Raw genomic sequence first — 70,759 nt, forward strand, 5'->3', positions numbered from 1 at the left:
CTCAGTATCACAAATAATCATGAACCAATCAACCCATGTAACTATACTCAGGTGACATAAATGTACATTGCACGTCCAGAAGTCACCGATATGTTCTTTTCTCTGAGGAATCCAAATGGATAAATCTACATACTGCCCGATTCCATTTACTTCACATTCTTGAGGAGGCCAAACTATAGACACAGAAAACAGACTGGGGATTGCCAGGGTCTCGGGCTTGAGATTAGGGGTTAAACTACCAAAGAGAATGAAACAATTTTGTAGCTGATGAAAATGCTTTTTATGTTGATTGTAGTGGTGTTTCCATAATCGAATGTTTGTAGGCACTTAGATTTTTATGTAAATTAATCTCAGTAAACCCATATTATTTAATAAACTGTAGAAAGTACAGTATGAGATCGCAATCAGAGAAGAAAAAGAAACAAAGGGAGTCCAAAATGGAAAAGGAAAATGAAAACTGTCACTGTTTGCATGTGACATGTTACTATACATTGGAAATCCTAAGGATGCCACCTGAAATCTTCCAGAATTCATAAATCAATTCAGTAAAGTTGAAGAGTACAAAATTATTATATAGAAATCTGTTACATTGCTATCCTGTTCATGGGGTCCAATCCCAAAGAAGGGTAATGCCAAAGAACGTTCAAACTACCATACAACTGTGCTCATTTCATATGCTAGTAAGTGAAAGTGAAAGTGTTAGTTGCTCAGTCGTGTGTGAGTCTTGGCGTCCCCATGGACTGTAACCCAACAGGCTCCTCTTTTATGGGTTTCTCCAGGCAAGAATACCTACCTAAATATCCATCGACAGAGGAATGGATAAAGAATATGTGGTACCTATATACAGCGGAATATTACTTAACCATAAAAAGAATGAAATAATGCCACTTGCAGCAACATGGATGGACGTAGTGATTGCCATACTGAGTGAAGAAAGTCAGAAAGAGAAAGACAAATGTCCCTTACACGTGGAACCTAAACAACTGTACAAATGAACTTATTAACAAAACGGAAACAGACTTTGAAAACTTATGATTACCAAAAGGGAAAGGCAGAGGTAGGGAAGGGATAAAGATCCTCATCTGGAACGCCCTAATGAGAGATGTTGAAGATGACATAAACAGATGGAAAGAAAGATCATATTCTTGTGAGGCCAAGCATTTGCAACTAGCCTCTGCTTTCCATTTCCCAAGGAAGGAGGCAAGTGGGCTTGAGTCCAGGTATTTACAATCAACCTCCGGCTTGCCCTTTGAAAGAGAAAGAATAAGAGATACAGGGTAAATAGTCAGGCTTTGTCTCCTGAGGACACTTTAAGATAACAGCTCTGGCAGAGACAGAGGGGCTACTCTCCGTTTGAGTAAAAGAGCAAGAGGTCACGTGTGTCCCATTCTCAGGGCAGGAGAGACACTGCACATGGGCAGAAAGGCTCCTTGGGGGTCAAAAACAAAGGGGCCCCACCCCATAATATGTGATGCAACGTCTCCCCCATAGGTCTCTGGGCTGGCATGCATCTTGGGATAGAGTTGCTCATGCATGTTGGGGAGGGTCCTAGGGCAGGTCAGGTGTGAGAAAAGAAACAGGATAACTGGCCAAACGGAAACAAAGACCCAAAAGGACTGCCCTGTATAAGTGACTTAACTGCCTCTCACTGCACTCCTCCTCATTAGGACAGATGCCCACACCCTGTCTCTCCAAGTGTGTATCATTGCCTTCTCTGTCTTAACTAAACAAGCTGTTTCTCTGTGTGCTCTCCTACTTGTTGTGCTGTGTCTCTAACAATAAACTCTGTACCTCTTTTTACAGATTTTGCCTCCTTGAGAAATGCATTTTTCAAAGGGGCAAACTTAAAGCCACAGCTCACTGCTGCCTCTCTGAGATCACTTGGATTGGAAGAATCAATATTGGCAGAACGACTATACAACCCAGTGCAACCTACCGATGCTGAATCCCTATCAAATTACCGATGGTATTTTTCACAGAACTAGAACAAAAATTCTCAAAGTTTGTATGGAGACACAAAGGACTGTGAATAGCCAGAGCAATCCTGAGAGAGAAAAATGGAGCTGGAGGAATCAGGCTCCTGGGCTTCAGACTATACTACAAAGGTACAGTCATCAAAACAGTATGGTACTGGCACAAAAACAGAAATATTGATCAAAGGAACAGGATAGAAAGCCCAGAAATAAACCCATGCGCCTACGGTCAATTAATCTCTGACAACGGAGGCAAGAATATACAAAGGAGAAAAGACAGTCTCTGCAATAAGTGGTGCTGGGAGAACAGCTGCACAGAAAAGAATGAAATTAGAACATTCTCTAACATCATACACGAAAATAAATTCAAAATGGATTGAAACCTAAATGTAACACAAGACACTATGTAACTCTTAGAGGAAAACATATGCAGAACACTCTTTGACATAAATCACAGCAATATGATTTTGCATCCACCTCCTAGAGTAATGAAAATAAAAACGAAAATAAACAAGTGGGATGCAATTAAACTTAAAAGCTTTTGGACAGCAAAGGTGGCGGGGGGGGTGGGGGGTGGGGCGGGGACTATAAACAAGACGTAAAGACAACCCTCAGAATGGGAGAATATATTTGAAAATGATGTGACAGACAGGGGATTACCTTCCAATATACAAGCACTTCATGAAGCTCATCATACATACATACATACATACGTATATATATATAAAATCTGCCCATTATGTTTTATAAAAAGGGGCAGAAATTGTGTTTCTCCAAGAAGACATACAGATGGCCAAAAAGCACGTGAAAAGATGCTCAACATCATTAATTATCAGATAAATGCAAATCAGAACTACAATGAGGTATCACCTCATACCTATCAGAATGGCCATCATCATAAATGTACAAACGGTAAATGCTGGAGAAAGTGTGGAGAAAAGAGAATCCTCCTTCACTGTTGATGGGAACATAAATTGGTACAACCACTATGGAGAAGAGTATGAAGTTTCCCTAAAAACTGAAAATAGAACTACCGTAAGATCCAGCAATCCCACTCCTGGGCATATATCTGGAGAAAACCATAATTTGAAAAGATGCATGCACTCAAATGTTGATTGCAGCACTCTTTACAACAGCCAAGACACGGTAGCTACCTAAATATCCAACGACGGAGAAATGGATAAGGAATATGTGGTACATATATACAATGGAATATTACTTAACCATACAAAGAATGAAATAATGCCACTTGCCGCAACATGGATGGATGTGGTGATTGTCACACTGAGTGAGGAAAGTCAGAAAGAGAAAGACAAGTGTCCCTTAGGGGTGGAACCTAAAAAACTGTACAAAGGAACTTATTTACCAAACAGAAACAGACTTTGAAAACTTATGATTACCAAAAGGGAAAGGCAGCGGTAGGGGAGGGATAAATTAGAAGTTCGGGATTAACAGATACAGCCTACTATATGTGAAATAGATAATCAACAAGGGCCTTCTCTATAGCACAGGGAACTCTACTCAACATTGTGTAATAATTTTTATGGATAAAGAATCAGAAAAGAAATGGATATATGTAGATGTATAACTGAATCACTCTGCTGTACACCTGAACCTAACACAACATTGTAAATCAACTACACGCCAGTTAAAAATAAACATTAAATTAAAAGAAATATTTTTAAAAGTACATTATGAATAGATATTGACACTACTTACTTTTTCTGAACATGGTTTTCTCCCATAGTCTGATGAGCTGGAATGATATATCACCTCAAATTAAATCAAGTTTGTATTCCTGGGGTGAATCTGTGTGCTGTGCTGTGCTTAGTTGCTCAGTCCTGCCCGGCACTTTGCGACCCCATGGAGGGGGGAGCCCAGCGGCTCTTCTGTCTATGGGGATTCTCCAGGCAAGAATACTGGAGTGGGTTGCCATGCCCTCCTCCCGGGGATCTTCCCCACCCAGGGATCGAACCCAGGTCTCCCGCATTGCAGGTAGGTTCTTTACCATCTGAGCCACCAGGGAAGCCCCGGGATGAACCTACTCATGGCATATGATGTATTTCCCTTTTGCATATCCTGTAGGATTCACCTTGCTAAGATTCCGTTTCTGGTTCTTGCTTTTATGCGCTGAGTGTGTGATTGACCTGTGCGTTTCCTTTCTCAAACTGTCCTTGACAGGATTGAATATCAAGGTTATTTCATTCTCAGGGAAATGAGTTTGGGAGTATCCCACCTTTTCTATTTTTCCTAAGGTTTTGTGTGAAATTGAGAATATTTATGCCTAGGATGTTTGTCAGCATTCAGTGGGGGAAGCCTGGAGGATTTCTGTGAAATTTGCTTTGACTACTGGTATATTTCATTATGGTTACCTGGAGCAACTCAGGTTGGCTATTCTTTCTGGAGTCAGTGTTGGTAAGTTACTTTTTTTTTTCTAAAAATTGGTCATCTTTTCCTAAGTGTTCAAACGGATTGGAATAAAGTGGCCCATGATGTCCTCTTTGCCCCCAAATTTTATTTTCGGAAATATCTCTCTTACATGTAGCTGTTGTTGTTGTTCAAGTCACTAAGTCGTGTCCAACTCTTTGCGACCCCATGGACTGCAACACACCAGGCTGCCCTGTCCTCCACTATCTCCTGGAGTTTGCTCAAACTCGTGTCCATTGAGTCGGTGATGGCATCCAACCATCTCCTCCTGTGTACCCCACCCCCACCCCACCTTATCCTCCTGCCCTCACTCTCTCCCAGCATCAGGGTCTTTTCCACTGAGTCCTAACCACTGGACCCCCAGGGTATTCCTTCTACAGATAGCAGTTGCAAGAAAACAGCACAGAACACCCAAAGATCCTTCACCTGGACTGACCCACTATTAATATTTTGCCACATTTGCCATAGTCTTTGTCTGTCTCTCTCTCTGTTTTGTTGAATCACTGGAGTTCCTTTAAGACGTTGCGGTGTATCTTCTCTCAATATTCCAATATGGATCTCTAAAGAAAAAGATTAGTCTGCCTCGAAATCTTAATGCAATTATCATACTCAGGAAATTTAATTTTGAGACAATACAGTTACCTACTATATGATCCTCACTCAAAATGTCTGATCGTCCCAATATGGTTTTTCTACCTGATTTCTAAAATAAGTTTGCTTCCAAATAAAGGCCACGTGATGCATTTGGTTGTCAAGCGTCTTCAGTGTCCTGTAAACTATAACATTTCCCTAGATTTTTTTGGTCTTGCACGATAGTGACATTTTTAAAGATCCAATCCAGGTGGTTTTTAGAAATCTTCTCCAGTTGAATTTGTCTCATTGCTGCTTCCTGATTCCACTCAGGTTAAATGTTTTGGCAGGAATACCGCAAAGTTGATGTCCTGTCCATCTCCGCGCATGGCATCAGGATATTCTTTAGATTCTTCCAATTCTATTCAGATATATTTGACATACAGCACTGTATAAATTTAAAGTGTACAGCATCATGGTTTGACTTATATACATCATGAAATGAAATGATTATCACAATAAGTTTAGTGAACGCTCATCTTCTCATATAGATACAAAATTAAAGAAAAAGACAATTTTTCTTGTGAGAAGAACTCTTAGGATTTGCTCTCTTAACAACTTTCATATATAACATACGGCAGTGTCGATTGTATTTACCATGTTGTACGTTACATCCCTCGTACTTATTTATCTAATAACCGGAAGTCTGCCCCTTTTGCCCACATTTGTCCAATTCCCCTCCCCCACACCTACCCTTTGGTAAGTGCAAATCTGATCTCTTTTCCTCCGCATCTTTGTTTGTTTCCTTGTTTGTCTGTTTGCAAGCGTAATTGACCTACAACACCATGTTAGTTCCTGGGATACAACATCGTGATTTATTATTTCTATACATTTCAAAATGGTCAGCACTGTAATTCTAGTTATGATATGCCACCATACAAGGGCAGTGCATAGTTATTGACTATATTCCGTACACTGTGCGTGTCTCTTTTTCTATCTGATTATTTTAAGTTGCTGGCCTCTTAAGTTTAAATGCATATTAACTACCCCCCATCTTTACTCCTCTCCTCACGTTTACTGTTTCTGACATCATATTTTCCATCTTTTTCTTCTGTGTATCCCTTAACTAAGGGGCTTCCCAGGTGGCTCAGCGGTAAAGCATTTGCCCGCCAATGCAGGAGACGTGGGTTCGACCCGTGGGTCGGGAAGGTCCCCTGGAGAAAGAAATGGCAACCGAATCCAATATCCTTGCCTGGAGAATCCCATGGACAGGGGAGTCTGGCGGGCTAGGTCCATGGGGCTTCAAAGACTCGAACATGACTTAGCAACTAAACAACAGCAACACTCCCGTACCTACTCATTGCGGATACAGATGCTTTTTACTACTTTAGTCCTTTATCCTTCCCACTAGATTTGTAAGTCATTGATGTACTACCTTTACTGTATATTCGCCTTTATCAGTGAGCTTTCTCCTTTCATCATTTTCATGTTTCTAGTTGTGTCTTTTCTTTTTTGCTTGGAGAAGTCCGTTTGACATTTCCTGTAAAGCTGGTTTGGTGATGCTGAACTCTTTTAGCTTTTGCCTGTCTGTAAAACTTTTGATCTCTCCTTCAGATCGGAGTGACAGTCTTTCCAGTAGTGTCTTCTTGGTTGGAGGTTTTTCTCTTTATCGTTTTAAATATGTCGTGCCACTCCCTTCTGGCCTGCAGAGTTTCTGCCAAAAAGTCCCTTGTGTGTAACTTGTTGCTTTTCCCTTGCTGCTTTTAACATCCCCTCTTTAGCTTTATTTTTTGCCATTCTAACTACAATGTGTCTTGCTGTGGTCTTCTTTCTGTTTAGGGCTCTCTGTGTTCAGTACCTGGATGCTCATTTCTTTTGCCAGGTTAGCAAAGTGTTCAGCTGGTATGTCTTCACATATGCTCTCTGCCCTTTTCTCTCTTTCTTCTCCTGCTGGGACCCCTAGAATTCAAATGTTTCTATGCTTGACCTGGTCCCAGAGGTCTCTGAAACTGTCCTCATCTATGTTTATTCCTTCTTTTTTCCTGTTCAGCTTCAGTGATTTCCACTCTCCTGTCTTCCAGCTTCTTGATCTGTTCCTCCGTATCATCTCACCTACCGTTGAAGTATATTTTTTATTTCACGGATTGTACTCTTCATCTCTGTTTGGTTCTCCTTTAGATGTTTTATTCTTGCTACTTTTTTTAAACTTTTTAAAATTGATCTATTTTTAAATGGAGGATAATTGCTTTAAAATATTATGTTGGCTTCGGACGAACATCAACTTGAATCATCCATAGGTATACATATATCCCCTCCCTCTTGAACCTCCTTCCCAGCTCCCACCCCACCCCACCCATCTAGGTTGCCCCAGAGCACCAGGCTTGAGTCCCCTGCATCATACAGCAAATTCCCAATGGCTATCTGTTTTACATATGGTAAGGTATGTGTTTCAATGCTACTCTCTCTATTCGTCCCACCGGCTCCTTCCCTCACTGTGTTCGCAAGTCTGTTCTCTGTGTCTGCCAATAGGTTCATCAGTACCATCTATCTAGATTCCATATATATGCGTTAATATATGATAATTGTTTCTCACTTTCTGACTTACTTCACTCTGTATACTAGGCTCTAGGTTCATCCACCTCAATAGAACTGACTCAAATGTGTTCCTTTTTATGGCTGAGTAATGTTCCACTGTATATATGTACCACCACTTCTTTATCCATTCATCTGTCCATGGACATCTAAGTGGCTTCCATTTCCTAGCTGTTTCAAATAGTGCTGCAGTGAACATTGGCATACATGGGTCTTTTTGCATTATGGTATCGTCAGGGTACATGCCCAGTAGTGGGATTGTCGGGTCTTATGGTCGTTTTATTCCCAGGTTTTGTTTCAAGGACTCTCCTTACTGTTCTCCAGAGTAGCTATATCATTTACATTGCCACCAACAGTGCCAGAGGGTTTGCTTTTCTCCACATCAGTTCTAGTGTGTGTTGTTTGTAGCTATTCTGATGATGGCCATCCTGACCTGTGTGAGGTGATACCTCGTTATAGTTTTGATTTACGTTTTCTAATAATGAGTGTGGGGAGAAATGGCAATAACCTCAGATACACAGACGACACCACCCTTACGGCAGAGAGTGAAGAGGAACTAAAGAGCCTCTTGATGAAGGTGAAAGAGAAGAGTGAAAAAACTGGCTTAAAACTCAACATTCAAGAAACGAAGATCATGGCATCCGGTCCCATCACTTCACGGCAAATAGATGAGGAAACAACGGAACCAGTGACAGACTTTATTTTCTTGGGCTCCAAAATCACTGTGAACGGTAACCGCAGCCACAAAATTAAAAGACGCTTGCTTCTTGGAAGAAAGGCAATGACAAACCTAGACAGCGTATTAAAAAGCGGAGACGTTACTTTGCCTACAAAAGTCCTTGTACTCAAAGCTATGGTTTTTCCAGCAATCTCGTAGGGATGTGAGAGCTGGACAAGAAAAAAGGCTGAGCGCTGAAGAATTCATGCCTTTGAAGTATAGTGCTGGAGAAGACTCTTGAGAGTCCCTTGGACAGCAAGGAGGTCAAACCAGTCAACCCAAAAGGAAACCAATCCCGCTCATTCATTGGAAGCCCTGATGCTGAAGCTGAAGCTCCAATACTTTGGCCACCTGATGCGAAGAGCCGACTCATTGGAAAAGACGCTGATGCTGGGAAAGACTGAAGGCAGGAGGAGAAGGGGACGACAGAGGATCAGATGTTTGGATGGCATCACTGACGCAGTGGACATGAGTTTGAGCAACCTCTGGGAGATGGTGAAGGACAGGGAAGCCTGGCGTGCTGCAGTCCATGGGTGGCAAAGAGTGGGACAAGACTGAGCTACTAAACAACAACAAATTCTATTGCATATAATCCTGCAAGCCTAAAACATACTTCTCTCCCCACTGTGAATCAATATCAAATGAATAAGCATAGCCTTCAGCTGACATAGGTAGGGCTAGCACCTACATTGCTGGCTATGGGGTCCTAGGTGTCGCAAAGTTCGTCTTGTCCTGCTGGTGAGTGTGGCTGATTCTGGGGGCAGCTGGCTGACATGCCAAGGTATCTTCAGGCTGGTTTGTCCTGCCGTTGACTGGGTTTGGGGTCCAGGGTGTCCTGGGGCTAGCGCCAGCTCACTGGTGGGTGGAGCTCTGTTTCTGTTCCTGGGTCTCTAACTGCAGGGCCCTGGGGGTCTCAGAGCTGGTCTCAGTTCACTCTTCGGTGGGGCCCGTTCCTGATATTGCTGGCTGTGGAATCCTGGATGTCGCACAGGGGGTTTCCACACACTGCAGTGTGGGGCCAGATTCCAGAGCTGCTGGCTGAGAGCTCCAAAGTGTCCCAGACCTGGTGTCTACTTGCTGGTACACTGTGCTGGGGCTCAGTGGCTCTTGGGACTGGTGTGGGCCTGCTGGTAGGTGACCTATTTCCTGGTGTGGCAGGCTGCAGGGCTGGAGTTACTCCGGTTGCTGTTGTCTGCCTGCTGGTGGATGGAGCTGGTTCCTGGGTTCTCTGACTTCAGGGCTCTGGAGGAGTCCAGAGGTTGGTGTTTTGGGCCATTGGTGGATGGGTCTGGGTACAAGGAATACTAGGGCTGGTGCCTACCCACTGATGGGTAAAACTGGTCCTGGGGCTAGTGATGACCTGCTGTGGGCAGGGACTAGGTCCCACGGCCTCTGACTGCAGGACCCTGGAGTCCTGGCTTAGTGCCTTCTCACTGGTATAGGGCCAGTGTGGTGTGTCGGGGCCTCTGATTGACAGGTCCAGCTCCAGGGAGTCTTAAGACAGCAGGCTTGCTTGTGGGTGGGGCTGCGTCTCTGCCTGGCTAGTAGCTTGGCCTCTCCTAGTATTCCTGCCTACAGGCTGATGGGCAGGTCTAAGCACTGGTGCTAGTAAGCTAGAGGGAGGAGTCCAAAATGGCACTTGCTAGCACCAGTGACCACGGGGTAGAAGGAGCTCCGCAAAATGACTGCTTCCAGTGTCTATGTCCCCAGGGTGAGTCCAGTTGCCTCTTGCCTCTCTGGGAGGCTCTCCAAGATAAGTAGCTGGGTCTGACCCAGGCTCCTTTCAAACTATTGCTTCAGCCCTGGGTCCTGGAACGTGTGAGATTTTGTATGCCCCCGTTAAGAGTGGAGTCTATTTCCCACGACCCCTTGGCTCTCCTGAAATTAAGCCCTGCCGGCTTCAAATCCAGAAGTCCTGGGAGATCCTCTTCATGCGAATAAATACAATTTCATCAGCAAAATTATACAGACTACCACTACACAGAATAGGCATGAATCTTACAAACTTAACATTGATTGAAAAACCAGGAAGCAACACAGATATATTTAACAATTCCATTCGTACAGCTGTAAGTAGCTGTCAACACTAACTCATAACATTATATGTGTGTGTGTGTGTGTGTGTGTAGTATAAAATTTTTGAGGAAAACGGAAGAAAGGATGGCACATAAGTAAGAGTGGGCCTATTCTCCTTGAAGAAGGAACGGGGCTAAGATAAGACAGGGAAACTTCAGGAGTGTTGGGGAAAGCCGACACTATCCGCTTCTATGACTTGGGGGTATACACTTGATAATCAATTATTAAACTCCACATATATATTGTGACTTTTTCTCTATCTATGTTACGTTTCAGTATAATTGGAGAAAAATATAATGCTTAGGGAAATAACATCCCAGTATAAGCATATTGTAATTATGTTCTAACCAGAAGTAGAACCAAAGTTACTTTCTTTGTTGATAACATATCTAATTGAGCTTAGTAATCTTATTTCATCTACATTAATAACTATAGTTTTGAGAACTCATACCTTTTTACCTAAAATTAATCAAGTGATGCTTACTTAATTATAATATCAATCTCAATTTTTATATATATTCCATATTTGGGTAGTACATTCTCATTCAGAATTTAATTGTAAACTTGTGCTGAAACTCAAAGAAGTCATGTATTTGGATACAATTTCTCAGAGACGTCTCCCCTCCCTATCCACTTCCTCTCAGAGGTGGAGCACCAAGAACCTGAGAAAAAGAAATGAAGGCCAAAAGTCCAGAGCAATGTGCCTGCGCTATAGTACACCTATCTGACCAGCCGAGGACAGTATTGCTTAAGGCTGTTTGTTGGGAAGGGCCAGATGCCATGCCTTTGGAGTTCCTCCTGTTCTTTGTGATTCGTCTATTAACCCCTGAGACTGAGGAGCTTATTTGTGCCAGTATGGTGGCGGTGGTGATGGTGCTGGTGGTTGGATGGGCTGCATCTCCCTTGCCCGTTTGACACTGCTGTCTTAACACCAACCTTCACCCCTGCTCCCCGCAGCAGCAGCTCTTTTCTTCCTCTTTCTCCTCAGACAGAAACTGAGATCATCGATGTGCTAGACTGGGTGTGCTCCCACCTTCCACTGACACAGAAGCAGTAGGTGGGTGTGCACAACCCTTCAAGCCCTTCCCTTGTTCTTTGTAAGGAGCAAAGTGGAAAGAATTTTCCTTGAATGTCAGCCTCCACCCCGCAGTGAGTGCCCCTACTTTTGTTTCTAGTCTTGTGGCCCAAGTGAAGGCTCCACACTGGTTTGTGGCATCGATAGGGTCGATAGGAAGAATGTCATGTTTTTTAAAAGCTCACTGATTGATGAAATGAAACAGGAGTCATTTTCTGGGGCCACCCCGCTGCCTAAAGAAAACAAAACTTTTCCCATTATAAATACGGATCCATCTTCTAACCTTGTTGTTCAGAATTCCAGCTGTTATAATGCACCTCCCTTTTTAAGGATGGACCCGAAACAGAAATTGAGGAAACATTTCTCTTGAGACTTTACCTTAAATGACTGAGCATGTAAGGGTCTTCTCGTGCTTATTAGGGATTTTTCATCTCTTTAAACTACATGTGCTTTATTGCTAATTCTTTGACACCATCAGAAGACATTTTGGAAAAAAATTGTTTTGCCCATGATTCTAGGACCCAAATGCCTCAACTGAGTTTGCCCGCATGGTTCCTGCCCCAGAATCACAGACGTACAGAATATTAGAGCTAGATAATCTCACGTAGAAATCTAACAGTTCTACTCCTGAGGGGTGTACAAATGGGGAATCTGAGAGTAGAGGGACAGTGCCATGTCAAGGCCAGCAGACAGCTCAACTATACCTCTTCAGTCCCCACTTTGCTGTTTGTTAGGACAGAAGCACCTCCATCGCCTCACACTCAGAACCCTTGTGGATGGGTGTTGAAGTTGGTACAGCTTCTTCCCAACCTCCTGACTAACTGGAAACAATGAAATCTGTCCCATTTACTGTCAGTTATAGCTAGAGCCTTGTTCACTCACTTGAGCATCCCGGGTGAAGCACTCTCCTTCACTGCATCCACAGAATCTCTAGTGTTTTGGGGTCACCGTGGATTGCTGACCTGACAGGCCTAACGCAAGGTGGAGTAAGGTAGGGCAAGCACTTGATGAGCAATCAGGAGACCTGTCTCTCGCCTAACCTGCTGAAAAGCACTTCCCCTTTCTGAACCTCTTGTTTCTCCATCTGGGAAAAGAGGAAGGTGACCTAGAACAGTGGCTCTCAACCTGGGTTCCAAGAACTTCCTGAAATTGTGTGCAAAGACTTCTTGGGAGGGTGTATGGAGCTTTCAATAGATTCTCAAAGGAGTCCTATTATGGGCTGAGTTGTGTTGCCCCTAAATTCCTATCTTCAAACCTTAATGCTCAAAGTGAATGAATTTGGAGATGGAGCCTTTAGAGAGGTAATTAGGGTTGATTGAGGGAGCTGGTAAAGAATCTGCCTGCAATACAGGTTTGATTCCTGTGTTGGGAAGTACCCCTGGAGAAGGGATACGCTACCCACTCTAGTATTCTTGGGCTTCTCTGGTGGCTAGATGGTAACGAATCCACCTGCAGTGTGGCACACCTGAGTTCCATCCCTGTGTTGGGAAGTTCCCCTGGAGGAGGGCATGGCAACCCACCCCAGTATTCTTGCCTGGAAAATTCCCATGGACAGAGGAGCCTGGTGTGCCACAGTTCATGGGGTCACCAAGAGTCTGACACGACTGAGTGACCAAGCACAACACACACAGAGGTTATAAGAGTGGGGCCCTAATCCCATAGGATCTGATATCCTTAAAAGAGGAGGAGTTACCAGGTCTCTCGCACTCTCTCTCTCTGTCTCCATCCACACACAGAGGAAATGTCATGTGAGGAAACAGAGAGAAGGTGGCCAACTGCAATACAAGAGGAGTGCCTACACCAGGAATTGAACTTGCTGGCACCTTGATCTTGGACTTCTAGTATCCCGGACTATGAGAAACTAAATGTCTTTTGTTTAAGCCATCCGGCCTGTGGTATTTGGTTTTGGCAACTCGAACAGACTAACGCAGGGCCCATAACCAAAAAAAAAAGGTTCAGAGCCATTGGACCCACTGGTTGCCAGAAACCCATCATGGACATTCATGTTTCAATACAACGATTTTAGGCACTTGCAGATTTCTTGAGTTCTTGCTTCGAACAGTGCAGGATATCATTTATTGCAACATACTTCCTCTGCTAATAGTTGCGTAACACAGATTTGTATCTATATAAACCCAAAGGCCAGAGTTTAAATCCTGATTCCACCATCTACTAGATGTTTGACTTTGCACAAGTTATCGCATGTTTGTGCCTCGAATATAAAGTAGGGATAACATTAGTGTCTCCCTCACATGGCTGTTGTGAGAATTAAATGACATAATGCATGTAGAGGGCCTAGCACATAATCAAGTTTCAACAGATATTAGTAGCTTTTGTGATGAAAATGTAAGTAGCAGTCAGGGTTTTTTGCCCTTATAAACAACAATGTTGTGAGCAAACCTCTTTATACACAGAGAATTGTTTTTAAGTCCTTAGCTGGATTAACTAAGAGGAAAAGACTAAAGTAACTGAAATCATAAATAAAAGAGGGGATATTACAACCAACGTGACAATAATAAACAGGATTTTACAAGAATATCATGACCAATTGTGGCAATAAATTGGACAACCTAGAAGAAATGGATAAATTCCTAGGAACACACAATCTACCAGAACTGAATCAAGGAGAAACAGAAAACACAATAGACCAATAATGAGATTGAATCGGTAATGACAACCCCCCAACACACACACACACAAAATCAGGATCTGATATCTTCACTGGAGAATTCCACCAAACATTTAAAGAATTAATGCCAATCTTTCTCAAATGCTTCCAAAAAATCGAAGAAGAGGGAACACTTCCAAACTCATTTTATGAGGCCAGCGTTATCCTCATATCTAAGGCACCAAAAGAAAAGAATACTAGAGGCCACATTCCCGGACGAATGCAGATGCAAAAATCCTCGACAAAATACTAGCAAAGCAATTCAACAGCACATTAGAAGGACTATGTGCCACGGTCAAAAGGGATTTATCCCTTGGTGCAAGGATAGCTTAACATACAAAAATCAATCAATGCAATAAAACACATTAACTAAATGAAGGACAAAAATCACACGATCTTCTCTATAGATGCACAAAAAATTCAACACTCCTTCATGAGAAAACACAGTCAAAGAACTAGGAGTTGAAAGAAATTACCTCGACATAATAAAGGCCACAACTAACATCATACTCAGTGGTGAAAGTCTGAAATCGCTTCTTCTAAGGTAAGGAACAAGGCAAGGAAGCCCGCTCTCACCATTATGTTAGTATTCAACAACTGGAAGTCATAGCCAGAGCTGTTAGGAAAGCAAAAGAAATAAAAGGCATCCAAGTCAGAAAGAAGTAAAATTATCTCTGTTGAAGATAGCATGCTTTTTTACATGCAAAACTCAAAAGATAACACACACCCATACACACACACATGCACACAACTGGTAGAACTAATAAACAAATTCAAAAATGTTGTAGGACACAAAACCCAAAACGAAAATTCAGTTGCATTACTATACACTAACAAAGAACAATTTGAAAAGGAAATTAAGAAAACAATTCCATTGACATTAGCAGCAAAAAAAGAATAAAATACTGAGGAATAAACTCAAGCAAGGAGTCAAAAGACGTGTACACAGCAAACTACAAAACATTGCTGAAAGAAACTAAAAAAGACACAAATAAATGGAAAGGCATCTGTCTGCACAGACCGGATTATAAATATTGTTAGGAAGTCCATACTATCTGAGGTGGTTAATTTTATGTGTCAGCTTGACTGGTCCACAGAGTGCGTAGGTATTAATCAAACATTATTCTGGGTGTTTCTGTAGGGTGCTTTTTCATGAGATTAACATTTAAATCAGTCAACTGGATAAAACAGATTTCCTCCTGATAATGTGGGTGGGCTTTACCTAATCAGTTGATAGTCTGAATAAAACGAAAAGGCAACCTTTCCTCATGTAAGAGAATTCCTCCTGCGTGAAAGCCTTTGGACCTGGGACACCAGCTTCTTTTCCTGCCTTTGGACTCAAACTGAAATATCAGCTCTACTGGTTTGGTTCTTAGGCCTTCTAACCTGGGCTAGAGCTAGACCACTGGCTCTTCTGGGTCTCCAGCTAGCCAACTCACCCTCTAGATCTTGGGACTTACCAGCCTCTACAGTCAAATGAGTCAATTCTTTTACACACACACACACACACACACACACACACACACACTCCACTGAATCTGTTCTTGTAACACACTACCCAGAGTGATCTACAGATCCAATGCAAACCCTGTCAAAATCCCAATAGCATGTTTTACAGAAATAGAAAAATTCGTCCTAAAATTTAAATAGAATCTAAAAAGAGATCCTAAATAGGGAAAACAATTTGGAAAAAGAAAAAGTAGAGAACTCACACTTCCTGATTTCAAAACTTTACAAAGCTACAGTAATGAAAACTGTATGTTAGTGCCATATTAACAAATAGATCGGTGGAGTAAACTAGAGATCTTAGAAATAAACCCTCACTTTTAGAAGGTGAGCCAGGCCGTGGACTTCCTGATAGAGGAAAAAAATGGCTTTCCTCTCTTTTTTTTTTTAAGGTTTAAGATCTTTGGATCAAAGCAAGGACTCTGAAGTCAGATTGCTTGGTTTCAATTCTACCACTGATCCCCATGGGCCAAATGACCTTGGGCCAGTGGCTGAACCTCTCAGTACCTGTTTCCTCACCTGTAAGAGGCTGGTGATCATTAGTACTATAGTCCTAGGAGGGTCACAAGGAAGCATTACTATTTATGTACAGCACTTAGAAGAGTGCCGGGCACAGGGTCCCTGCTCTATAAGTTGCTTTTCATAGATTCAGCCAAATTACCTCCCAAATGGATTTCTTGCACCACCGCCACAGAGGTTTGCTCCTCAACTCACCCACTCTCGGAATGGTTAAGCACTTGGAAGCTTGTCGTCCTAGTGCGGGAAGCCCGATTCATGGTTTTAGTTTACATCTCCAGGGTCAGCGGTGGTGAGCATCTTTGAAGGGGGGACTGGACAGTGAGACTCTCTCTTCTTTGAATTGCCTCAGAGTGGGGAAAGAGCTGGGGGAGTGAGGTCAACCCCAGACTGTCCCCCAAATCTGCCTGCCAAGAACGTTTGATGGAGCAGTTGAGGCAGAGATGTTACAGAAGAAAACGACAATCCCTTTGTCCTCTGGCCACTTAGGGAGAAGTACGCCGACCACTCATCACTGAGCGCGGGATTCCTCTGCCCATTCTCCCATTGGGTCATAAGACTTGTGGTGGAAGGGAGGCTGGCAAATGCTTTCAGCACGTGCTAGGCGCCCAGCGCCTCCATCCTGACGTGTCATCCTCACCTCCCAAGAGACCAGCGCCCTCAGTACCTTCCTGCCTCCTGCTTCACACACTTTGTACACAGTCAGGGCTCAGGGCTGTGACTGGAACCGGAAAGGGGAGGTGGGACAGGAGGAGGTGGGACGAGAGGCTTGACAGAGGTATACACGCAGCATCACCTTCAGCCACCAACTCGCCATCTGCCGCGATGGCCTTTGGGCTTGGCAGCAAACCACAGGAGGCCCTCGACCCCATTGGTTACACCTCGAGGGGGCGGGCAAAGAAGGCGCGTGCTGGTTGGCAGGAACCGGACCAATGAGGAGGCGCAGCGCTGGCAAGCTGAAAGCTTCGCGAGATTTGCTGCCATCGCCTGCGCGTGCTGCTTTAGGGCGCGCTCCAGACGCCGCCCGCCTCGCATGCCCTGACCGTTACCGCCGCCGCCCCCTCGACCTGGTTGATAAATCGTCGCCGCCCCAGGTCCGCGGCCACCCAGGTCGCGACATGAGCTCCTCAGATGATGAGGCGGCTGTTAGGGGAGTGGGTTTCAGCTCAGAGTGCGGGGAGCACAGAAGCGGCCTTGAGGTCCGCTCCACAGCTCTGCAGGGACCCAGCCCCGGCCCTGAGCCGGGGGCAGCGCGAAACGGCGAGGGTGAGGGTGGGGATGGCTTCCTAGATCCTGAGTGCTTTGAGTCAGAGCGGGAGGTAACGGAAGCGGGAGGGCAGGTGCTGTGTGGCCGCGAAGGCCGGCCTGGTTCCCCGGCCGACGACCAGGGGGACGTCCTGCAGCTGGCTGACGAGTCAGTGGCGGCCATCCTGCAGCAGCTGGCCAACCTGGACTTGCTGGGCATCCGCAGATGCCTGTCTCCGGAGAGCTACGTGGTCGGCGAAGGGTCTCCCTTGTGGGCCCTCGAGGAGCGACCCGGCAGTCGAGGCATGGCCGCCCAGAGGGTTGGGGAAGAGGCACAGGCTGAGGCCAGCCCTCTCGAGGTTGGCAGGCTCGAGGCGGGCCAGGCTGGGGGAAACCCTAAGAGAGGCAGTAAGAGTAGGTTGAAGGTGGCTGTGGATCGCCAGCGGCCCCCCTCAGAAAGCCCAGCCGGGCTGCTGTCTGACTCCGAGTCCTCTGATGAGTTCAGTGAGATAGAGCTGATGAGGGTGAGCATTTATGGCACAGACGGAGGACAGGCCAAGCTCAACAGCCCCAAGGGCCCCGGGGACACACCCAAACACTCAAAAGTCCAAGGCAGGGAGAATCTCCTTAACGTGCCAGGCACTTGCCAGTCCTCGGCTCTGCGAGGATTAATCTCGGTTGTGGAAAGGCAGGTCAGGCAGGGCTATGCAGAGCAGGGGGACATCTCTCCCTCTAAGAAATTGCAGAGCATGCTCAAGGAGAAGGGGGGCAGCCTGCCCAGGTACCCGAGAGTAGCAGTAGCACCAGCTACTGCAGCTGCCACTACAGGCAGCCTACCGCGGCCCAATCCTAGTAGGAAGGGGGTCCACGAGAAGAAATCCCTCAGGGGCGTCTCCAAACCTGCCCCGGGGAGAACCTTCCCTTCCTGGGAGCAGGGAATCTCGGCCACTCCCCTGGATCCGGTCACCTTCCCCCCAGTCTCCGGCATCCCGCTGCTTGAGAGGTCCAAGAAGTATGCCTTGGTCCCTTCGGGAGCCAAAGAATCCAAGCAAACCGGCGCTCGGAAGAAATCCATGGCTAGGCGGGCACGGGAGTTGGTGGCAGCAATGGCGGTGTCCGGAGAAGACAACGACCCAAATAGAGACCCATTCCCAAAGGGCCAAGTGAGTAGGCCAGGCCCCTCCTCGCTCCCCCCTCTTCCCCCTGCCATCCTCCCCAGGACACAGGTCTTCACCCGTGCTCCCTCTGTCCATCCCTCAGGGGTGGTCATTGGGTGGCCCTCGGTCACTGGGTCATTAGGATGCCAGATTGGGGTCTTTTACTAGGGACAAACGTTAAGGTAGCACTTTGGGTGTGCTGGGCTGGGTTCTCCACCCTTGGCCTGTTTCCAGCCAGGCTGGGGCTGGAGTAGAAGGGAGAGCTGGTAGCTGAATTGATTTGAGGGGCCCCATAAAAGATTCACAGAGCTTCGGTGTTTAGACACATCACTTTCCTGAATCCTACTTCCTAGCTGATCCCCAAACCTTCCTTGCAGGGGCCCCAGGCTTTCTCAGTGCCACACTGTTGTCCCCAGCTCAGCTCTGCCTGCTGGCCTGGGGCTGACTTAGAGGGAATGTGCTGAAGAGATCAGCCTTTCAGTTTCCTTTCCAGTTCCCTGCCTCAGCTCGGTCTTGAATCACACGAGGTCTCACACACACAGACATAGACATATAAATGCACTGGTACACACAGGCGCACGCACACACACACATCCTTACTCCAGGTCAGTGAGAAATCTTTGTTCTTAGCTGACCACTGACAGGGCACCGGCGTCTTGTCCACGGGTGCGTCAAGGAGAACCCAGCAGCACCAACGTCAACATCAGAGGTGGGCAGGATTCAGGAAACTCAGAGCCCGTGGCCATGAACAAGGGAGAAGTCATGCCCAGAGGGCCTGGCCCCTCAGGTGAGTGTCCTGGGTTTTGATATGGGGGCAGGGAACCAGGGGTGAGGGCAGAAACCTCTGTCTCTCTCTCTCTCTTTTCTGGGGCCTCAGCCTTGCTCTCAGGCTGCTTCTTCCATGGGAAACAGGTGTCAGCAGGGCTAGCCCTGGCCCCATCACCTTCTGTGTGGGATTTGTTTGGCAGGGGTGATCGGTGGCAGTGCCCCAACAGCTACTCTGGGCGTAGACCTGCAGGCTAATAGCGTTTTCTGTGAAGTGCTGTTCGCCCACATTGCTCTCCCAGGTGCTGGCCGTGGCTGCCGCTCTGGGAGGCTCGAACCCAGAACCACAGTCTTTCGGGACCATGGTGGTAAAATGGCTGCCCCTGAGGAATAGGAGGGGCAGGCCCAGAGAGAAGGTTTGGGCTGCCTGCCGGGCAGAGCCGGGGAGGCTTGATGCTAGCAGAGGGTGGTACTGCCTCACCTCACGTTAGACCCTGCTTGGCCCTTTCCACCTCACTGGGAGCCTGGGAAGCTGGATTGTGTGTCCTTTCCCTGTCAGGTGACCGCGAACCAACTGACCATCCCCCAAGACCGAAAAGGCGGCAGCAGCCAGCTGCAAGGCAGGGCTGTCCTCGGGTAATGCTTCTTCTGGCTCCTGGAAATGCACACCCAAACCCCATGGTGGGATCTGGGTCCAAGTTCAACTGACATGTGTGGGCACCCCCCCCGCCCCCCGCCCCGTCCCCATCCCACACCCCAGGGAGGGAGCCCACCTCCTTTCCTCTGAGGAAAGTCTTTCCCTTGCCAGTCTAGACACCTGGCTTTGGGATGGAGGGCCCGGGGGGAGAGGAGGAGGGGAGGCGGGTGTATACTAACCGTTTCTCTTCCTGCTGTGTCTGCTGGCCTAGTGTCTGGTGCTACAGAGAGAAATAGACGACCTTAAGGAGCAACTTGGTATGAGGAACCAGGGACAGAGAGCAGTGGGTTCTTAGTGCAGAAGTGGGGTGGGCCCTTGGGGTGGGTGGGCTGCCGGTGCAGGAGGCCTCGTAGGGACCAGCATTCCTGTGGGGAGGAGAACCTATCACGCCTGACCCTGGAGGGGGCGGTGCATGTTCAGCTGGGCGTGTGGACAAGGAGCAAAGTGCTGTGTGGACTGCGTGCACACTCTGCCAGCCAGGCGAGTCCTAGAGAGCTCCTTCTGATAGGACTTGTAGAGATGCCTTGTTGATCTGGTGTGGCCTCGGAGGTTCTTGTTGGATTGTTTGTGAGACAATTTTTGAATGGTCTGGGCGTGGCCCCGACCTTGAGAGCTGCTGGCACATTTTGTTTCCTTTTAGGAAATGGCTCCACATTTAATTCCGGTAGTGGGGAGTGACGAGGCCCAGAGCTCTTTGCATCGGGGCTGGGGGTATGTGGGTTTCAGGTTGCAGGGCTAGGTGGTTCCCCACGGGGACAGGGGGACAGGCTTCTATGTCCGTCTGTCTAGAGCACCTGTTTATGCCTCTCCCTGTTGCAGCCTCCATGCAGTACCAGGTTGACAAGTTCCGGATCCTTTGAAGTGAGTGTTACACACCCCACACCCCTTCCCACAGTCCTGGCTGTTGAGCAGGGCCGTGGGCTGGCCCTGGCTTGAGGCTCTTCCCTGACTCTGCTGTTTCACAGGTTGAGCCCAGTATCTTCCGGCAAGAGGAGCAGCTGTTACCTCCGGGGCCGACGAGCTGTGGCCAAGCTTGTTGCCTCCTGTTCTGCCTCCACCAGGGCATCCTCTGCCCCTTGTTTTGCCCCCTGTCTGCCCCAGTTTCACAGCAGTTTTTGATTAAAAGGCTTCTCATATTCTGTGTTCTGTCCTCTCTCTGGGGGGTAGGGGTTGGGGGAATGGGGCAAGGCCTGGTGGGGAGCCACTCCGTATCAGAGCCTGTTCCACAACAGTACCTCTGGCATCCTGTGGGGGGCACTCTGGGTCAGCCTGTGCTACCATCCAGGCCGTCAGGCCAGCGGAGCGCCCCTAGTGTGTGTTCTGTGTGGGCTCTGTCTGGCCACCTTGGCACGTCCCTCCTTTTCCCTGAAGGCCCTCTTCTAGTTCTCTAAACACCCTCCTCTGGGGTTTAGGAGTTTCCATTCATTGCTGCCATTCTGCCTCCCTGTCAGAAGGAAGTCATGACCCCCTTACAGAGCTCCAGTCTTTCACCCTTCCCTCACTGCACTCATTGTCCTGCTTACCCCGACCACTCTGCTTTCCTGTCAGAGCACCCTCGATCTCTCCCCTGGCTTGCCATCGATGACCTTGCCTGCATGTTTACTTAAGCAGGTGGTAACAGGCACAGGTTTGCTCATCTTCCCCCTTCCCCTGCCCTACCCTCTCAGTGGAGTCCCTACCCCACCCCACCCCCGGAGCCACCTTGCAAGCAGGAACCTGCGTACTCTCCCCGCTCTCTTCAGCACTCACCCCTGAGACTCAGGCACCAAAACTTTGGCTTCCCCTTCCTTGGGTTCAGTAAAGGGCATGAGGATGAATCTTGGACCCGCTGAACTGGGGAGCAGGATCGAAGCTCAGGGGAACACAGGGGAACACAGGAGAAAAGCTCAGGTTAGTTGCTGAGCTGGAGGTCAGGAGAGGCGTCTGGTGCCAGTCTGGGGCAGAGTGCACCCTGAGAGCTAGAGATGGATGGTCCGGTCCTTGGAGCTTTCATATCCTCCCTGCCCTAACCAACTGACCAGCCTACACTCCTGCAGCCTGGATGTCTCTCTGCCCTTGAGTGGAAACGGGCCCATCAGGCTCTATGACAAGTATGGTTGGTAAGTCTGTGTTCTTACAGGGTCTCCATCAAATACCGTTCCACCAGCCCCATGACATAGATTTTCCTGCAAATGATACTTCCCGGAGTGTCCCAGCTCAGTCTCCCAGACTACTTGTTAGGGCACACAAGACTGAGTCTGAAATCCATGTTCAATTCCCGTCCCTCCCTCCCGCCCTGAAGTTTGGGGAGGACTTCCTTCTCTCAGCCAAGACCCCAGGGCTGTGCCAGCCTGAGACTCAGAGGGACACATTTGTATTGGAGTGAAATGAGGGTAGGTTCTGCCTGACTCCCTTCCTGAAAGACCACGGTTTTATTTCACAAAAGAGGGTATGATGGTAGGTAGCACATTCAAAGTTGGTGCCTGGGCATCTCTCTGGGTGAATTAAAGTCATCAGGGATAATGCCCCTTGAGGCAGAAAGGTGTGATTCGGGGAGTAATGGAAATAGAGCCTGGTCCAGATTCTGTAAGGCACTGAGTGAGCCGAAGCAAGGGTCGGATCTCCTTTATTCAAGGGGTGTTGTCACGTTCCCAAAACATAGAAGGGGGAGGATGCAGTTCACCAAACCTCAGGACAGGACATCCCAAAATGTTGGAGTCGCTGGAGGAGGCACTGGATCCTACCTTGCGATTCTGTGATGTCTGCCAACTGCTGAGGGTGTGGATGAGTGAAAATGGGAAGGGTGGCTCCGGAGACTACCTGGGACGTGGCTGCCCATCTTAGAAACAGGAGATCCCCCCCCCCACCTGGATTACTTGTGGGGAGTTAGGGGTGACTGCACCTGAGCAATGGGGAGCCCTCGGGCCCGCCCTTCCCCCACATTTTGACCTTGACTTCCTTCCGGGGCTCATGGCATGAGGTCAGGTGGACAGAGCACGAGGGTTGGGCCAGTCACAGACCTCAAGGGTCAGCAAAGAACATGCGTGGGACTTACTCCTTCCACTCAGACCCCTCCCTGGAGCAGGAGGGCCTGATCACTTAGTTTACAGCTGATCCGGTGGTTATTGCCTGGTGGTGTAGCACATCTCGCTGTTGTCCGAGTGAGTAGATTTGGCAGAGACCTTCCCGCTGAGGTTTCTGCCCACCGAGACACGTAGGTAAGTTGTGCCTGGGGAGAAGTCAAGCACCAGCATCAGCACCACCCTTGGGCAGAGTGGGGCACGGGACTGTGGTCACCAGGGTGAGGAAGTTGGAGAAGCTCATGGAAGTGGAGGTGCGAGGGCGTGAACACAACCCCTCGCTCACTTTTCACCAGGCTCCCTTCCCTCCTCTGGGCACACAGTTCAGACCAACTACCTCACTATAATGTTGCTGGAAACATATACATCACAGGCCTTGGCTCAGCCCCAAGCCTTCCACTTCCAGCGGGAAATCTGAGGCATAGGTTAAAGAAATACATCTGCGCCCCAGAGGGTAGGAGGAAGGCCGAAGCCCAGCCTCATTCGGTGCACCCCTGTTGCCTTTCCCCCTCATGCCCCTTCTCCAGCCTGGGAGACAGTGACAGCTGCTTTGGAGAGCCCTAGGCCCCGTCCTGCCTGTCCAACACCTGGGAAGAGGCTCCCTCCCCATTACACCCCCACCCCACCAGCCCCAGCCCCAGCCCCAGGCCTACCTCTCTCTCTGGACTCTTGAGGGAGATTGGCACAAACAAAGAAGGTAGAGGAGGTGAGTCCTGAAGAGGGAGCCTGGGGTGGTGAGCACAGTAAACTTGCCCAAAGATGTCCAAGTCCTAATCCCTGCAGTTGGCTTGTATTTTCCTTTGCGTGATAACAGTGGGTTATGCTTGCAGATGCAATGAAGGCTGCTACTCAGCTGACTTAATGTGGGGTAAGTTTCACCTGCATTGGCCAGGTTCGGCCGGGCACACTGGGGCTGCCAGATTTTCCACCTTGACTGTCCCTCGGTAACTATCCCAGTCCCTGGAGTGTCCCAGTGTTTGAATGACTGTGGTGTGCTTGATGCCCTTGTGCTCGTGCGATCTTGAAGGCCTGGTAAGTACTGCTCAGATGCAGATGGAGAACAGGCCTGTAGTTTCGAACCCCCCTTTTGTTCCAAGCCAATCACTTCTTCCTCCCTAGTCCTCTTGAGGTATCTGCCAGCCTGACTTTTACCAGGATGATTCACTTTTTGAAAAGGATTTACTATTGCTTTTTATTAAAATAACCCTTCCAAACATAAAAGATTAATTACATTGAATTAAACAGACCATACATATACACGTTGTGGAGCGTGTGAGCCCTCAGTATCACAAATAATCATGAACCAATCAACCCATGTAACTATACTCAGGTGACATAAATGTACATTGCACGTCCAGAAGTCACCGATATGTTCTTTTCTCTGAGGAATCCAAATGGATAAATCTACATACTGCCCGATTCCATTTACTTCACATTCTTGAGGAGGCCAAACTATAGACACAGAAAACAGACTGGGGATTGCCAGGGTCTCGGGCTTGAGATTAGGGGTTAAACTACCAAAGAGAATGAAACAATTTTGTAGCTGATGAAAATGCTTTTTATGTTGATTGTAGTGGTGTTTCCATAATCGAATGTTTGTAGGCACTTAGGTTTTTATGTAAATTAATTTCAGTAAACCCATATTATTTAATAAACTGTAGAAAGTACAGTATGATACCGCAATCAGAGAAGAAAAAGAAACAAAGGGAGTCCAAAATGGAAAAGGAAAATGAAAACTGTCACTGTTTGCATGTGACATGTTACTATACATTGGAAATCCTAAGGATGCCACCTGAAATCTTCCAGAATTCATAAATCAATTCAGTAAAGTTGAAGAGTACAAAATTATTATATAGAAATCTGTTACATTGCTATCCTGTTCATGGGGTCCAATCCCAAAGAAGGGTAATGCCAAAGAACGTTCAAACTACCATACAACTGTGCTCATTTCATATGCTAGTAAGTGAAAGTGAAAGTGTTAGTTGCTCAGTCGTGTGTGAGTCTTGGCGTCCCCATGGACTGTAACCCAACAGGCTCCTCTTTTATGGGTTTCTCCAGGCAAGAATACCTACCTAAATATCCATCGACAGAGGAATGGATAAAGAATATGTGGTACCTATATACAGCGGAATATTACTTAACCATAAAAAGAATGAAATAATGCCACTTGCAGCAACATGGATGGACGTAGTGATTGCCATACTGAGTGAAGAAAGTCAGAAAGAGAAAGACAAATGTCCCTTACACGTGGAACCTAAACAACTGTACAAATGAACTTATTAACAAAACGGAAACAGACTTTGAAAACTTATGATTACCAAAAGGGAAAGGCAGAGGTAGGGAAGGGATAAAGATCCTCATCTGGAACGCCCTAATGAGAGATGTTGAAGATGACATAAACAGATGGAAAGAAAGATCATATTCTTGTGAGGCCAAGCATTTGCAACTAGCCTCTGCTTTCCATTTCCCAAGGAAGGAGGCAAGTGGGCTTGAGTCCAGGTATTTACAATCAACCTCCGGCTTGCCCTTTGAAAGAGAAAGAATAAGAGATACAGGGTAAATAGTCAGGCTTTGTCTCCTGAGGACACTTTAAGATAACAGCTCTGGCAGAGACAGAGGGGCTACTCTCCGTTTGAGTAAAAGAGCAAGAGGTCACGTGTGTCCCATTCTCAGGGCAGGAGAGACACTGCACATGGGCAGAAAGGCTCCTTGGGGGTCAAAAACAAAGAGGTCCCACCCCATAATATGTGATGCAACGTCTCCCCCATAGGTCTCTGGGCTGGCATGCATCTTGGGATAGAGTTGCTCATGCATGTTGGGGAGGGTCCTAGGGCAGGTCAGGTGTGAGAAAAGAAACAGGATAACTGGCCAAACATAAACAAAGACCCAAAAGGACTGCCCTATATAAGTGACTTAACTGCCTCTCACTGCACTCCTCCTCATTAGGACAGATGCCCACACCCTGTCTCTCCAAGTGTGTATCATTGCCTTCTCTGTCTTAACTAAACAAGCTGTTTCTCTGTGTGCTCTCCTACTTGTTGTGCTGTGTCTCTAACAATAAACTCTGTACCTCTTTTTACAGATTTTGCCTCCTTGAGAAATGCATTTTTCAAAGGGGCAAACTTAAAGCCACAGCTCACTGCTGCCTCTCTGAGATCACTTGGATTGGAAGAATCAATATTGGCAGAATGACTATACAACCCAGTGCAACCTACTGATGCTGAATCCCTATCAAATTACCGATGGTATTTTTCACAGAACTAGAGCACAAATTCTCAAAGTATGTATGGAGACACAAAGGACTGTGAATAGCCAGAGCAATCCTGAGAGAGAAAAATGGAGCTGGAGGAATCAGGCTCCTGGGCTTCAGACTATACTACAAAGGTACAGTCATCAAAACAGTATGGTACTACTGGCACAAAAACAGAAATATTGATCAAAGGAACAGGATAGAAAGCCCAGAAATAAACCCATGTGCCTACGGTCAATTAATCTCTGACAACGGAGGCAAGAATATACAAAGGAGAAAAGACAGTCTCTGCAATAAGTGGTGCTGGGAGAACAGCTGCACAGAAAAGAATGAAATTAGAACATTCTCTAACATCATACACAAAAATAAATTCAAAATGGATTGAAACCTAAATGTAACACAAGACACTATGTAACTCTTAGAGGAAAACATATGCAGAACACTCTTTGACATAAATCACAGCAATATGATTTTGCATCCACCTCCTAGAGTAATGAAAATAAAAACGAAAATAAACAAGTGGGATGTAATTAAACTTAAAAGCTTTTGGACAGCAAAGGTGGCGGGGGGGGGCGGGGGGGGCGGGGACTATAAACAAGACGAAAAGACAACCCTCAGAATGGGAGAATACATTTGAAAATCATGTGACAGACAGGGGATTACCTTCCAATATACAAGCACTTCATGAAGCTCATCATACATACATACATACATACATACATATATATATATAAAATCTGCCCATTATGTTTTATAAAAAGGGGCAGAAATTGTGTTTCTCCAAGAAGACATACAGATGGCCAAAAACCACGTGAAAAGATGCTCAACATCATTAATTATCAGATAAATGCAAATCAGAACTACAATGAGGTATCACCTCACGCCTATCAGAATGGCCATCATCATAAATGTACAAACGGTAAATGCTGGAGAAAGTGTGGAGAAAAGAGAATCCTCCTTCACTGTTGATGGGAACATAAATTGGTACAACCACTACGGAGAAGAGTAGGAAGTTTCCCTAAAAACTGAAAATAGAACTACCGTAAGATCCAGCAATCCCACTCCTGGGCATATATCTGGAGAAAACCATAATTTGAAAAGACGCATGCACTCAAATGTTGATTGCAGCACTCTTTACAACAGCCAAGACACGGTAGCTACCTAAATATACAACGACGGAGAAATGGATAAGGAATATGTGATACATATATACAATGGAATATTACTTAACCATACAAAGAATGAAATAATGCCACTTGCCGCAGCATGGATGGATGTGGTGATTGTCATACTGAGTGAGGAAAGTCAGAAAGAGAAAGACAAATGTCCCTTAGGGATGGAACCTAAAAAACTGTACAAAGGAACTTATTTACAAAAGAGAAAGAGATTTTGAAAACTTATGATTACCAAAAGGGAAAGGCAGCGGTAGGGGAGGGATGAATTAGAAGTTCGGGATTAACAGATACAGCCTACTATATGTGAAATAGATAATCAACAAGGGCCTTCTCTATAGCACAGGGAACTCTACTCAACATTGTGTAATAATTTTTATGGATAAAGAATCAGAAAAGAAATGGATATATGTAGATGTATAACTGAATCACTCTGCTGTACACCTGAACCTAACACACATTGGAAATCAACTATACGCCAGTTAAAAATAAACATTAAATTAAAAGAAATATTTTTAAAAGTACATTATGAATAGATATTGACACTACTTACTTTTTCTGCACATGGTTTTCTCCCATAGTCTGATAAGCTGGAAGGATATATCACCTCAAATTAAATCAAGTTTGTATTCCTGGGGTGAATCTGTGTGCTGTGCTATGCTTAGTCGCTCAGTCCTGCCTGGCACTTTGCGACCCCATGGAGGGGGGAGCCCAGCGGCTCTTCTGTCTATGGGGATTCTCCAGGCAAGAATACTGGAGTGGGTTGCCATGCCCTCCTCCCGGGGAACTTCCCCACCCAGGGATCGAACCCAGGTCTCCCGCATTGCAGGTAGGTTCTTTACCATCTGAGCCACCAGGGAAGCCCCGGGATGAACCTACTCATGGCATATGATGTATTTCCCTTTTGCATATCCTGTAGGATTCACCTTGCTAAGATTCCGTTTCTGGTTCTTGCTTTTATGTGCTGAGTGTGTGATTGACCTGTGCGTTTCCTTTCTCAAACTGTCCTTGACAGGATTTAATATCAAGGTTATTTCATTCTCAGGGAAATGAGTTTGGGAGTATCCCACCTTTTCTATTTTTCCTAAGGTTTTGTGTGAAATTGAAAATATTTATGCCTAGGATGTTTGTCAGCATTCAGTGGGGGAAGCCTGGAGGATTTCTGTGAAAGTTGCTTTGACTACTGGTGTATTTCATTATGGTTACCTGGAGCAACTCAGGGTGGCTATTCTTTCTGGAGTCAGTGTTGGTAAGTTATTATTTTTTTTTTCTAAAAATTGGTCATCTTTTCCTAAGTTTTCAAACGGATTGGAATAAAGTGGCCCATGATGTCCTCTTTGCCCCCAAATTTTATTTTCGGAAATATCTCTCTTACATGTAGCTGTTGTTGTTGTTCAAGTCACTAAGTCGTGTCCAACTCTTTGCGACCCCATGGACTGCAACACACCAGGCTGCCCTGTCCTCCACTATCTCCTGGAGTTTGCTCAAACTCGTGTCCACTGAGTCGGTGATGGCATCCAACCATCTCCTCCTGTGTACCCCACCCCCACCCCACCTTATCCTCCTGCCCTCACTCTCTCCCAGCATCAGGGTCTTTTCCACTGAGTCCTAACCACTGGACCCCAGGGTATTCCTTCTACAGATAGCAGTTCCAAGAAAACAGCACAGAACACCCAAAGATCCTTCACCTGGACTGACCCACTATTAATATTTTGCCACATTTGCCATAGTCTCTGTCTGTCCCTCTCTCTGTTTTGTTGAATCACTGGAGTTCCTTTAAGACGTTGCGGTGTATCTTCTCTCAATATTCCAGTATGGATCTCTAAAGAAAAAGATTAGTCTGCCTCAAAATCTTAATGCAATTATCATACTCAGGAAATTTAATTTTGAGACAATACAGTTACCCACTATATGATCCTCACTCAAAATGTCTGATCGTCCCAACATGGTTTTTCTACCTGATTTCTAAAATAAGTTTGCTTCCAAATAAAGGCCACGTGATGCATTTGGTTGTCAAGCGTCTTCAGTGTCCTGTAAACTATAACATTTCCCTAGATTTTTTTGGTCTTGCACGATAGTGACATTTTTAAAGATCCAATCCAGGTGGTTTTTAGAAATCTTCTCCAGTTGAATTTGTCTCATTGCTGCTTCCTGTTTCCACTCAGGTTAAATGTTTTGGCAGGAATACCGCAAAGTTGATGTCCTGTCCGTCTCCGCGCATGGCATCAGGACATTCTTTAGATTCTTCCAATTCTATTCAGATATATTTGACATACAGCACTGTATAAATTTAAAGTGTACAGCATCATGGTTTGACTTATATACATCATGAAATGAAATGATTATCACAGTAAGTTTAGTGAACGCTCATCTTCTCATATAGATACAAAATTAAAGAAAAAGACAATTTTTCTTGTGAGAAGAACTCTTAGGATTTGCTCTCTTAACAACTTTCATATATAACATACGGCAGTGTCGATTGTATTTACCATGTTGTACGTTACATCCCTCGTACTTATTTATCTAGTAACCGGAAGTCTGCCCCTTTTGCCCACCTTTGTCCAATTCCCCTCCCCCACACCTACCCTTTGGTAAGTGCAAATCTGATCTCTTTTCCTCCGCATCTTTGTTTGTTTGCTTGTTTGTCTGTTTGCAAGCGTAATTGACCTACAACACCATGTTAGTTCCTGGGATACAACATCGTGATTTATTATTTCTATACATTTCAAAATGGTCAGCACTGTAATTCTAGTTATGATATGCCACCATACAAGGGCAATGCGTAGTTATTGACTATATTCCCTACACTGTGCGTGTCTCTTTTTCTATCTGATTATTTTAAGTTGCTGGCCTCTTAAGTTTAAATGCATATTAACTACCCCCCATCTTTACTCCTCTCCTCACGTTTACTGTTTCTGACATCATATTTTCCATCTTTTTCTTCTGTGTATCCCTTAACTAAGGGGCTTCCCAGGTGGCTCAGCGGTAAAGCATTTGCCCGCCAATGCAGGAGACGTGGGTTCGACCCGTGGGTCGGGAAGGTCCCCTGGAGAAAGAAATGGCAACCGAATCCAATATCCTTGCCTGGAGAATCCCATGGACAGGGGAGTCTGGCGGGCTAGGTCCATGGGGCTTCAAAGACTCGAACATGACTTAGCAACTAAACAACAGCAACACTCCCGTACCTACTCATTGCGGATACAGATGCTTTTTACTACTTTAGTCCTTTATCCTTCCCACTAGCTTTGTAAGTCATTGATGTACTACCTTTACTGTATATTCGCCTTTATCAGTGAGCTTTCTCCTTTCATCATTTTCATGTTTCTAGTTGTGTCTTTTCTTTTTTGCTTGGAGAAGTCCGTTTGACATTTCCTGTAAAGCTGGTTTGGTGATGCTGAACTCTTTTAGCTTTTGCCTGTCTGTAAAACTTTTGATCTCTCCTTCAGATCGGAGTGACAGTCTTTCCAGTAGTGTCTTCTTGGTTGGAGGTTTTTCTCTTTATCGTTTTAAATATGTCGTGCCACTCCCTTCTGGCCTGCAGAGTTTCTGCCAAAAAGTCCCTTGTGTGTAACTTGTTGCTTTTCCCTTGCTGCTTTTAACATCCCCTCTTTAGCTTTATTTTTTGCCATTCTAACTACAATGTGTCTTGCTGTGGTCTTCTTTCTGTTTAGGGCTCTCTGTGTTCAGTACCTGGATGCCCATTTCTTTTGCCAGGTTAGCAAAGTGTTCAGCTGGTATGTCTTCACATATGCTCTCTGCCCCTTTCTCTCTTTCTTCTCCTGCTGGGACCCCTAGAATTCAAATGTTTCTATGCTTGACCTGGTCCCAGAGGTCTCTGAAACTGTCCTCATCTATGTTTATTCCTTCTTTTTTCCTGTTCAGCTTCAGTGATTTCCACTCTCCTGTCTTCCAGCTTCTTGATCTGTTCCTCCGTATCATCTCACCTACCGTTGAAGTATATTTTTTATTTCACGGATTGTACTCTTCATCTCTGTTTGGTTCTCCTTTAGATGTTTTATTCTTGCTACTTTTTTTAAACTTTTTAAAATTGATTTATTTTTAAATGGAGGATAATTGCTTTAATATATTATGTTGGCTTCGGACGAACATCAACATGAATCATCCATAGGTATACATATATCCCATCCCTCTTGAACCTCCTTCCCAGCTCCCACCCCACCCCACCCATCTAGGTTGTCACAGAGCACCAGGTTTGAGTCCCCTGCATCATACAGCAAATTCCCAATGGCTATCTGTTTTACATATGGTAAGGTATGTGTTTCAACGCTACTCTCTCTATTCGTCCCACCGGCTCCTTCCCTCACGGTGTTCGCAAGTCTGTTCTCTGTGTCTGTGTCTCCATTGCAGCCCTGCCAATAGGTTCATCAGTACCATCTTTCTAGATTCCATATATATGCGTTAATATATGATAATTGTTTCTCACTTTCTGACTTACTTCACTCTGTATAATAGGCTCTAGGTTCATCCACCTCAATAGAACTGACTCAAATGTGTTCCTTTTTATGGCTGAGTAATGTTCCACTGTATATATGTACCACCACTTCTTTATCCATTCATCTGTCCATGGACATCTAAGGGGCTTCCATTTCCTAGCTGTTACAAATAGTGCTGCAGTGAACATTGGCATACATGGGTCTTTTTGCATTATGGTATCGTCAGGGTACATGCCCAGTAGTGGGATTGTCGGGTCTTATGGTCGTTTTATTCCCAGGTTTTGTTTCAAGGACTCTCCTTACTGTTCTCCAGAGTAGCTATATCATTTACATTGCCACCAACAGTGCCAGAGGGTTTGCTTTTCTCCACATCATTTCTAGTGTGTGTTGTTTGTAGCTATTCTGATGATGGCCATCCTGACCTGTGTGAGGTGATACCTCGTTATAGTTTTGATTTACGTTTTCTAATAATGAGTGTGGGGAGAAATGGCAATAACCTCAGATACACAGACGACACCACCCTTACGGCAGAGACTGAAGAGGAACTAAAGAGCTTCTTGATGAAGGTGAAAGAGAAGAGTGAAAAAACTGTCTTAAAACTCAACATTCAAGAAACGAAGATCATGGCATCCGGTCCCATCACTTCACGGCAAATAGATGAGGAAACAACGGAACCAGTGACAGACTTTATTTTCTTGGGCTCCAAAATCACTGTGAACGGTGACCGCAGCCACAAAATTAAAAGACGCTTGCTCCTTGGAAGAAAAGCAATGACAAACCTAGACAGCGTATTAAAAAGCAGAGACGTTACTTTGCCTACAAAAGTCCTTGTACTCAAAGCTATGGTTTTTCCAGCAGTCACGTAGGGATGTGAGAGCTGGACAAGAAAAAAGGCTGAGCGCCGAAGAATTGATGCCTTTGAAGTGTAGTGCTGGAGAAGACTCTTGAGAGTCCCTTGGACAGCAAGGTCAAACCAGTCAACCCAAAAGGAAACCAATCCTGCTCATTCATTGGAAGCCCTGATGCTGAAGCTGAAGCTCCAATACTTTGGCCACCTGATGCGAAGAGCCGACTCATTGGAAAAGACCCTGATGCTGGGAAAGGCTGAAGGCAGGAGGAGACGGGGACGACAGAGGATCAGATGTTTGGATGGCATCACTGACGCAGTGGACATGAGTTTGAGCAACCTCTGGGAGATGGTGAAGGACAGGGAAGCCTGGCGTGCTGCAGTCCATGGGTGGCAAAGAGTGGGACACGACTGAGAATATAATCCTGCAAGCCTAAAACATACTTCTCTCCCCACTATGAATCAATATCAAATGAATAAGCATAGCCTTCAGCTGACATAGGTAGGGCTAGCACCTGCATTGCTGGCTATGGGGTCCTAGGTGTCCCAAAGTTCGTCTTGTCCTGCTGGTGAGTGTCGCTGTTTCTGGGGGCAGCTGGCTGACATGCCAAGGTATCTTCAGGCTGGTTTGTCCTGCCGTTGACTGGGTTTGGGGTCCAGGGTGTCCTGGGGCTAGCGCCAGCTCACTGGTGGGTGGAGCTCTGTTTCTGTTCCTGGGTCTCTAACTGCAGGGCCCTGGGGGTCTCAGAGCTGGTCTCAGTTCACTCTTCGGTGGGGCCCGTTCCTGATATTGCTGGCTGTGGAATCCTGGATGTCGCATAGGGGGTTTCCACACACTGCAGTGTGGGGCCAGATTCCAGAGCTGCTGGCTGAGAGCTCCAAAGTGTCCCAGACCTGGTGTCTACTTGCTGGTACACTGTGCTGGGGCTCAGTTGCTCTTGGGACTGGTGTGGGCCTGCTGGTGGGTGACATATTTCCTGGTGTGGCAGGCTGCAGGGCTGGAGTTACTCCGGTTGCTGTTGTCTGCCTGCTGGTGGATGGAGCTGGTTCCTGGGTTCTCTGACTTCAGGGCTCTGGAGGAGTCCAGAGGTTGGTGTTTTGGGCCATTGGTGGATGGGTCTGGGTACAAGGAATACTAGGGCTGGTGCCTACCCACTGATGGGTAAAACTGGTCCTGGGGCTAGTGATGACCTGCTGTGGGCAGGAACTAGGTCTCAGGGCCTCTGACTGCAGGACCCTGGAGTCCTGGCTTAGTGCCTTCTCACTGGTATAGGGCCAGTGTGGTGTGTCGGGGCCTCTGATTGACAGGTCCAGCTCCAGGGAGTCGTAAGACAGCAGGCTTGCTTGTGGGTGGGGCTGCGTCTCTGCCTGGCTAGTAGCTTGGCCTGTCCTAGTATTCCTGCCTACAGGCTGATGGGCATGTCTAAGCACTGGTGCTAGTAAGCTAGAGGGGGGAGTCCAAAATGGCACTTGCTAGCACCAGTGACCACGGGGTAGAAGGAGCTCCGCAAAATGACTGCTTCCAGTGTCTATGTCCCCAGGGTGAGTCCAGGTGCCTCTTGCCTCTCTGGGAGGCTCTCCAAGATAAGTAGCTGGGTCTGACCCAGGCTCCTTTCAAACTATTGCTTCAGCCCTGGGTCCTGGAGCGTGTGAGATTTTGTATGCCCCCGTTAAGAGTGGAGTCTATTTCCCACGACCCCTTGGCTCTCCTGAAATTAAGCCCTGCTGGCTTCAAATCCAAAAGTCCTGGGAGATCCTCTTCATGCGAATAAATACAATTTCATCAGCAAAATTATACAGACTACCACTACACAGAATAGGCATGAATCTTACAAACTTAACATTGTTTGATAAACCAAGAAGCAACACAGATATATTTAACAATTCCATTCGTACAGCTGTAAGTAGCTGTCAACACTAACTCATAACATTATGTGTGTGTGTGTGTGTGTGTGTGTGTGTGTGTGTGTGTGTGTGTGTAGTATAAAATTTTTGAGGAAAACAGAAGAAAGGATGGCACATAAGTAAGAGTGGGCCTATTCTCCTTGAAGAAGGAACGGGGCTAAGATAAGACAGGGAAACTTCAGGAGTGTTGGGGAAAGCCGACACTATCCACTTCTATGACTTGGGGGTATACACTTGATAATCAATTATTAAACTCCACGTATATATTGTGACTTTTTCTCTATCTATGTTACGTTTCGGTATAACTGGAGAAGAATATAATGCTTAGGGAAATAACATCCCAGTATAAGCATAGTGTAATTATATTCTAACCAGAAGTAGAACCAAAATTACTTTCTTTGTTGATAACCTATCTAACTGAGCTTAGTAATCTTATTTCATCTACATTAATAGCTATATTTTTGGGAACTCATACCTTTTTAACTAAAACTAATCAAGTGATGCTTATTTAATTATAATATCAATCTCAATTTTTAAATATATTCCATATTTGGGTAGTACATTCTCATTCAGAATTTAATTGTGAACTTGTGCTGAAACTCAAAGAAGTCATGTATTTGGATACAATTTCTCAGAGACGTCTCCCCTCCCCATCCACTTCCTCTCAGAGGTGGAGCACCAAGAACCTGAGAAAAAGAAATGAAGGCCAGAAATCCAGAGCGATGTGCCTGCGCTATAGTACACCTATCTGACCAGCCGAGGGCAGTATTGCTTAAGGCTGTTTGTTGGGAAGGGCCAGATGCCATGCCTTTGGAGTTCCTCCTGTTCTTTGTGATTCGTCTATTAACCCCTGAGACTGAGGAGCTTATTTGTGCCAGTATGGTGGCGGTGGTGATGGTGCTGGTGGTTGGATGGGCTGCATCTCCCTTGCCCATTTGACACTGCTGTCTTAACACCAACCTTCACCCCTGCTCCCCGCAGCAGCAGCTCTTTTCTTCCTCTTTCTCCTCAGACAGAAACTGAGACCATCGATGTGCTAGACTGGGTGTGCTCCCACCTTCCACTGGCACAGAAGCAGTAGGTGGGTGTGCACAGCCCTTCAAGCCCTTCCCTTGTTCTTTGTAAGGAGCAAAGCGGAAAGAATTTTCCTTGAATGTCAGCCTCCACCCCGCAGTGAGTGCCCCTACTTTTGTTTCTAGTCTTGTGGCCCAAGTGAAGGCTCCACACTGGTTTGTGGCATCGATAGGGTCGATAGGAAGAATGTCATGTTTTTTAAAAGCTCACTGATTGATGAAATGAAACAGGAGTCATTTTCTGGGGCCACCCCGCTGCCTAAAGATAACAAAACTTTTCCCATTATAAATACGGATCCATCTTCTAACCTTGTTGTTCAGAATTCCAGCTGTTATAATGCACCTCCCTTTTTAAGGATGGACCCGAAACAGAAATTGAGGAAACATTTCTCTTGAGACTTTACCTTAAATGACTGAGCATGTAAGGGTCTTCTCGTGCTTATTAGGGATTTTTCATCTCTTTAAACTACATGTGCTTTATTGCTAATTCTTTGACACCATCAGAAGACATTTTGGAAAAAAAATGTTTTGCCCATGATTCGAGGACCCAAATGCCTCAACTGAGTTTTCCCGCATGGTTCCTGCCCCAGAATCACAGACGTACAGAATATTAGAGCTAGATAATCTCACGTAGAAATCTAACAGTTCTACTCCTGAGGGGTGTACAAATGGGGAATCTGAGAGTAGAGGGACAGTGCCATGTCAAGGCCAGCAGACAGTTCAACTATACCTCTTCAGTCCCCACTTTGCTGTTTGTTAGGACAGAAGCACCTCCATCGCCTCACACTCAGAGCCCTTGTGGATGGGTGTTGAAGTTGGTACAGCTTCTTCCCAACCTCCTGACTAACTGGAAACAATGAAATCTGTCCCATTTACTGTCAGTTATAGCTAGAGCCTTGTTCACTCACTTGAGCATCCCGGGTGAAGCACTCTCCTTCACTGCATCCACAGAGTCTCTAGTGTTTTGGGGTCACCGTGGATTGCTGACCTGACAGGCCTAACACAAGGTGGAGTAAGGTAGGGCAAGCACTTGATGAGCAATCAGGAGACCTGTCTCTCGCCTAACCTGCTGAAAAGCACTTCCCCTTTCTGAACCTCTTGTTTCTCCATCTGGGAAAAGAGGAAGGTGACCTAGAACAGTGGCTCTCAACCTGGGTTCCAAGAACTTCCTGAAATTGTGTGCAAACACTTCTTGGGAGGGTGTATGGAGCTTTCAATAGATTCTCAAAGGAGTCCTATTATGGGCTGAGTTGTGTTGCCCCTAAATTCCTATCTTCAAACCTTAACGCTCAAAGTGACTGAATTTGGAGATGGAGCCTTTAGAGAGGTAATTAGGGTTGATTGAGGGAGCTGGTAAAGAATCTGCCTGCAATACAGGTTTGATTCCTGTGTTGGGAAGTACCCCTGGAGAAGGGATACGCTACCCACTCTAGTATTCTTGGGCTTCTCTGGTGGCTAGATGGTAACGAATCCACCTGCAGTGTGGCACACCTGAGTTCCATCCCTGTGTTGGGAAGTTCCCCTGGAGGAGGGCATGGCAACCCACCCCAGTATTCTTGCCTGGAAAATTCCCATGGACAGAGGAGCCTGGTGTGCCACAGTTCATGGGGTCACCAAGAGTCTGACACGACTGAGTGACCAAGCACAACACACACAGAGGTTATAAGAGTGGGGCCCTAATCCCATAGGATCTGATATCCTTAAAAGAGGAGGAGTTACCAGGTCTCTCGCACTCTCTCTCTCTCTGTCTCCGTCCACACACAGAGGAAATGTCATGTGAGGAAACAGAGAGAAGGTGGCCAACTGCAATACAAGAGGAGTGCCTACACCAGGAATTGAACTGGCTGGCACCTTGATCTTGGACTTCTAGTATCCCGAACTATGAGAAACTTAATGTCTTTTGTTTAAGCCATCCGGCCTGTGGTATTTGGTTTTGGCAACTCGAACAGACTAACGCAGGGCCCATAACCAAAAAAAAGGTTCAGAGCCATTGGACCCACTGGTTGCCAGAAACCCATCCTGGACATTCATGTTTCAATACAACGATTTTAGGCACTTGCAGATTTCTTGAGTTCTTGCTTCGAACAGTGCAGGATATCATTTATTGCAACATACTTCCTCTGCTAATAGTTGCATAACACAGATTTGTATCTATATAAACCCAAAGGCCAGAGTTTAAATCCTGATTCCACCATCTACTAGATGTTTGACTTTGGACAAGTTATCGCATGTTTGTGCCTCGAATATAAAGTAGGGATAACATTAGTGTCTACCTCACATGGCTGTTGTGAGAATTAAATGACATAATGCATGTAGAGGGCCTAGCACATAATCAAGTTTCAACAGATATTAGTAGCTTTTGTGATGAAAATGTAAGTAGCAGTCAGGGTTTTTTGCCCTTATAAACAACACTGTTGTGAGCAAACCTCTTTATACACAGAGAATTGTTTTTAAGTCCTTAGCTGGATTAACTAAGAGGAAAAGACTAAAGTAACTGAAATCATAAATAAAAGAGGGGATATTACAACCAACGTGACAATAATAAACAGGATTTTACAAGAATATCATGACCAATTGTGGCAATAAATTGGACAACCTAGAAGAAATGGATAAATTCCTAGGAACACACAATCTACCAGAACTGAATCAAGGAGAAACAGAAAACACAATAGACCAACAATGAGAATGAATCGGTAATGAGAACCCCCCCCCCCGCACACACACACACAAAATCAGGAACTGATAGCTTCACTGGAGAATTCCACTAAACATTTAAAAAATTAATACCAATCTTTCTCAAATGCTTCCAAAAAATCGAAGAAGAGGGAACACTTCCCAACTCATTTTATGAGGCCAGCGTTATCCTGATATCAAAGGCACCAAAAGAAAAGAATACTAGAGGCCACATTCCCGGATGAATGCGGATGCAAAAATCCTCGACAAAATACTAGCAAAACAATTCAACAGCACATTAGCAGGACTATGTGCCACGGTCAAAAGGGATTTATCCCTTGGTGCAAGGATAGCTTAACATACAAAAATCAATCAATGTAATAAAACACATTAACTGAATGAAGGACAAAAATCACACGATCTTCTCTATAGATGCACAAAAAATTCAACACTCCTTCATGAGAAAACACAGTCAAACAACTAGGAGTAGAAAGAAATTACCTCGACATAATAAAGTCCACAACTAACATCATACTCAGTGGTGAAAGTCTGAAATCGCTTCTTCTAAGGTGAGGAACAAGGCAAGGAAGCCCGCTCTCACCATTATGTTAGTATTCAACAACTGGAAGTCATAGCCAGAGCTGTTAGGAAAGCAAAAGAAATAAAAGGCATCCAAGTCAGAAAGAAGTAAAATTATCTCTGTTGAAGATAGCATGCTTTCGTACATGCAAAACTCAAAAGATTACACACACCCTTACACACACACATGGACACAACTGGTAGAACTCATAAACAAATTCAAAAAAGTTGTAGGACACAAAATCCAAAAGGAAAGTTCAGTTGTATTACTATACACTAACAAAGAACAATTTGTAAAGGAAATTAAGAAAACAATTCCATTGACATTAGCAGCAAAAAAGAATAAAATACTGAGGAATAAACTCAAGCAAGGAGTCAAAAGACTTGTACACTCCCAACTACAAAACATTGCTGAAGGAAACTAAAAAAGACACAAATAAATGGAGAGGCATCTCTCTGCACAGACAGGAATATAAATATTGTTAAGAAGTCCACACTATCTAAGGTGGTTAATTTTATGTGTCAGCTTGACTGGTCCACAGAGTGCCTAGCTATTTAGTCAAACATTATTCCGGGTGTTTCTGTAGGGTGCTTTTTCATGAGATTAACATTTAAATCAGTCAACTGGATAAAACAGATTTCCTCCTGATAATGTGGGTGGGCTTTACCTAATCAGTTGATAGTCTGAATAACACAAAAAGGCAACCTTTCCTCACGTAAGAGAATTCCTCCTGCGTGAAAGCCTTTGGACCTGGGACATCAGCTTCTTTTCCTGCCTTTAGACTCAAACTGAAATATCAGCTCTACTGGTTTGGTTCTTAGGCCTTCTAACCTGGGCTAGAGCTAAACCACTGGCTCTTCTGGGTCTCCAGCTAGCCAACTCACCCTCTAGATCTTGGGACTTACCAGCCTCTACAGTCGAATGAGTCAATTCTTTTACACACACACACACACACACACACACACACACACACACACACACACACACACTCCACTGGATCTGTTCCTCTAACACACTACCCAGAGTGATCTACAGATCCAATGCAAACCCTATCAAAATCCCAATAGCATGTTTTACAGAAATAGAAAAACTCGTCCTAAAATTTAAATAGAATCTAAAAAGAGATCCTAAATAGGGAAAACAATTTGGAAAAAGAAAAAGTAGAGAACTCACACTTCCTGATTTCAAAACTTTACAAAGCTACAGTAATGAAAACTGTATGTTAGTGCCATATTAACAAATAGATCGGTGGAGTAAACTAGAGATCTTAGAAATAAACCCTCACTTTTAGAAGGTGTGCCAGGCCGTGGACTTCCTGATAGAGGAAAAAAATGGCTTTCCTCTCTTTTTTTTTTTTTTTTAAGGTTTAAGATCTTTCGATCAAAGCAAGGACTCTGAAGTCAGATTGCTTGGTTTCAATTCTACCACTGATCCCCATGGGCCAAATGACCTTGGGCCAGTGGCTGAACCTCTCAGTACCTGTTTCCTCACCTGTAAGAGGCTGGTGATCAGTAGTACTATAGTCCTAGGAGGGTCACAAGGAAGCATTACTATTTATGTATAGCACTTAGAAGAGTGCCGGGCACAGGGTCCCTGCTCTATAAGTTGCTTTTCCTAGATTCAGCCAAATTACCTCCCAAATGGATTTCTTGCACCACCGCCACAGAGGTTTGCTCCTCAACTCACCCACTCTCGGAATGGTTAAGCACTTGGAAGCTTGTCGTCCTAGTGCGGGAAGCCCGATTCGTGGTTTTAGTTTACATCTCCAGGGTCAGCGGTGGTGAGCATCTTTGAAGGGGGGACTGGACAGTGAGACTCTCTCTTCTTTGAATTGCCTCAGAGTGGGGAAAGAGCTGGGGGAGTGAGGTCAACCCCAGACTGTCCCCCAAATCTGCCTGCCAAGAACGTTTGATGGAGCAGTTGAGGCAGAGATGTTACAGAAGAAAACGACAATCCCTTTGTCCTCTGGCCACTTAGGGAGAAGTACGCCGACCACTCATCACTGAGCGCGGGATTCCTCTGCCCATTCTCCCATTGGGTCATAAGACTTGTGGTGGAAGGGAGGCTGGCAAATGCTTTCAGCACGTGCTAGGCGCCCAGCGCCTCCATCCTGACGTGTCATCCTCACCTCCCAGGAGACCAGCGCCCTCAGTACCTTCCTGCCTCCTGCTCCACCCACTTTGTACACAGTCAGGGCTCAGGGCTGTGACTCTAACCGGAAAGGGGAGGTGGGACAGGAGGAGGTGGGACGAGAGGCTTGACAGAGGTATACACGCAGCATCACCTTCAGCCACCAAGTCGCCATCTGCCGGGATGGCCTTTGGGCTTGGCAGCAAACCACAGGAGGCCCTCGACCCCATTGGTTACACCTCGAGGGGGCGGGCAAAGAAGGCGCGTGCTGGTTGGCAGGAACCGGACCAATGAGGAGGCGCAGCGCTGGCAAGCTGAAAGCTTCGCGAGATTTGCTGCCATCGCCTGCGCGTGCTGCTTTATGGCGCGCTCCAGACGCCGCCCGCCTCGCATGCCCTGACCGTTACCGCCGCCGCCCCCTCGACCTGGTTGATAAATCGTCGCCGCCCCAGGTCCGCGGCCACCCAGGTCGCGACATGAGCTCCTCAGATGATGAGGCGGCTGTTAGGGGAGTGGGTTTCAGCTCAGAGTGCGGGGAGCACACAAGCGGCCTTGAGGTCCGCTCCACAGCTCTGCAGGGACCCAGCCCCGGCCCTGAGCCGGGGGCAGCGCGAAACGGCGAGGGTGAGGGTGGGGATGGCTTCCTAGATCCTGAGTGCTTTGAGTCAGAGCGGGAGGTAACGGAAGCGGGAGGGCAGGTGCTGTGTGGCCGCGAAGGCCGGCCTGGTTCCCCGGCCGACGACCAGGGGGACGTCCTGCAGCTGGCTGACGAGTCAGTGGCGGCCATCCTGCAGCAGCTGGCCAACCTGGACTTGCTGGGCATCCGCAGATGCCTGTCTCCGGAGAGCTACGTGGTCGGCGAAGGGTCTCCCTTGTGGGCCCTCGAGGAGCGACCCGGCAGTCGAGGCATGGCCGCCCAGAGGGTTGGGGAAGAGGCACAGGCTGAGGCCAGCCCTCTCGAGGTTGGCAGGCTCGAGGCGGGCCAGGCTGGGGGAAACCCTAAGAGAGGCAGTAAGAGTAGGTTGAAGGTGGCTGTGGATCGCCAGCGGCCCCCCTCAGAAAGCCCAGCCGGGCTGCTGTCTGACTCCGAGTCCTCTGATGAGTTCAGTGAGATAGAGCTGATGAGGGTGAGCATTTATGGCACAGACGGAGGACAGGCCAAGCTCAACAGCCCCAAGGGCCCCGGGGACACACCCAAACACTCAAAAGTCCAAGGCAGGGAGAATCTCCTTAACGTGCCAGGCACTTGCCAGTCCTCGGCTCTGCGAGGATTAATCTCGGTTGTGGAAAGGCAGGTCAGGCAGGGCTATGCAGAGCAGGGGGACATCTCTCCCTCTAAGAAATTGCAGAGCATGCTCAAGGAGAAGGGGGGCAGCCTGCCCAGGTACCCGAGAGTAGCAGTAGCACCAGCTACTGCAGCTGCCACTACAGGCAGCCTACCGCGGCCCAATCCTAGTAGGAAGGGGGTCCACGAGAAGAAATCCCTCAGGGGCGTCTCCAAACCTGCCCCGGGGAGAACCTTCCCTTCCTGGGAGCAGGGAATCTCGGCCACTCCCCTGGATCCGGTCACCTTCCCCCCAGTCTCCGGCATCCCGCTGCTTGAGAGGTCCAAGAAGTATGCCTTGGTCCCTTCGGGAGCCAAAGAATCCAAGCAAACCGGCGCTCGGAAGAAATCCATGGCTAGGCGGGCACGGGAGTTGGTGGCAGCAATGGCGGTGTCCGGAGAAGACAACGACCCAAATAGAGACCCATTCCCAAAGGGCCAAGTGAGTAGGCCAGGCCCCTCCTCGCTCCCCCCTCTTCCCCCTGCCATCCTCCCCAGGACACAGGTCTTCACCCGTGCTCCCTCTGTCCATCCCTCAGGGGTGGTCATTGGGTGGCCCTCGGTCACTGGGTCATTAGGATGCCAGATTGGGGTCTTTTACTAGGGACAAACGTTAAGGTAGCACTTTGGGTGTGCTGGGCTGGGTTCTCCACCCTTGGCCTGTTTCCAGCCAGGCTGGGGCTGGAGTAGAAGGGAGAGCTGGTAGCTGAATTGATTTGAGGGGCCCCATAAAAGATTCACAGAGCTTCGGTGTTTAGACACATCACTTTCCTGAATCCTACTTCCTAGCTGATCCCCAAACCTTCCTTGCAGGGGCCCCAGGCTTTCTCAGTGCCACACTGTTGTCCCCAGCTCAGCTCTGCCTGCTGGCCTGGGGCTGACTTAGAGGGAATGTGCTGAAGAGATCAGCCTTTCAGTTTCCTTTCCAGTTCCCTGCCTCAGCTCGGTCTTGAATCACACGAGGTCTCACACACACAGACATAGACATATAAATGCACTGGTACACACAGGCGCACGCACACACACACATCCTTACTCCAGGTCAGTGAGAAATCTTTGTTCTTAGCTGACCACTGACAGGGCACCGGCGTCTTGTCCACGGGTGCGTCAAGGAGAACCCAGCAGCACCAACGTCAACATCAGAGGCGGGCAGGATTCAGGAAACTCAGAGCCCGTGGCCATGAACAAGGGAGAAGTCATGCCCAGAGGGCCTGGCCCCTCAGGTGAGTGTCCTGGGTTTTGATATGGGGGCAGGGAACCAGGGGTGAGGGCAGAAACCTCTGTCTCTCTCTCTCTCTTTTCTGGGGCCTCAGCCTTGCTCTCAGGCTGCTTCTTCCATGGGAAACAGGTGTCAGCAGGGCTAGCCCTGGCCCCATCACCTTCTGTGTGGGATTTGTTTGGCAGGGGTGATCGGTGGCAGTGCCCCAACAGCTACTCTGGGCGTAGACCTGCAGGCTAATAGCGTTTTCTGTGAAGTGCTGTTCGCCCACATTGCTCTCCCAGGTGCTGGCCGTGGCTGCCGCTCTGGGAGGCTCGAACCCAGAACCACAGTCTTTCGGGACCATGGTGGTAAAATGGCTGCCCCTGAGGAATAGGAGGGGCAGGCCCAGAGAGAAGGTTTGGGCTGCCTGCCGGGCAGAGCCGGGGAGGCTTGATGCTAGCAGAGGGTGGTACTGCCTCACCTCACGTTAGACCCTGCTTGGCCCTTTCCACCTCACTGGGAGCCTGGGAAGCTGGATTGTGTGTCCTTTCCCTGTCAGGTGACCGCGAACCAACTGACCATCCCCCAAGACCGAAAAGGCGGCAGCAGCCAGCTGCAAGGCAGGGCTGTCCTCGGGTAATGCTTCTTCTGGCTCCTGGAAATGCACACCCAAACCCCATGGTGGGATCTGGGTCCAAGTTCAACTGACATGTGTGGGCACCCCCCCCGCCCCCCGCCCCGTCCCCATCCCACACCCCAGGGAGGGAGCCCACCTCCTTTCCTCTGAGGAAAGTCTTTCCCTTGCCAGTCTAGACACCTGGCTTTGGGATGGAGGGCCCGGGGGGAGAGGAGGAGGGGAGGCGGGTGTATACTAACCGTTTCTCTTCCTGCTGTGTCTGCTGGCCTAGTGTCTGGTGCTACAGAGAGAAATAGACGACCTTAAGGAGCAACTTGGTATGAGGAACCAGGGACAGAGAGCAGTGGGTTCTTAGTGCAGAAGTGGGGTGGGCCCTTGGGGTGGGTGGGCTGCCGGTGCAGGAGGCCTCGTAGGGACCAGCATTCCTGTGGGGAGGAGAACCTATCACGCCTGACCCTGGAGGGGGCGGTGCATGTTCAGCTGGGCGTGTGGACAAGGAGCAAAGTGCTGTGTGGACTGCGTGCACACTCTGCCAGCCAGGCGAGTCCTAGAGAGCTCCTTCTGATAGGACTTGTAGAGATGCCTTGTTGATCTGGTGTGGCCTCGGAGGTTCTTGTTGGATTGTTTGTGAGACAATTTTTGAATGGTCTGGGCGTGGCCCCGACCTTGAGAGCTGCTGGCACATTTTGTTTCCTTTTAGGAAATGGCTCCACATTTAATTCCGGTAGTGGGGAGTGACGAGGCCCAGAGCTCTTTGCATCGGGGCTGGGGGTATGTGGGTTTCAGGTTGCAGGGCTAGGTGGTTCCCCACGGGGACAGGGGGACAGGCTTCTATGTCCGTCTGTCTAGAGCACCTGTTTATGCCTCTCCCTGTTGCAGCCTCCATGCAGTACCAGGTTGACAAGTTCCGGATCCTTTGAAGTGAGTGTTACACACCCCACACCCCTTCCCACAGTCCTGGCTGTTGAGCAGGGCCGTGGGCTGGCCCTGGCTTGAGGCTCTTCCCTGACTCTGCTGTTTCACAGGTTGAGCCCAGTATCTTCCGGCAAGAGGAGCAGCTGTTACCTCCGGGGCCGACGAGCTGTGGCCAAGCTTGTTGCCTCCTGTTCTGCCTCCACCAGGGCATCCTCTGCCCCTTGTTTTGCCCCCTGTCTGCCCCAGTTTCACAGCAGTTTTTGATTAAAAGGCTTCTCATATTCTGTGTTCTGTCCTCTCTCTGGGGGGTAGGGGTTGGGGGAATGGGGCAAGGCCTGGTGGGGAGCCACTCCGTATCAGAGCCTGTTCCACAACAGTACCTCTGGCATCCTGTGGGGGGCACTCTGGGTCAGCCTGTGCTACCATCCAGGCCGTCAGGCCAGCGGAGCGCCCCTAGTGTGTGTTCTGTGTGGGCTCTGTCTGGCCACCTTGGCACGTCCCTCCTTTTCCCTGAAGGCCCTCTTCTAGTTCTCTAAACACCCTCCTCTGGGGTTTAGGAGTTTCCATTCATTGCTGCCATTCTGCCTCCCTGTCAGAAGGAAGTCATGACCCCCTTACAGAGCTCCAGTCTTTCACCCTTCCCTCACTGCACTCATTGTCCTGCTTACCCCGACCACTCTGCTTTCCTGTCAGAGCACCCTCGATCTCTCCCCTGGCTTGCCATCGATGACCTTGCCTGCATGTTTACTTAAGCAGGTGGTAACAGGCACAGGTTTGCTCATCTTCCCCCTTCCCCTGCCCTACCCTCTCAGTGGAGTCCCTACCCCACCCCACCCCCGGAGCCACCTTGCAAGCAGGAACCTGCGTACTCTCCCCGCTCTCTTCAGCACTCACCCCTGAGACTCAGGCACCAAAACTTTGGCTTCCCCTTCCTTGGGTTCAGTAAAGGGCATGAGGATGAATCTTGGACCCGCTGAACTGGGGAGCAGGATCGAAGCTCAGGGGAACACAGGGGAACACAGGAGAAAAGCTCAGGTTAGTTGCTGAGCTGGAGGTCAGGAGAGGCGTCTGGTGCCAGTCTGGGGCAGAGTGCACCCTGAGAGCTAGAGATGGATGGTCCGGTCCTTGGAGCTTTCATATCCTCCCTGCCCTAACCAACTGACCAGCCTACACTCCTGCAGCCTGGATGTCTCTCTGCCCTTGAGTGGAAACGGGCCCATCAGGCTCTATGACAAGTATGGTTGGTAAGTCTGTGTTCTTACAGGGTCTCCATCAAATACCGTTCCACCAGCCCCATGACATAGATTTTCCTGCAAATGATACTTCCCGGAGTGTCCCAGCTCAGTCTCCCAGACTACTTGTTAGGGCACACAAGACTGAGTCTGAAATCCATGTTCAATTCCCGTCCCTCCCTCCCGCCCTGAAGTTTGGGGAGGACTTCCTTCTCTCAGCCAAGACCCCAGGGCTGTGCCAGCCTGAGACTCAGAGGGACACATTTGTATTGGAGTGAAATGAGGGTAGGTTCTGCCTGACTCCCTTCCTGAAAGACCACGGTTTTATTTCACAAAAGAGGGTATGATGGTAGGTAGCACATTCAAAGTTGGTGCCTGGGCATCTCTCTGGGTGAATTAAAGTCATCAGGGATAATGCCCCTTGAGGCAGAAAGGTGTGATTCGGGGAGTAATGGAAATAGAGCCTGGTCCAGATTCTGTAAGGCACTGAGTGAGCCGAAGCAAGGGTCGGATCTCCTTTATTCAAGGGGTGTTGTCACGTTCCCAAAACATAGAAGGGGGAGGATGCAGTTCACCAAACCTCAGGACAGGACATCCCAAAATGTTGGAGTCGCTGGAGGAGGCACTGGATCCTACCTTGCGATTCTGTGATGTCTGCCAACTGCTGAGGGTGTGGATGAGTGAAAATGGGAAGGGTGGCTCCGGAGACTACCTGGGACGTGGCTGCCCATCTTAGAAACAGGAGATCCCCCCCCCACCTGGATTACTTGTGGGGAGTTAGGGGTGACTGCACCTGAGCAATGGGGAGCCCTCGGGCCCGCCCTTCCCCCACATTTTGACCTTGACTTCCTTCCGGGGCTCATGGCATGAGGTCAGGTGGACAGAGCACGAGGGTTGGGCCAGTCACAGACCTCAAGGGTCAGCAAAGAACATGCGTGGGACTTACTCCTTCCACTCAGACCCCTCCCTGGAGCAGGAGGGCCTGATCACTTAGTTTACAGCTGATCCGGTGGTTATTGCCTGGTGGTGTAGCACATCTCGCTGTTGTCCGAGTGAGTAGATTTGGCAGAGACCTTCCCGCTGAGGTTTCTGCCCACCGAGACACGTAGGTAAGTTGTGCCTGGGGAGAAGTCAAGCACCAGCATCAGCACCACCCTTGGGCAGAGTGGGGCACGGGACTGTGGTCACCAGGGTGAGGAAGTTGGAGAAGCTCATGGAAGTGGAGGTGCGAGGGCGTGAACACAACCCCTCGCTCACTTTTCACCAGGCTCCCTTCCCTCCTCTGGGCACACAGTTCAGACCAACTACCTCACTATAATGTTGCTGGAAACATATACATCACAGGCCTTGGCTCAGCCCCAAGCCTTCCACTTCCAGCGGGAAATCTGAGGCATAGGTTAAAGAAATACATCTGCGCCCCAGAGGGTAGGAGGAAGGCCGAAGCCCAGCCTCATTCGGTGCACCCCTGTTGCCTTTCCCCCTCATGCCCCTTCTCCAGCCTGGGAGACAGTGACAGCTGCTTTGGAGAGCCCTAGGCCCCGTCCTGCCTGTCCAACACCTGGGAAGAGGCTCCCTCCCCATTACACCCCCACCCCACCAGCCCCAGCCCCAGCCCCAGGCCTACCTCTCTCTCTGGACTCTTGAGGGAGATTGGCACAAACAAAGAAGGTAGAGGAGGTGAGTCCTGAAGAGGGAGCCTGGGGTGGTGAGCACAGTAAACTTGCCCAAAGATGTCCAAGTCCTAATCCCTGCAGTTGGCTTGTATTTTCCTTTGCGTGATAACAGTGGGTTATGCTTGCAGATGCAATGAAGGCTGCTACTCAGCTGACTTAATGTGGGGTAAGTTTCACCTGCATTGGCCAGGTTCGGCCGGGCACACTGGGGCTGCCAGATTTTCCACCTTGACTGTCCCTCGGTAACTATCCCAGTCCCTGGAGTGTCCCAGTGTTTGAATGACTGTGGTGTGCTTGATGCCCTTGTGCTCGTGCGATCTTGAAGGCCTGGTAAGTACTGCTCAGATGCAGATGGAGAACAGGCCTGTAGTTTCGAACCCCCCTTTTGTTCCAAGCCAATCACTTCTTCCTCCCTAGTCCTCTTGAGGTATCTGCCAGCCTGACTTTTACCAGGATGATTCACTTTTTGAAAAGGATTTACTATTGCTTTTTATTAAAATAACCCTTCCAAACATAAAAGATTAATTACATTGAATTAAACAGACCATACATATACACGTTGTGGAGCGTGTGAGCCCTCAGTATCACAAATAATCATGAACCAATCAACCCATGTAACTATACTCAGGTGACATAAATGTACATTGCACGTCCAGAAGTCACCGATATGTTCTTTTCTCTGAGGAATCCAAATGGATAAATCTACATACTGCCCGATTCCATTTACTTCACATTCTTGAGGAGGCCAAACTATAGACACAGAAAACAGACTGGGGATTGCCAGGGTCTCGGGCTTGAGATTAGGGGTTAAACTACCAAAGAGAATGAAACAATTTTGTAGCTGATGAAAATGCTTTTTATGTTGATTGTAGTGGTGTTTCCATAATCGAATGTTTGTAGGCACTTAGGTTTTTATGTAAATTAATTTCAGTAAACCCATATTATTTAATAAACTGTAGAAAGTACAGTATGATACCGCAATCAGAGAAGAAAAAGAAACAAAGGGAGTCCAAAATGGAAAAGGAAAATGAAAACTGTCACTGTTTGCATGTGACATGTTACTATACATTGGAAATCCTAAGGATGCCACCTGAAATCTTCCAGAATTCATAAATCAATTCAGTAAAGTTGAAGAGTACAAAATTATTATATAGAAATCTGTTACATTGCTATCCTGTTCATGGGGTCCAATCCCAAAGAAGGGTAATGCCAAAGAACGTTCAAACTACCATACAACTGTGCTCATTTCATATGCTAGTAAGTGAAAGTGAAAGTGTTAGTTGCTCAGTCGTGTGTGAGTCTTGGCGTCCCCATGGACTGTAACCCAACAGGCTCCTCTTTTATGGGTTTCTCCAGGCAAGAATACCTACCTAAATATCCATCGACAGAGGAATGGATAAAGAATATGTGGTACCTATATACAGCGGAATATTACTTAACCATAAAAAGAATGAAATAATGCCACTTGCAGCAACATGGATGGACGTAGTGATTGCCATACTGAGTGAAGAAAGTCAGAAAGAGAAAGACAAATGTCCCTTACACGTGGAACCTAAACAACTGTACAAATGAACTTATTAACAAAACGGAAACAGACTTTGAAAACTTATGATTACCAAAAGGGAAAGGCAGAGGTAGGGAAGGGATAAAGATCCTCATCTGGAACGCCCTAATGAGAGATGTTGAAGATGACATAAACAGATGGAAAGAAAGATCATATTCTTGTGAGGCCAAGCATTTGCAACTAGCCTCTGCTTTCCATTTCCCAAGGAAGGAGGCAAGTGGGCTTGAGTCCAGGTATTTACAATCAACCTCCGGCTTGCCCTTTGAAAGAGAAAGAATAAGAGATACAGGGTAAATAGTCAGGCTTTGTCTCCTGAGGACACTTTAAGATAACAGCTCTGGCAGAGACAGAGGGGCTACTCTCCGTTTGAGTAAAAGAGCAAGAGGTCACGTGTGTCCCATTCTCAGGGCAGGAGAGACACTGCACATGGGCAGAAAGGCTCCTTGGGGGTCAAAAACAAAGAGGTCCCACCCCATAATATGTGATGCAACGTCTCCCCCATAGGTCTCTGGGCTGGCATGCATCTTGGGATAGAGTTGCTCATGCATGTTGGGGAGGGTCCTAGGGCAGGTCAGGTGTGAGAAAAGAAACAGGATAACTGGCCAAACATAAACAAAGACCCAAAAGGACTGCCCTATATAAGTGACTTAACTGCCTCTCACTGCACTCCTCCTCATTAGGACAGATGCCCACACCCTGTCTCTCCAAGTGTGTATCATTGCCTTCTCTGTCTTAACTAAACAAGCTGTTTCTCTGTGTGCTCTCCTACTTGTTGTGCTGTGTCTCTAACAATAAACTCTGTACCTCTTTTTACAGATTTTGCCTCCTTGAGAAATGCATTTTTCAAAGGGGCAAACTTAAAGCCACAGCTCACTGCTGCCTCTCTGAGATCACTTGGATTGGAAGAATCAATATTGGCAGAATGACTATACAACCCAGTGCAACCTACTGATGCTGAATCCCTATCAAATTACCGATGGTATTTTTCACAGAACTAGAGCACAAATTCTCAAAGTATGTATGGAGACACAAAGGACTGTGAATAGCCAGAGCAATCCTGAGAGAGAAAAATGGAGCTGGAGGAATCAGGCTCCTGGGCTTCAGACTATACTACAAAGGTACAGTCATCAAAACAGTATGGTACTACTGGCACAAAAACAGAAATATTGATCAAAGGAACAGGATAGAAAGCCCAGAAATAAACCCATGTGCCTACGGTCAATTAATCTCTGACAACGGAGGCAAGAATATACAAAGGAGAAAAGACAGTCTCTGCAATAAGTGGTGCTGGGAGAACAGCTGCACAGAAAAGAATGAAATTAGAACATTCTCTAACATCATACACAAAAATAAATTCAAAATGGATTGAAACCTAAATGTAACACAAGACACTATGTAACTCTTAGAGGAAAACATATGCAGAACACTCTTTGACATAAATCACAGCAATATGATTTTGCATCCACCTCCTAGAGTAATGAAAATAAAAACGAAAATAAACAAGTGGGATGTAATTAAACTTAAAAGCTTTTGGACAGCAAAGGTGGCGGGGGGGGGCGGGGGGGGCGGGGACTATAAACAAGACGAAAAGACAACCCTCAGAATGGGAGAATACATTTGAAAATGATGTGACAGACAGGGGATTACCTTCCAATATACAAGCACTTCATGAAGCTCATCATACATACATACATACATACATACATACATACGTATATATATATAAAATCTGCCCATTATGTTTTATAAAAAGGGGCAGAAATTGTGTTTCTCCAAGAAGACATACAGATGGCCAAAAACCACGTGAAAAGATGCTCAACATCATTAATTATCAGATAAATGCAAATCAGAACTACAATGAGGTATCACCTCACGCCTATCAGAATGGCCATCATCATAAATGTACAAACGGTAAATGCTGGAGAAAGTGTGGAGAAAAGAGAATCCTCCTTCACTGTTGATGGGAACATAAATTGGTACAACCACTACGGAGAAGAGTAGGAAGTTTCCCTAAAAACTGAAAATAGAACTACCGTAAGATCCAGCAATCCCACTCCTGGGCATATATCTGGAGAAAACCATAATTTGAAAAGACGCATGCACTCAAATGTTGATTGCAGCACTCTTTACAACAGCCAAGACACGGTAGCTACCTAAATATACAACGACGGAGAAATGGATAAGGAATATGTGATACATATATACAATGGAATATTACTTAACCATACAAAGAATGAAATAATGCCACTTGCCGCAGCATGGATGGATGTGGTGATTGTCATACTGAGTGAGGAAAGTCAGAAAGAGAAAGACAAATGTCCCTTAGGGATGGAACCTAAAAAACTGTACAAAGGAACTTATTTACAAAAGAGAAAGAGATTTTGAAAACTTATGATTACCAAAAGGGAAAGGCAGCGGTAGGGGAGGGATGAATTAGAAGTTCGGGATTAACAGATACAGCCTACTATATGTGAAATAGATAATCAACAAGGGCCTTCTGTATAGCACAGGGAACTCTACTCAACATTGTGTAATAATTTTTATGGATAAAGAATCAGAAAAGAAATGGATATATGTAGATGTATAACTGAATCACTCTGCTGTACACCTGAACCTAACACACATTGGAAATCAACTATACGCCAGTTAAAAATAAACATTAAATTAAAAGAAATATTTTTAAAAGTACATTATGAATAGATATTGACACTACTTACTTTTTCTGCACATGGTTTTCTCCCATAGTCTGATAAGCTGGAAGGATATATCACCTCAAATTAAATCAAGTTTGTATTCCTGGGGTGAATCTGTGTGCTGTGCTATGCTTAGTCGCTCAGTCCTGCCTGGCACTTTGCGACCCCATGGAGGGGGGAGCCCAGCGGCTCTTCTGTCTATGGGGATTCTCCAGGCAAGAATACTGGAGTGGGTTGCCATGCCCTCCTCCCGGGGAACTTCCCCACCCAGGGATCGAACCCAGGTCTCCCGCATTGCAGGTAGGTTCTTTACCATCTGAGCCACCAGGGAAGCCCCGGGATGAACCTACTCATGGCATATGATGTATTTCCCTTTTGCATATCCTGTAGGATTCACCTTGCTAAGATTCCGTTTCTGGTTCTTGCTTTTATGTGCTGAGTGTGTGATTGACCTGTGCGTTTCCTTTCTCAAACTGTCCTTGACAGGATTTAATATCAAGGTTATTTCATTCTCAGGGAAATGAGTTTGGGAGTATCCCACCTTTTCTATTTTTCCTAAGGTTTTGTGTGAAATTGAAAATATTTATGCCTAGGATGTTTGTCAGCATTCAGTGGGGGAAGCCTGGAGGATTTCTGTGAAAGTTGCTTTGACTACTGGTGTATTTCATTATGGTTACCTGGAGCAACTCAGGGTGGCTATTCTTTCTGGAGTCAGTGTTGGTAAGTTATTATTTTTTTTTTCTAAAAATTGGTCATCTTTTCCTAAGTTTTCAAACGGATTGGAATAAAGTGGCCCATGATGTCCTCTTTGCCCCCAAATTTTATTTTCGGAAATATCTCTCTTACATGTAGCTGTTGTTGTTGTTCAAGTCACTAAGTCGTGTCCAACTCTTTGCGACCCCATGGACTGCAACACACCAGGCTGCCCTGTCCTCCACTATCTCCTGGAGTTTGCTCAAACTCGTGTCCACTGAGTCGGTGATGGCATCCAACCATCTCCTCCTGTGTACCCCACCCCCACCCCACCTTATCCTCCTGCCCTCACTCTCTCCCAGCATCAGGGTCTTTTCCACTGAGTCCTAACCACTGGACCCCCAGGGTATTCCTTCTACAGATAGCAGTTCCAAGAAAACAGCACAGAACACCCAAAGATCCTTCACCTGGACTGACCCACTATTAATATTTTGCCACATTTGCCATAGTCTCTGTCTGTCCCTCTCTCTGTTTTGTTGAATCACTGGAGTTCCTTTAAGACGTTGCGGTGTATCTTCTCTCAATATTCCAGTATGGATCTCTAAAGAAAAAGATTAGTCTGCCTCAAAATCTTAATGCAATTATCATACTCAGGAAATTTAATTTTGAGACAATACAGTTACCCACTATATGATCCTCACTCAAAATGTCTGATCGTCCCAACATGGTTTTTCTACCTGATTTCTAAAATAAGTTTGCTTCCAAATAAAGGCCACGTGATGCATTTGGTTGTCAAGCGTCTTCAGTGTCCTGTAAACTATAACATTTCCCTAGATATTTTTGGTCTTGCACGATAGTGACATTTTTAAAGATCCAATCCAGGTGGTTTTTAGAAATCTTCTCCAGTTGAATTTGTCTCATTGCTGCTTCCTGTTTCCACTCAGGTTAAATGTTTTGGCAGGAATACCGTAAAGTTGATGTCCTGTCCGTCTCCGCGCATGGCATCAGGATATTCTTTAGATTCTTCCAATTCTATTCAGATATATTTGACATACAGCACTGTATAAATTTAAAGTGTACAGCATCATGGTTTGACTTATATACATCATGAAATGAAATGATTATCACAATAAGTTTAGTGAACGCTCATCTTCTCATATAGATACAAAATTAAAGAAAAAGACAATTTTTCTTGTGAGAAGAACTCTTAGGATTTGCTCTCTTAACAACTTTCATATATAACATACGGCAGTGTCGATTGTATTTACCATGTTGTACGTTACATCCCTCGTACTTATTTATCTAGTAACCGGAAGTCTGCCCCTTTTGCCCACCTTTGTCCAATTCCCCTCCCCCACACCTACCTTTTGGTAAGTGCAAATCTGATCTCTTTTCCTCCGCATCTTTGTTTGTTTGCTTGTTTGTCTGTTTGCAAGCGTAATTGACCTACAACACCATGTTAGTTCCTGGGATACAACATCGTGATTTATTATTTCTATACATTTCAAAATGGTCAGCACTGTAATTCTAGTTATGATATGCCACCATACAAGGGCAATGCGTAGTTATTGACTATATTCCCTACACTGTGCGTGTCTCTTTTTCTATCTGATTATTTTAAGTTGCTGGCCTCTTAAGTTTAAATGCATATTAACTACCCCCCATCTTTACTCCTCTCCTCACGTTTACTGTTTCTGACATCATATTTTCCATCTTTTTCTTCTGTGTATCCCTTAACTAAGGGGCTTCCCAGGTGGCTCAGCGGTAAAGCATTTGCCCGCCAATGCAGGAGACGTGGGTTCGACCCGTGGGTCGGGAAGGTCCCCTGGAGAAAGAAATGGCAACCGAATCCAATATCCTTGCCTGGAGAATCCCATGGACAGGGGAGTCTGGCGGGCTAGGTCCATGGGGCTTCAAAGACTCGAACATGACTTAGCAACTAAACAACAGCAACACTCCCGTACCTACTCATTGCGGATACAGATGCTTTTTACTACTTTAGTCCTTTATCCTTCCCACTAGCTTTGTAAGTCATTGATGTACTACCTTTACTGTATATTCGCCTTTATCAGTGAGCTTTCTCCTTTCATCATTTTCATGTTTCTAGTTGTGTCTTTTCTTTTTTGCTTGGAGAAGTCCGTTTGACATTTCCTGTAAAGCTGGTTTGGTGATGCTGAACTCTTTGAGCTTTTGCCTGTCTGTAAAACTTTTGATCTCTCCTTCAGATCTGAGTGACAGTCTTTCCAGTAGTGTCTTCTTGGTTGGAGGTTTTTCTCTTTATCGTTTTAAATATGTCGTGCCACTCCCTTCTGGCCTGCAGAGTTTCTGCCAAAAAGTCCCTTGTGTGTAACTTGTTGCTTTTCCCTTGCTGCTTTTAACATCCCCTCTTTAGCTTTATTTTTTGCCATTCTAACTACAATGTGTCTTGCTGTGGTCTTCTTTCTGTTTAGGGCTCTCTGTGTTCAGTACCTGGATGCCCATTTCTTTTGCCAGGTTAGCAAAGTGTTCAGCTGGTATGTCTTCACATATGCTCTCTGCCCCTTTCTCTCTTTCTTCTCCTGCTGGGACCCCTAGAATTCAAATGTTTCTATGCTTGACCTGGTCCCAGAGGTCTCTGAAACTGTCCTCATCTATGTTTATTCCTTCTTTTTTCCTGTTCAGCTTCAGTGATTTCCACTCTCCTGTCTTCCAGCTTCTTGATCTGTTCCTCCGTATCATCTCACCTACCGTTGAAGTATATTTTTTATTTCACGGATTGTACTCTTCATCTCTGTTTGGTTCTCCTTTAGATGTTTTATTCTTGCTACTTTTTTTAAACTTTTTAAAATTGATTTATTTTTAAATGGAGGATAATTGCTTTAAAATATTATGTTGGCTTCGGACGAACATCAACATGAATCATCCATAGGTATACATATATCCCATCCCTCTTGAACCTCCTTCCCAGCTCCCACCCCACCCCACCCATCTAGGTTGTCACAGAGCACCAGGTTTGAGTCCCCTGCATCATACAGCAAATTCCCAATGGCTATCTGTTTTACATATGGTAAGGTATGTGTTTCAACGCTACTCTCTCTATTCGTCCCACCGGCTCCTTCCCTCACGGTGTTCGCAAGTCTGTTCTCTGTGTCTGTGTCTCCATTGCAGCCCTGCCAATAGGTTCATCAGTACCATCTTTCTAGATTCCATATATATGCGTTAATATATGATAATTGTTTCTCACTTTCTGACTTACTTCACTCTGTATAATAGGCTCTAGGTTCATCCACCTCAATAGAACTGACTCAAATGTGTTCCTTTTTATGGCTGAGTAATGTTCCACTGTATATATGTACCACCACTTCTTTATCCATTCATCTGTCCATGGACATCTAAGTGGCTTCCATTTCCTAGCTGTTACAAATAGTGCTGCAGTGAACATTGGCATACATGGGTCTTTTTGCATTATGGTATCGTCAGGGTACATGCCCAGTAGTGGGATTGTCGGGTCTTATGGTCGTTTTATTCCCAGGTTTTGTTTCAAGGACTCTCCTTACTGTTCTCCAGAGTAGCTATATCATTTACATTGCCACCAACAGTGCCAGAGGGTTTGCTTTTCTCCACATCATTTCTAGTGTGTGTTGTTTGTAGCTATTCTGATGATGGCCATCCTGACCTGTGTGAGGTGATACCTCGTTATAGTTTTGATTTACGTTTTCTAATAATGAGTGTGGGGAGAAATGGCAATAACCTCAGATACACAGACGACACCACCCTTACGGCAGAGACTGAAGAGGAACTAAAGAGCTTCTTGATGAAGGTGAAAGAGAAGAGTGAAAAAACTGTCTTAAAACTCAACATTCAAGAAACGAAGATCATGGCATCCGGTCCCATCACTTCACGGCAAATAGATGAGGAAACAACGGAACCAGTGACAGACTTTATTTTCTTGGGCTCCAAAATCACTGTGAACGGTGACCGCAGCCACAAAATTAAAAGACGCTTGCTCCTTGGAAGAAAAGCAATGACAAACCTAGACAGCGTATTAAAAAGCAGAGACGTTACTTTGCCTACAAAAGTCCTTGTACTCAAAGCTATGGTTTTTCCAGCAGTCACGTAGGGATGTGAGAGCTGGACAAGAAAAAAGGCTGAGCGCCGAAGAATTGATGCCTTTGAAGTGTAGTGCTGGAGAAGACTCTTGAGAGTCCCTTGGACAGCAAGGTCAAACCAGTCAACCCAAAAGGAAACCAATCCTGCTCATTCATTGGAAGCCCTGATGCTGAAGCTGAAGCTCCAATACTTTGGCCACCTGATGCGAAGAGCCGACTCATTGGAAAAGACCCTGATGCTGGGAAAGGCTGAAGGCAGGAGGAGACGGGGACGACAGAGGATCAGATGTTTGGATGGCATCACTGACGCAGTGGACATGAGTTTGAGCAACCTCTGGGAGATGGTGAAGGACAGGGAAGCCTGGCGTGCTGCAGTCCATGGGTGGCAAAGAGTGGGACACGACTGAGAATATAATCCTGCAAGCCTAAAACATACTTCTCTCCCCACTATGAATCAATATCAAATGAATAAGCATAGCCTTCAGCTGACATAGGTAGGGCTAGCACCTACATGGCTGGCTATGGGGTCCTAGGTGTCCCAAAGTTCGTCTTGTCCTGCTGGTGAGTGTGGCTGTTTCTGGGGGCAGCTGGCTGACATGCCAAGGTATCTTCAGGCTGGTTTGTCCTGCCGTTGACTGGGTTTGGGGTCCAGGGTGTCCTGGGGCTAGTGCCAGCTCACTGGTGGGTGGAGCTTTGTTTCTGTTCCTGGGTCTCTAACTGCAGGGCCCTGGGGGTCTCAGAGCTGGTCTCAGTTCACTCTTCGGTGGGGCCCGTTCCTGATATTGCTGGCTGTGGAATCCTGGATGTCGCATAGGGGGTTTCCACACACTGCAGTGTGGGGCCAGATTCCAGAGCTGCTGGCTGAGAGCTCCAAAGTGTCCCAGACCTGGTGTCTACTTGCTGGTACACTGTGCTGGGGCTCAGTGGCTCTTGGGACTGGTGTGGGCCTGCTGGTGGGTGACCTATTTCCTGGTGTGGCAGGCTGCAGGGCTGGAGTTACTCCGGTTGCTGTTGTCTGCCTGCTGGTGGATGGAGCTGGTTCCTGGGTTCTCTGACTTCAGGGCTCTGGAGGAGTCCAGAAGTTGGTGTTTTGGGCCATTGGTGGATGGGTCTGGGTACAAGGAATACTAGGGCTGGTGCCTACCCACTGATGGGTAAAACTGGTCCTGGGGCTAGTGATGACCTGCTGTGGGCAGGAACTAGGTCCCAGGGCCTCTGACTGCAGGACCCTGGAGTCCTGGCTTAGTGCCTTCTCACTGGTATAGGGCCAGTGTGGTGTGTCGGGGCCTCTGATTGACAGGTCCAGCTCCAGGGAGTCGTAAGACAGCAGGCTTGCTTGTGGGTGGGGCTGCGTCTCTGCCTGGCTAGTAGCTTGGCCTGTCCTAGTATTCCTGCCTACAGGCTGATGGGCAGGTCTAAGCACTGGTGCTAGTAAGCTAGAGGGGGGAGTCCAAAATGGCACTTGCTAGCACCAGTGACCACGGGGTAGAAGGAGCTCCGCAAAATGACTGCTTCCAGTGTCTATGTCCCCAGGGTGAGTCCAGTTGCCTCTTGCCTCTCTGGGAGGCTCTCCAAGATAAGTAGCTGGGTCTGACCCAGGCTCCTTTCAAACTATTGCTTCAGCCCTGGGTCCTGGAGCGTGTGAGATTTTGTATGCCCCCGTTAAGAGTGGAGTCTATTTCCCACGACCCCTTGGCTCTCCTGAAATTAAGCCCTGCTGGCTTCAAATCCAAAAGTCCTGGGAGATCCTCTTCATGCGAATAAATACAATTTCATCAGCAAAATTATACAGACTACCACTACACAGAATAGGCATGAATCTTACAAACTTAACATTGTTTGATAAACCAAGAAGCAACACAGATATATTTAACAATTCCATTCGTACAGCTGTAAGTAGCTGTCAACACTAACTCATAACATTATGTGTGTGTGTGTGTGTGTAGTATAAAATTTTTGAGGAAAACAGAAGAAAGGATGGCACATAAGTAAGAGTGGGCCTATTCTCCTTGAAGAAGGAACGGGGCTAAGATAAGACAGGGAAACTTCAGGAGTGTTGGGGAAAGCCGACACTATCCACTTCTATGACTTGGGGGTATACACTTGATAATCAATTATTAAACTCCACGTATATATTGTGACTTTTTCTCTATCTATGTTACGTTTCGGTATAACTGGAGAAGAATATAATGCTTAGGGAAATAACATCCCAGTATAAGCATAGTGTAATTATATTCTAACCAGAAGTAGAACCAAAATTACTTTCTTTGTTGATAACCTATCTAACTGAGCTTAGTAATCTTATTTCATCTACATTAATAGCTATATTTTTGGGAACTCATACCTTTTTAACTAAAACTAATCAAGTGATGCTTATTTAATTATAATATCAATCTCAATTTTTAAATACATTCCATATTTGGGTAGTACATTCTCATTCAGAATTTAATTGTGAACTTGTGCTGAAACTCAAAGAAGTCATGTATTTGGATACAATTTCTCAGAGACGTCTCCCCTCCCCATCCACTTCCTCTCAGAGGTGGAGCACCAAGAACCTGAGAAAAAGAAATGAAGGCCAGAAATCCAGAGCGATGTGCCTGCGCTATAGTACACCTATCTGACAAGCCGAGGGCAGTATTGCTTAAGGCTGTTTGTTGGGAAGGGCCAGATGCCATGCCTTTGGAGTTCCTCCTGTTCTTTGTGATTCGTCTATTAACCCCTGAGACTGAGGAGCTTATTTGTGCCAGTATGGTGGCGGTGGTGATGGTGCTGGTGGTTGGATGGGCTGCATCTCCCTTGCCCGTTTGACACTGCTGTCTTAACACCAACCTTCACCCCTGCTCCCCGCAGCAGCAGCTCTTTTCTTCCTCTTTCTCCTCAGACAGAAACTGAGACCATCGATGTGCTAGACTGGGTGTGCTCCCACCTTCCACTGGCACAGAAGCAGTAGGTGGGTGTGCACAGCCCTTCAAGCCCTTCCCTTGTTCTTTGTAAGGAGCAAAGCGGAAAGAATTTTCCTTGAATGTCAGCCTCCACCCCGCAGTGAGTGCCCCTACTTTTGTTTCTAGTCTTGTGGCCCAAGTGAAGGCTCCACACTGGTTTGTGGCATCGATAGGGTCGATAGGAAGAATGTCATGTTTTTTAAAAGCTCACTGATTGATGAAATGAAACAGGAGTCATTTTCTGGGGCCACCCCGCTGCCTAAAGATAACAAAACTTTTCCCATTATAAATACGGATCCATCTTCTAACCTTGTTGTTCAGAATTCCAGCTGTTATAATGCACCTCCCTTTTTAAGGATGGACCCGAAACAGAAATTGAGGAAACATTTCTCTTGAGACTTTACCTTAAATGACTGAGCATGTAAGGGTCTTCTCGTGCTTATTAGGGATTTTTCATCTCTTTAAACTACATGTGCTTTATTGCTAATTCTTTGACACCATCAGAAGACATTTTGGAAAAAAAATGTTTTGCCCATGATTCGAGGACCCAAATGCCTCAACTGAGTTTTCCCGCATGGTTCCTGCCCCAGAATCACAGACGTACAGAATATTAGAGCTAGATAATCTCACGTAGAAATCTAACAGTTCTACTCCTGAGGGGTGTACAAATGGGGAATCTGAGAGTAGAGGGACAGTGCCATGTCAAGGCCAGCAGACAGTTCAACTATACCTCTTCAGTCCCCACTTTGCTGTTTCTTAGGACAGAAGCACCTCCATCGCCTCACACTCAGAGCCCTTGTGGATGGGTGTTGAAGTTGGTACAGCTTCTTCCCAACCTCCTGACTAACTGGAAACAATGAAATCTGTCCCATTTACTGTCAGTTATAGCTAGAGCCTTGTTCACTCACTTGAGCATCCCGGGTGAAGCACTCTCCTTCACTGCATCCACAGAGTCTCTAGTGTTTTGGGGTCACCGTGGATTGCTGACCTGACAGGCCTAACACAAGGTGGAGTAAGGTAGGGCAAGCACTTGATGAGCAATCAGGAGACCTGTCTCTCGCCTAACCTGCTGAAAAGCACTTCCCCTTTCTGAACCTCTTGTTTCTCCATCTGGGAAAAGAGGAAGGTGACCTAGAACAGTGGCTCTCAACCTGGGTTCCAAGAACTTCCTGAAATTGTGTGCAAAGACTTCTTGGGAGGGTGTATGGAGCTTTCAATAGATTCTCAAAGGAGTCCTATTATGGGCTGAGTTGTGTTGCCCCTAAATTCCTATCTTCAAACCTTAACGCTCAAAGTGACTGAATTTGGAGATGGAGCCTTTAGAGAGGTAATTAGGGTTGATTGAGGGAGCTGGTAAAGAATCTGCCTGCAATACAGGTTTGATTCCTGTGTTGGGAAGTACCCCTGGAGAAGGGATACGCTACCCACTCTAGTATTCTTGGGCTTCTCTGGTGGCTAGATGGTAACGAATCCACCTGCAGTGTGGCACACCTGAGTTCCATCCCTGTGTTGGGAAGTTCCCCTGGAGGAGGGCATGGCAACCCACCCCAGTATTCTTGCCTGGAAAATTCCCATGGACAGAGGAGCCTGGTGTGCCACAGTTCATGGGGTCACCAAGAGTCTGACACGACTGAGTGACCAAGCACAACACACACAGAGGTTATAAGAGTGGGGCCCTAATCCCATAGGATCTGATATCCTTAAAAGAGGAGGAGTTACCAGGTCTCTCGCACTCTCTCTCTCTCTGTCTCCGTCCACACACAGAGGAAATGTCATGTGAGGAAACAGAGAGAAGGTGGCCAACTGCAATACAAGAGGAGTGCCTACACCAGGAATTGAACTGGCTGGCACCTTGATCTTGGACTTCTAGTATCCCGAACTATGAGAAACTAAATGTCTTTTGTTTAAGCCATCCGGCCTGTGGTATTTGGTTTTGGCAACTCGAACAGACTAACGCAGGGCCCATAACCAAAAAAAAGGTTCAGAGCCATTGGACCCACTGGTTGCCAGAAACCCATCCTGGACATTCATGTTTCAATACAACGATTTTAGGCACTTGCAGATTTCTTGAGTTCTTGCTTCGAACAGTGCAGGATATCATTTATTGCAACATACTTCCTCTGCTAATAGTTGCATAACACAGATTTGTATCTATATAAACCCAAAGGCCAGAGTTTAAATCCTGATTCCACCATCTACTAGATGTTTGACTTTGGACAAGTTATCGCATGTTTGTGCCTCGAATATAAAGTAGGGATAACATTAGTGTCTACCTCACATGGCTGTTGTGAGAATTAAATCACATAATGCATGTAGAGGGCCTAGCACATAATCAAGTTTCAACAGATATTAGTAGCTTTTGTGATGAAAATGTAAGTAGCAGTCAGGGTTTTTTGCCCTTATAAACAACAATGTTGTGAGCAAACCTCTTTATACACAGAGAATTGTTTTTAAGTCCTTAGCTGGATTAACTAAGAGGAAAAGACTAAAGTAACTGAAATCATAAATAAAAGAGGGGATATTACAACCAACGTGACAATAATAAACAGGATTTTACAAGAATATCATGACCAATTGTGGCAATAAATTGGACAACCTAGAAGAAATGGATAAATTCCTAGGAACACACAATCTACCAGAACTGAATCAAGGAGAAACAGAAAACACAATACACCAACAATGAGATTGAATCGGTAATGACAACCCCCCCCCGCACACACACACACAAAATCAGGAACTGATAGCTTCACTGGAGAATTCCACTAAACATTTAAAAAATTAATACCAATCTTTCTCAAATGCTTCCAAAAAATCGAAGAAGAGGGAACACTTCCCAACTCATTTTATGAGGCCAGCGTTATCCTGATATCAAAGGCACCAAAAGAAAAGAATACTAGAGGCCACATTCCCGGATGAATGCGGATGCAAAAATCCTCGACAAAATACTAGCAAAACAATTCAACAGCACATTAGCAGGACTATGTGCCACGGTCAAAAGGGATTTATCCCTTGGTGCAAGGATAGCTTAACATACAAAAATCAATCAATGTAATAAAACACATTAACTGAATGAAGGACAAAAATCACACGATCTTCTCTATAGATGCACAAAAAATTCAACACTCCTTCATGAGAAAACACAGTCAAACAACTAGGAGTAGAAAGAAATTACCTCGACATAATAAAGTCCACAACTAACATCATACTCAGTGGTGAAAGTCTGAAATCGCTTCTTCTAAGGTGAGGAACAAGGCAAGGAAGCCCGCTCTCACCATTATGTTAGTATTCAACAACTGGAAGTCATAGCCAGAGCTGTTAGGAAAGCAAAAGAAATAAAAGGCATCCAAGTCAGAAAGAAGTAAAATTATCTCTGTTGAAGATAGCATGCTTTCGTACATGCAAAACTCAAAAGATTACACACACCCTTACACACACACATGGACACAACTGGTAGAACTCATAAACAAATTCAAAAAAGTTGTAGGACACAAAATCCAAAAGGAAAGTTCAGTTGTATTACTATACACTAACAAAGAACAATTTGTAAAGGAAATTAAGAAAACAATTCCATTGACATTAGCAGCAAAAAAGAATAAAATACTGAGGAATAAACTCAAGCAAGGAGTCAAAAGACTTGTACACTCCCAACTACAAAACATTGCTGAAGGAAACTAAAAAAGACACAAATAAATGGAGAGGCATCTCTCTGCACAGACAGGAATATAAATATTGTTAAGAAGTCCACACTATCTAAGGTGGTTAATTTTATGTGTCAGCTTGACTGGTCCACAGAGTGCCTAGCTATTTAGTCAAACATTATTCCGGGTGTTTCCGTAGGGTGCTTTTTCATGAGATTAACATTTAAATCAGTCAACTGGATAAAACAGATTTCCTCCTGATAATGTGGGTGGGCTTTACCTAATCAGTTGATAGTCTGAATAACACAAAAAGGCAACCTTTCCTCACGTAAGAGAATTCCTCCTGCGTGAAAGCCTTTGGACCTGGGACATCAGCTTCTTTTCCTGCCTTTAGACTCAAACTGAAATATCAGCTCTACTGGTTTGGTTCTTAGGCCTTCTAACCTGCGCTAGAGCTAAACCACTGGCTCTTCTGGGTCTCCAGCTAGCCAACTCACCCTCTAGATCTTGGGACTTACCAGCCTCTACAGTCGAATGAGTCAATTCTTTTACACACACACACACACACACACACACACACACACTCCACTGGATCTGTTCCTCTAACACACTACCCAGAGTGATCTACAGATCCAATGCAAACCCTATCAAAATCCCAATAGCATGTTTTACAGAAATAGAAAAATTCGTCCTAAAATTTAAATAGAATCTAAAAAGAGATCCTAAATAGGGAAAACAATTTGGAAAAAGAAAAAGTAGAGAACTCACACTTCCTGATTTCAAAACTTTACAAAGCTACAGTAATGAAAACTGTATGTTACTGCCATATTAACAAATAGATCGGTGGAGTAAACTAGAGATCTTAGAAATAAACCCTCACTTTTAGAAGGTGTGCCAGGCCGTGGACTTCCTGATAGAGGAAAAAAATGGCTTTCCTCTCTTTTTTTTTTTTTTTTAAGGTTTAAGATCTTTGGATCAAAGCAAGGACTCTGAAGTCAGATTGCTTGGTTTCAATTCTACCACTGATCCCCATGGGCCAAATGACCTTGGGCCAGTGGCTGAACCTCTCAGTACCTGTTTCCTCACCTGTAAGAGGCTGGTGATTAGTAGTACTATAGTCCTAGGAGGGTCACAAGGAAGCATTACTATTTATGTATAGCACTTAGAAGAGTGCCGGGCACAGGGTCCCTGCTCTATAAGTTGCTTTTCCTAGATTCAGCCAAATTACCTCCCAAATGGATTTCTTGCACCACCGCCACAGAGGTTTGCTCCTCAACTCACCCACTCTCGGAATGATTAAGCACTTGGAAGCTTGTCGTCCTAGTGCGGGAAGCCCGATTCGTGGTTTTAGTTTACATCTCCAGGGTCAGCGGTGGTGAGCATCTTTGAAGGGGGGACTGGACAGTGAGACTCTCTCTTCTTTGAATTGCCTCAGAGTGGGGAAAGAGCTGGGGGAGTGAGGTCAACCCCAGACTGTCCCCCAAATCTGCCTGCCAAGAACGTTTGATGGAGCAGTTGAGGCAGAGATGTTACAGAAGAAAACGACAATCCCTTTGTCCTCTGGCCACTTAGGGAGAAGTACGCCGACCACTCATCACTGAGCGCGGGATTCCTCTGGCCATTCTCCCATTGGGTCATAAGACTTGTGGTCGAAGGGAGGCTGGCAAATGCTTTCAGCACGTGCTAGGCGCCCAGCGCCTCCATCCTGACGTGTCATCCTCACCTCCCAGGAGACCAGCGCCCTCAGTACCTTCCTGCCTCCTGCTCCACCCACTTTGTACACAGTCAGGGCTCAGGGCTGTGACTCTAACCGGAAAGGGGAGGTGGGACAGGAGGAGGTGGGACGAGAGGCTTGACAGAGGTATACACGCAGCATCACCTTCAGCCACCAACTCGCCATCTGCCGGGATGGCCTTTGGGCTTGGCAGCAAACCACAGGAGGCCCTCGACCCCATTGGTTACACCTCGAGGGGGCGGGCAAAGAAGGCGCGTGCTGGATGGCAGGAACCGGACCAATGAGGAGGCGCAGCGCTGGCAAGCTGAAAGCTTCGCGAGATTTGCTGCCATCGCCTGCGCGTGCTGCTTTAGGGCGCGCTCCAGACGCCGCCCGCCTCGCATGCCCTGACCGTTACCGCCGCCGCCCCCTCGACCTGGTTGATAAATCGTCGCCGCCCCAGGTCCGCGGCCACCCAGGTCGCGACATGAGCTCCTCAGATGATGAGGCGGCTGTTAGGGGAGTGGGTTTCAGCTCAGAGTGCGGGGAGCACAGAAGCGGCCTTGAGGTCCGCTCCACAGCTCTGCAGGGACCCAGCCCCGGCCCTGAGCCGGGGGCAGCGCGAAACGGCGAGGGTGAGGGTGGGGATGGCTTCCTAGATCCTGAGTGCTTCGAGTCAGAGCGGGAGGTAACGGAAGCGGGAGGGCAGGTGCTGTGTGGCCGCGAAGGCCGGCCTGGTTCCCCGGCCGACGACCAGGGGGACGTCCTGCAGCTGGCTGACGAGTCAGTGGCGGCCATCCTGCAGCAGCTGGCCAACCTGGACTTGCTGGGCATCCGCAGATGCCTGTCCCCGGAGAGCTACGTGGTCGGCGAAGGGTCTCCCTTGAGGGCCCTCGAGGAGCGACCCGGCAGTCGAGGCGTGGCCGCCCAGAGGGTTGGGGAAGAGGCACAGGCTGAGGCCAGCCCTCTCGAGGTTGGCAGGCTCGAGGCGTGCCGGGCCCGGGGAAACCCTAAGAGAGGCAGTAAGAGTAGGTTGAAGGTGGCTGTGGATCGCCAGCGGCCCCCCTCAGAAAGCCCAGCCGGGCTGCTGTCCGACTCCGAGTCCTCTGATGAGTTCAGTGAGATAGAGCTGATGAGGGTGAGCATTTATGGCAAAGACGGAGGACAGGCCAAGCTCAACAGCCCCAAGGGCCCCGGGGACACACCCAAACACTCAAAAGTCCAAGGCAGGGAGAATCTCCTTAACGTGCCAGGCACTTGCCAGTCCTCGGCTCTGCGAGGATTAATCTCGGTTGTGGAAAGGCAGGTCAGGCAGGGCTATGCAGAGCAGGGGGACATCTCTCCCTCTAAGAAATTGCAGAGCATGCTCAAGGAGAAGGGGGGCAGCCTGCCCAGGTACCCGAGAGTAGCAGTAGCACCAGCTACTGCAGCTGCCACTACAGGCAGCCTACCGCGGCCCAATCCTAGGAGGAAGGGGGTCCACGAGAAGAAATCCCTCAGGGGCGTCTCCAAACCTGCCCCGGGGAGAACCTTCCCTTCCTGGGAGCAGGGAATCTCGGCCACTCCCCTGGATCCGGTCACCTTCCCCCCAGTCTCCGGCATCCCGCTGCTTGAGAGGTCCAAGAAGTATGCCTTGGTCCCTTCGGGAGCCAAAGAATCCAAGCAAACCGGCGCTCGGAAGAAATCCATGGCTAGGCGGGCACGGGAGTTGGTGGCAGCAATGGCGGTGTCCGGAGAAGACAACGACCCAAATAGAGACCCATTCCCAAAGGGCCAAGTGAGTAGGCCAGGCCCCTCCTCGCTCCCCCCTCTTCCCCCTGCCATCCTCCCCAGGACACAGGTCTTCACCCGTGCTCCCTCTGTCCATCCCCCAGGGGTGGTCATTGGGTGGCCCTCGGTCACTGGGTCATTAGGATGCCAGATTGGGGTCTTTTACTAGGGACAAACGTTAAGGTAGCACTTTGGGTGTGCTGGGCTGGGTTCTCCACCCTTGGCCTGTTTCCAGCCAGGCTGGGGCTGGAGTAGAAGGGAGAGCTGGTAGCTGAATTGATTTGAGGGGCCCCATAAAAGATTCACAGAGCTTCGGTGTTTAGACACATCACTTTCCTGAATCCTACTTCCTAGCTGATCCCCAAACCTTCCTTGCAGGGGCCCCAGGCTTTCTCAGTGCCACACTGTTGTCCCCAGCTCAGCTCTGCCTGCTGGCCTGGGGCTGACTTAGAGGGAATGTGCTGAAGAGATCAGCCTTTCAGTTTCCTTTCCAGTTCCCTGCCTCAGCTCGGTCTTGAATCACACGAGGTCTCACACACACAGACATAGACATATAAATGCACTGGTACACACAGGCGCACGCACACACACACATCCTTACTCCAGGTCAGTGAGAAATCTTTGTTCTTAGCTGACCACTGACAGGGCACCGGCGTCTTGTCCACGGGTGCGTCAAGGAGAACCCAGCAGCACCAACGTCAACATCAGAGGCGGGCAGGATTCAGGAAACTCAGAGCCCGTGGCCATGAACAAGGGAGAAGTCATGCCCAGAGGGCCTGGCCCCTCAGGTGAGTGTCCTGGGTTTTGATATGGGGGCAGGGAACCAGGGGTGAGGGCAGAAACCTCTGTCTCTCTCTCTCTCTTTTCTGGGGCCTCAGCCTTGCTCTCAGGCTGCTTCTTCCATGGGAAACAGGTGTCAGCAGGGCTAGCCCTGGCCCCATCACCTTCTGTGTGGGATTTGTTTGGCAGGGGTGATCGGTGGCAGTGCCCCAACAGCTACTCTGGGCGTAGACCTGCAGGCTAATAGCGTTTTCTGTGAAGTGCTGTTCGCCCACATTGCTCTCCCAGGTGCTGGCCGTGGCTGCCGCTCTGGGAGGCTCGAACCCAGAACCACAGTCTTTCGGGACCATGGTGGTAAAATGGCTGCCCCTGAGGAATAGGAGGGGCAGGCCCAGAGAGAAGGTTTGGGCTGCCTGCCGGGCAGAGCCGGGGAGGCTTGATGCTAGCAGAGGGTGGTACTGCCTCACCTCACGTTAGACCCTGCTTGGCCCTTTCCACCTCACTGGGAGCCTGGGAAGCTGGATTGTGTGTCCTTTCCCTGTCAGGTGACCGCGAACCAACTGACCATCCCCCAAGACCGAAAAGGCGGCAGCAGCCAGCTGCAAGGCAGGGCTGTCCTCGGGTAATGCTTCTTCTGGCTCCTGGAAATGCACACCCAAACCCCATGGTGGGATCTGGGTCCAAGTTCAACTGACATGTGTGGGCACCCCCCCCCGCCCCCCGCCCCGTCCCCATCCCACACCCCAGGGAGGGAGCCCACCTCCTTTCCTCTGAGGAAAGTCTTTCCCTTGCCAGTCTAGACACCTGGCTTTGGGATGGAGGGCCCGGGGGGAGAGGAGGAGGGGAGGCGGGTGTATACTAACCGTTTCTCTTCCTGCTGTGTCTGCTGGCCTAGTGTCTGGTGCTACAGAGAGAAATAGACGACCTTAAGGAGCAACTTGGTATGAGGAACCAGGGACAGAGAGCAGTGGGTTCTTAGTGCAGAAGTGGGGTGGGCCCTTGGGGTGGGTGGGCTGCCGGTGCAGGAGGCCTCGTAGGGACCAGCATTCCTGTGGGGAGGAGAACCTATCACGCCTGACCCTGGAGGGGGCGGTGCATGTTCAGCTGGGCGTGTGGACAAGGAGCAAAGTGCTGTGTGGACTGCGTGCACACTCTGCCAGCCAGGCGAGTCCTAGAGAGCTCCTTCTGATAGGACTTGTAGAGATGCCTTGTTGATCTGGTGTGGCCTCGGAGGTTCTTGTTGGATTGTTTGTGAGACAATTTTTGAATGGTCTGGGCGTGGCCCCGACCTTGAGAGCTGCTGGCACATTTTGTTTCCTTTTAGGAAATGGCTCCACATTTAATTCCGGTAGTGGGGAGTGACGAGGCCCAGAGCTCTTTGCATCGGGGCTGGGGGTATGTGGGTTTCAGGTTGCAGGGCTAGGTGGTTCCCCACGGGGACAGGGGGACAGGCTTCTATGTCCGTCTGTCTAGAGCACCTGTTTATGCCTCTCCCTGTTGCAGCCTCCATGCAGTACCAGGTTGACAAGTTCCGGATCCTTTGAAGTGAGTGTTACACACCCCACACCCCTTCCCACAGTCCTGGCTGTTGAGCAGGGCCGTGGGCTGGCCCTGGCTTGAGGCTCTTCCCTGACTCTGCTGTTTCACAGGTTGAGCCCAGTATCTTCCGGCAAGAGGAGCAGCTGTTACCTCCGGGGCCGACGAGCTGTGGCCAAGCTTGTTGCCTCCTGTTCTGCCTCCACCAGGGCATCCTCTGCCCCTTGTTTTGCCCCCTGTCTGCCCCAGTTTCACAGCAGTTTTTGATTAAAAGGCTTCTCATATTCTGTGTTCTGTCCTCTCTCTGGGGGGTAGGGGTTGGGGGAATGGGGCAAGGCCTGGTGGGGAGCCACTCCGTATCAGAGCCTGTTCCACAACAGTACCTCTGGCATCCTGTGGGGGGCACTCTGGGTCAGCCTGTGCTACCATCCAGGCCGTCAGGCCAGCGGAGCGCCCCTAGTGTGTGTTCTGTGTGGGCTCTGTCTGGCCACCTTGGCACGTCCCTCCTTTTCCCTGAAGGCCCTCTTCTAGTTCTCTAAACACCCTCCTCTGGGGTTTAGGAGTTTCCATTCATTGCTGCCATTCTGCCTCCCTGTCAGAAGGAAGTCATGACCCCCTTACAGAGCTCCAGTCTTTCACCCTTCCCTCACTGCACTCATTGTCCTGCTTACCCCGACCACTCTGCTTTCCTGTCAGAGCACCCTCGATCTCTCCCCTGGCTTGCCATCGATGACCTTGCCTGCATGTTTACTTAAGCAGGTGGTAACAGGCACAGGTTTGCTCATCTTCCCCCTTCCCCTGCCCTACCCTCTCAGTGGAGTCCCTACCCCACCCCACCCCCGGAGCCACCTTGCAAGCAGGAACCTGCGTACTCTCCCCGCTCTCTTCAGCACTCACCCCTGAGACTCAGGCACCAAAACTTTGGCTTCCCCTTCCTTGGGTTCAGTAAAGGGCATGAGGATGAATCTTGGACCCGCTGAACTGGGGAGCAGGATCGAAGCTCAGGGGAACACAGGGGAACACAGGAGAAAAGCTCAGGTTAGTTGCTGAGCTGGAGGTCAGGAGAGGCGTCTGGTGCCAGTCTGGGGCAGAGTGCACCCTGAGAGCTAGAGATGGATGGTCCGGTCCTTGGAGCTTTCATATCCTCCCTGCCCTAACCAACTGACCAGCCTACACTCCTGCAGCCTGGATGTCTCTCTGCCCTTGAGTGGAAACGGGCCCATCAGGCTCT

General features: G+C 47.3%; 3 protein-coding genes across 3 annotated transcripts; all 3 read left to right on the plus strand.

Moving 5' to 3' along the window:
• The first annotated feature begins 17,126 nt into the window (after nt 1-17,126).
• Nucleotides 17,127-21,121, plus strand: LOC145537136 (uncharacterized protein CXorf49 homolog). Its single transcript, XM_081567897.1, has 6 exons — nt 17,127-18,529; nt 19,154-19,310; nt 19,848-19,924; nt 20,197-20,242; nt 20,805-20,846; nt 20,951-21,121. The coding sequence occupies exons 1-5, from the start codon at nt 17,240-17,242 to the stop codon at nt 20,843-20,845; spliced, it is 1,611 nt and encodes a 536-aa protein (XP_081424023.1). The 5' UTR covers nt 17,127-17,239; the 3' UTR covers nt 20,846; nt 20,951-21,121.
• Nucleotides 21,122-41,418: 20,297 nt separating this feature from the next.
• Nucleotides 41,419-45,486, plus strand: LOC145535514 (uncharacterized protein CXorf49 homolog). Its single transcript, XM_081563960.1, has 6 exons — nt 41,419-42,894; nt 43,519-43,675; nt 44,213-44,289; nt 44,562-44,607; nt 45,170-45,211; nt 45,316-45,486. Exons 1-5 carry the CDS (start codon nt 41,419-41,421, stop codon nt 45,208-45,210), a joined length of 1,797 nt encoding a protein of 598 aa, XP_081420086.1. The 3' UTR covers nt 45,211; nt 45,316-45,486.
• Nucleotides 45,487-65,843: 20,357 nt separating this feature from the next.
• Nucleotides 65,844-69,812, plus strand: LOC145535515 (uncharacterized protein CXorf49 homolog). The gene is made up of 6 exons (XM_081563961.1): nt 65,844-67,219; nt 67,844-68,000; nt 68,538-68,614; nt 68,888-68,933; nt 69,496-69,537; nt 69,642-69,812. The coding sequence occupies exons 1-5, from the start codon at nt 65,930-65,932 to the stop codon at nt 69,534-69,536; spliced, it is 1,611 nt and encodes a 536-aa protein (XP_081420087.1). The 5' UTR covers nt 65,844-65,929; the 3' UTR covers nt 69,537; nt 69,642-69,812.
• Nucleotides 69,813-70,759: the final 947 nt, after the last annotated feature.

Source organism: Giraffa tippelskirchi, chromosome X, assembly GCF_054371585.1.
Source record: "Giraffa tippelskirchi isolate mGirTip1 chromosome X, T2T-mGirTip1v1.2.pri, whole genome shotgun sequence".
NCBI lineage: Eukaryota > Metazoa > Chordata > Mammalia > Artiodactyla > Giraffidae > Giraffa > Giraffa tippelskirchi.

Bases quoted from the DNA above. Each gene is read 5' to 3' on its own strand.
- LOC145535514 (XM_081563960.1), top strand. From the start codon at position 41,419: ATGAGGAGGCGCAGCGCTGGCAAGCTGAAAGCTTCGCGAGATTTGCTG. The intron at 42,895-43,518 runs GTGAGTAGGCCA...CTTTGTTCTTAG, and splicing joins ACCCATTCCCAAAGGGCCAA to CTGACCACTGACAGGGCACC. The intron at 44,290-44,561 runs GTAATGCTTCTT...CTGCTGGCCTAG, and splicing joins CAAGGCAGGGCTGTCCTCGG to TGTCTGGTGCTACAGAGAGA.
- LOC145535515 (XM_081563961.1), top strand. From the start codon at position 65,930: ATGAGCTCCTCAGATGATGAGGCGGCTGTTAGGGGAGTGGGTTTCAGC. The intron at 68,001-68,537 runs GTGAGTGTCCTG...TTTCCCTGTCAG, and splicing joins CAGAGGGCCTGGCCCCTCAG to GTGACCGCGAACCAACTGAC. The intron at 68,615-68,887 runs GTAATGCTTCTT...CTGCTGGCCTAG, and splicing joins CAAGGCAGGGCTGTCCTCGG to TGTCTGGTGCTACAGAGAGA.
- LOC145537136 (XM_081567897.1), top strand. From the start codon at position 17,240: ATGAGCTCCTCAGATGATGAGGCGGCTGTTAGGGGAGTGGGTTTCAGC. The intron at 19,311-19,847 runs GTGAGTGTCCTG...TTTCCCTGTCAG, and splicing joins CAGAGGGCCTGGCCCCTCAG to GTGACCGCGAACCAACTGAC. The intron at 20,243-20,804 runs GTATGAGGAACC...TCCCTGTTGCAG, and splicing joins CGACCTTAAGGAGCAACTTG to CCTCCATGCAGTACCAGGTT.